Here is a 72,089-nt window from a genome sequence, read left to right as displayed (position 1 = left end):
ACACACAGTGAGGGGAAGGCCGTGTGGACCCAGACACAAACCACCTGCAGGAGGAAGCAGGGTGAATTTCAGGGGCACAGGCCCCCAAGAGGCTCTTAGGACTCTCCCCTAAGGAAACGTTGCTCATGACCAGATGAATCATATTTCTGTGGAGATCAGGCCTGACCTGCCCCTCATCTCTCAGATGGCCCCAGAGGCTCCTTGACCTGTGCGTTGTGGCTCTGATTCCCCCATCCCCACTCTGGGCAGGACAGAGTGTATCACAATCTCTGCCTCCTGATGGAAGTTTCCAATAATGGGATCATGACTTCGCTGGGACCTGAGGGGGACATTATTCTCTCGTACAAATTAAAATGCCCCTGTGGAGATTATCATGGTTTTCTGGTAGGAGTCTCTTGGTCAGAAAGAGAAATCCTCGTGTCCACTCAGTTCTGAGCTGGCTCCTTCTTTCTGCTCTCTCTCTTTCTCTCTCTCTCTCTCTCACACACACACACACACAACACACACACACACACACACACACACTCTGTGTCCACTGACCTCTGCTCTCTGACCTGCACTCAGCTCATACTTACTCATTTTAAACCTGGGAGTCCTGCTTGACTTTGTCCCCTAATCCACTCCACAGATGGACATTCAAGGTTTCCCTTTCCCTCTGCACCCCTCGGTCATTGTTGTGGATAAACAAGGTCCTGTGACATGTGCAGTTCTGATCCCTCCTCAGTGAGACAAGAGGAAAATCTTATGGCAACCCTCAACCCCAACTCAGAGAATCCTTGGGATCATCACAGCAACCCTGAATAAATCCTGACACGGGCTTCCAGTGCCCACAGAGACGCCCTGATCCATGGGACCAGCCACCTCTCCTCAGAGAGTTTGACTCTCTCAGGACTGGGCTCCTCACACTGTGTCTCAAACAGTCACACAAGGCCGTGAGCTCAGACCTCAGACATCTCAGTACTCTGTAGAATGTTCTCAGAGGAGACTTCATGGTCCCCTCAGGGTCACAGGGAATCACCGACAATGTGGGAATTTCATATCCCACCTAAGGTCTTTGTTCCCTTGTCCTTGTTCTGGGCCCTGTAGCACCTGTTCAGGTGATCACTTGATCACTTGATCACTTGACATCCTGTTACTCATTGATTTGCTTGAGAGGGCACCAGTACCTTCTCCATTTATCCCTGTTGTTTGCTAGTGTAGCACAATAGCGTCTTCTTGTTCTAGGAACACAAAAAGCTTCAAAACGATTGTTCAGAGTCTTTATGAAGATGTCTGACCTTCTCACAGGTGGGCGGCCACGTGGACTTCTGATGTCCCACAGAATCCAGTAAGTAACAGCTTTAGTCCAGCGGTCGTCTCCAAAACACATTACGTGTATAGCCCATCTGATTTTTGACGTCTTGGAAAATGACTCTCCTGCCCCCGGGCCTGGCTGTCCTCACCGGGGCCCCTTGGAGGGGAGCGGGTTGAGTTTTCCTCCCCGCTCCGACCAGGGCTCCCAGCAGCTGAAGACCTCCAGAACCAGCCACCACCATGCTGAGACCACTCTCTGCACACATGAAGGTACCGACAGAGGAACAAAGCCACACGGGTCCCGGGGCCGAGATCTCGAAGCCTACTCGGATCAGGGCTGAGCATCCTCCACCCAGATCCTCCAAATTCCAGTAGGCGGGGGTCACACCCACCAACTGGCCCCCTGGCGCTGTGTAATCCCATCAACGGCCAAGACTCAGAGACTATGAAAGCCAGCTCCCGGAAGCGCGTGGCCATATTTGCGGCCGCGCAACATCTTATCTTCTCATTCCTACTTTGGACAAACTGGCAGGCTACTGAATGTAACCTGCCCACACAGCAGAGTCTGGCAAACTCCCCTTGGCGTACCCAATATGCCAAATACCAGTAACAAAGAAGGGTCTCATTCTCCTAACTCTGAAAGAGCCTTGAATATGGCACTTTTTAAAAAAAGTCTCAGGGCTAGGACGAAGGAGATGTTATTGGGCCCTGCTCAAGGCAATCGACAAATAACAGGATGGTTGTGATTGTGATTGTGATTGGAAAATGACACAGCATCCCTGATTCTTGACCATTCACTGAGGTCAGAACTCTGGATTCTTTCTCTCATTTGAGTGAAACGTGATACTCCAAGCAGAGCTCTTTTGAATCCTCTTTGGGAGGTATGAGTAGCATTCTCCTCCTGTTTTCGTAGGGCCCATGTCTCTGCAGAGTATGTTAATGCAGGAAGAACAGTAGAGTCGAAGAGATATGCCGGGAGCTGGAGGTTCGTCACCCTTTTAGCAATTTCTTCGAAGATCTTCAAGGCGGTCCAAGCAACTCTCTTCCTCCTGCGTAACTCAGGTGCCAGGTCATTTGTCATGTTGACTTCTAGACCTAGGTACACATAACTGTTGCATTCGGAGATGGTCATTCCGTTGAGAGAGAATGGAACATCAGGAAAGAGACTGTTTCTCATAAACATTGTCTTCAATAGATTCAGCTGGAGTCCGACCTTTCCACACTCATGGTCGAAGTCTGCCAGCATTTGTGCCACTTGGCTAATGTTTGGTGTTATTAGAACGATGTCATCAGCAAAGCAGAGGTGGTGTAGTTGCTGACCGTATATCTTCACTCCCATTCCTTCCCATTCCAGTCTTTGCATTACTTTCTCGAGGGTAGCAATGAAGAGCTTTGGTGAAATGGTATCACCCTGCCGAACACCTCTCTTGACATCTATGATCACTTCTTTGTAGAATGGTGAGATCCTGGTAGTGAATCCATAATACAGCTCATGGAGGATCCTGATGTATAGAATATGAATGCCCTGATTGGCTAGGGCTTCGATGTCCGCTTCTGTCTCAACAGAATCAAAGGCCTTCCTTAAATCAGTGAATGTTAGACAGAGTGGCATCTTAAATTCCCAAGAAACCTCAATGAGCTTGGTTATCGGGTGGATATGGTCGATGGTGCTGAATCCTTTTTGTAACCCGGCTTGCTTGCATGGTTGTCATTCATCTAGTGTTCTGCCACTCCTATTCAGGATGACTCAAGTGAACAGCTTATAGAAGACAGACAACAGGCAGATCAGGTGATAGTTTCCAATGTCGTGGATGTCTTACTTCTAGTACAGCAGTACAGTTCTACTGGTTTTCCATTGGGTTGCATCCTTGCCCTCAGACAGGTAGCATGAGAAGAGAAGAGCTAATGTATTGATAAGTTTCAATGGCAGGTTCTTCAGGTGTTCAGGTCTGACCTTGTCTGGGCCAGGAGCTGTTTACTTCTTTACTGATGAAATGGCGTATTGTATTTTGGAAGGGAGAACATTGGGAACGACATATCCATCCTGCGGAATTTTGTATGTGGGCAGGTGGCCGTAGCTATTGAAGAGATCCGAGTAGAAGTCATGGATAATATTCTCCATTGGTCTTTGAGAAGATGTGATAGATCCATTAGGACATCAGAGGAAATTCTTCTTGGTCTTATAGTTAGTGAAGAATAAGAGGGCATTGCAAATACTTTACCCGGCTTCTGCCACATCTGCCAGCATTGCTGTACTTCTCTCTTTGAGGTCTTCCTTGATCTCTTCTCTGCACTTATTTGTGAGTGCAGACGTTCGCTTGCTTGCAGTTGCCTGATACTTGAGCCAAGGTACGTTGGAGAATGAGCTCAAGAGTTTTCGAAGACAGGCATCTTTTTGTGGCTCTCTCAGTGTTCCTCGCACAGTCTTGGAGGTGCTGAACCAGTCGATCGTATTCCTCGCCAATGTTGTCAATAACAGTATCCTCCCATGTTGCCGCAATAGTGCCAAAGAGCTCCCAGTTGCTGGTTGTTCTGGGAGTTTTCTTCTTAAACGTTGCAGCCCTTTCTCCCATCTCCGTGAAGTAGAATTTTGCACAAAGGAGACCATGGTCCAATCCCATTTGGAATTTTGTGACAACAGCGACATTGGTCAGGCCATGCCGTCGATTGAATATGATGTGGTCAATTTCATTGTGGAACCGTCCACCGGGAGACTCCCATCTGCAATGTTTAGATTCGGCCTACTGGAATCTTGAGTTACCATGGACTGTCTTGGTCGACATGATGAACTCAGACAGTCTCTCACCCTGTTCGTTCCATTCTAGGCCATGGGTTACTATGTGCAGTTCTTTAGCTGATCTTTTCTGTCCTATCTTGGCATTCAAATCACTGACAATGATCTTGTAGAAGGTGTGGTCTTCTATATAGAACTTCTACAGCTCCATGTAGAACTTCTCAATTTCTCCTTCATAATTGGATGTTGGTGCCTAGACAACGAAGATATAAACTGCTCGTAGTGGACCACATCTATTCAAGTGTAATCATCAGATTCCGTTTGTTAGGAATTCGAACGAATCAATGCTTATGGCCAAGTTCATGTTGACAAGGACACCAACACCACCGATGCCTCTTTTCTCGTATGTTCCAAGGAACAGTTCCTCTCCAGTGTTGAAAACGTCGTGATGTTACTGATGCCTTCTCATCTCAGTCAGACCAATTATGTCGTACTTGAACTTTTGTGCTTGTACCATCAGGTCCTCGATGGATGCATCTGATGCCAGCATATGGTCATTGAATGTACAGACAGTCATTTTTGTCATTTTCATTTTGGCACCCTAGGTTTGGACTGGCCAGGTTTAGGTTCTGTTGGCCAGACCAACCACACCAGGAAGGTCACCTAGGTAGAAACATCTTCCTTGTCCCAATACAAAACCTTTAAGAGTGAAAATTTTAAAAAAAATACACCCTAAGAACTACATTTAAATTAAGGAGTGATGCTGCTTCAGGGGAAGAAATGTTCATGGAAAGTGAGAGAGTAAAAAGAGTGAAAATTGATTAACCATGGATTGGACAGAGCCAAGGTAGAATTTCTTGTGACAGTTACACTGCCTGTTACGCCCCAGGTTTTCCATCTCAGTGGGAGAACAGGAGCCACTACAAAGAGACGTGGAGGGGCAGGGACCCGTCTACATGGAAAAGAACCTGTGGGGTTGGGCTGTGTTTGGTCATCAGGGACAGGGGGACTATCCTCTTTACCTGCCATTTCCGTCACCCCCCCCCAGCAATTCCTATTTCCTGAGAGCTCCTTAGCACGTTTCCTGTGCTGCAAGAAGAGGCCCGGCTCTGACAGGGCCCCAGGGACAGGCCTGAGATCTCTGAGCCACAGTCAGCACTTCTTCCCAGGGAGTCCACACACCAGACTCCCCCTGGTCCCCTCCTTTCTCTAAAGAGGCTCCCCTGTGCAAATCTACACTCAGGACCCAGGATTAAAACCATGTTCACACTCTCCCCAACTTGGACTCCCTCTCCTCCTGACACAGTGTCTGAGATCATGGACCTCGTGCACAGAAACTAGCATCAGTGCTGATTGCTCCTCTTTCTGGTGGAAGCTCCCAGATGCGAGTGTCCCTGTACAGAGGCTCCAAGATGGGCATGGGGCCTCTGTGTCCTTGATTCACTCTGTATCTTTTTTCCCAAGGTGTCCTCTCCCATGTACAGCTGCAGGAGTCAGGACCAAGCCTGGTGACACCCTCACAGAAGCTGTCCCTCACCTTATCAGTCTCTGGATTCTCTGTAACCAGTTATAGTGTGAGATGTGTCTACCAGGCCCCTGGAAAGTGGCTGGATTGGATTGGTTGTCTATGGTGTGATGGAAGTACTAACTATAACCAAAAGCTTAAGTTCTGACTCAGCATCACTAGGAACATGTCCAAGAACCACGTTTACCTAACACTGAGGAACTCAGTAACTGAGGACAGAGCTGTGTATTATTGTGCAGTAAACACTGAGGGCAAGTCCCTGTGAGCCCAGACACAAACCTGCTGAGGGAGACAGGGAGCTGCAATGGTAGGTGTGAACACCAGGGGGTGCTCTTCTCGGGGACTTCAGGGCTGTGACCAGGGGCAGGGGAAGAGTCACTGTAAGGGGTTCACTTTCTTTTCTCTTTTGTTCACTTAAAAAAAACACACTTTCCCCCCCCAGCTTTTTGTGGATCATTTTCTTTTGCCATTAAAATACATAAATTGAATTCAATAGACTAGGCCTATGTCTGAGCATTGAATGGGGGTGTGGGGATAAATTCAGCATTGGAATCGGTGCCTGTAATGATTCGCGTTCTTCAAAATTCCAAATCTGAGAATTCACCGACAATCTAGAATGTGTTTGCACCCAGCACAGAAGGTGACTTTGGTTTTGTGCGTGTGGTCAGTACCGGACAAGCATTGTGGATTTCCAACTACACACACTCCAAGTCAAGCAAGACACATGATTCACTGATTTTTCTCTCCCCGGGCTTGCATGCTGGTCCTCCTGACACACGTTTTCTACATGTAGACAGAAGCTTCGGCTCTGTAGGGAAAGTGCTACTACATACCTGCTTCTCACTCGAGGGCACTCTTCGGTTTCATTTCTCCTTGATGAACATCACCATTGATCTCTGACTCCCCTCCCTCCCGACCCCCCCAGGCTCCCTCAGCTCAGGACAGCGGTGGCTCCTCTCAGGGTTCTGATGTGGCTGATGCCAACACTCTTCCCAGGAGCACTGGCTCCCGAGCTCAGACTCTGCAGCTCTGGGGTCAGAGTGGAGAGGAACACGTTGAGCGTCACCTTGGGGACTTCTCTGCCTTCCATCTCACCTTACAATGCACAGGGGTGCCAACATTCTTCCCAGGAGCACTGGCTCCCAAGCTCAGGCTCTGCAGCTCTGGGGTCAGAGTGGAGAGGAACACGTTGAGCGTCACCTTGGGGACTTCTCTGCCTTCCATCTCACCTTACAATGCACAGGGGTATCACACCAACTCTGGGGACTACTGGGGACAGGATCAGGAGGAGGGTCGGCCCTGTCAAGCATATGCCCCCGAAGAGTTTTCCCTTCCCAACACCAGGCTCTCACACCGCCATCTGATTGAGCTGACAGGCTTTTGGAGAGACATCGGCAACTCACTTATCCCAGGAAGGCTCAACTGCCCCCGGGCCAAGATCTTTTGAACCTGGGCAGGAAAGGGGCAGATCGTTTCCCTACCCTGCCAAAGGCCTAGCGTTTAACTCACTATCCCAGCTCAAAGCCTGAGGACTGCCACCACCTATAAAGCTGTGCAACAGCCCAAAACTTCACAGGGCTGCCAACCCAGGAGCAACATGGAAATTAGATGGGAACATTGAGTGGAAGCCTGTGTAAACACACATAAAGGACAGGCAAGGGTATGGCAGCGGCCTATCTCTCCCGCCACCAGCGTTCGGTAATCTCAGGCCGTTTCCCCACTCCAGGGAGGTCGATGGCAATGGTCAGGCGAAAGAAGGAAACGAGGGCCAGGCGGGTTGGTCTTAGCAGCAGTTTATTACATGGAAGAAGTGTATGTCATAGAGGCCCCAGGTTCTCTCAAACACGTGATCACTGTTCTCTCAGCTTCTGTCCCCATTCTCTCAGCCTGTGTTCCGCATCCCCTCAGGCACATGTTCCCCAGATTCTCTCAGGCACGTGATCCCAGAGATCCCTAAAATCTCCCTTATATAGATCATGGCACCTCTAAAGGGCGTAATACAGTGATGTCATCAAAAGGAGTTACAGAAAGAACATTGAGTTGGCAAAACATACATTGTTTCTTCACATCTGCATGCCATTAATTTTGGCCTCCGGAAAGAAGATACAAAACCAAGACTGAAACATTTCATATGCTATAAGCTCTTGGATTTGCATCCCAAAGACCAGTCTGATAGAGCTTGGAATCTACATCCCAAAGACAAGTACCTGAGCTTTGCATCCCAAAGACTAGCCTGGCTAGAGCCAGGAATCTACATCCCAAAGATCCAGCCTGGCTAGCACCTGAGATCTGCATATCTAAGACCAGCTAGGTTTCTGTGAGAAAAGGGAAGCTGCCTCTTACAATATAATGAAATTATTTACTGAAGGCAGATGAAGGGAAGAAATGTTCAGTCTCATTCAAGCTAGTCAGGACACATGGGAAAGCTGCTTCTAGCACAGATTCTCATTTAGCAGATCAACTCAACAGATTTCCCTGTATGTGTTTCTCCTCTCCTTGTCTGACCAACATATAAGCATACATAATATAAATCATTTTGTATGGACACAGTAAGAAATACTTTAAGCATATAGAATTGCTCTCCTAGGGCCATCTCGATCTCAGACTGCAGTACTCAGACCAGATATCTTTCCTATTCCTATTCTTAGCAGGGTCCTAGTCTCGTCGTTACTTTTGGATCATGACAGCATTTGCTTATGATCAAACTCAACCTATAGTTAAGAATCGTGTCACCTTGGCCTGGCCCATCTCGATGTCAGGGTAGCACATAACTTACCGGCTTGCCCTGGTTCCATCCAGTCCCATGTCGAGACCCTGGTTTTGGGGGTGCTAGGAAGTGAGGGCAACTGAGGCTTAAGTTGAGAAGGCAGATGCCCGGGAGTGAATAATATTCAAAGCCAATCAACTCCTAAGTTACAAAGCATAATATTAATTGTCTTCCTGTATACGAAAAGGACATTTTATTAAAGTAGACTATTCAAAAGGCATAAGGAGAGGAGAAAGGCAATATTAACTTACAGTACAACTTCAGTGACTTAGAAGGATGAGACCTTACAAATTGGTTGGGGAAGAGAGCACAAAGAAGTGGTTACAGACAAAGCAATGGGAATGAGTCAGGAGCACTGTGATGGGTGTAACCCGACAAACCTAAGCTCCTTGTATTCCAACATCAGCCCACTGGGCTCATGAGTGAAACACTACCACAGAAGGCCCAAGCACACCTAATAGCTCAGGAAATCCTCAGGCTTGGATTGTAGCATCACAATGAGGAGAAAGATGCTTTAACAAACAGTGTAGGGTCAATTAATCAGTGGCTTACAGAGCAATAGAACCGACCATGGCACTGATGGAGGGTGACAAAGGTGGGAACAGCAGCACCCCTGAGCAGGGATACCCAAGCTCTGATAGATATAAAAGATGTGCAGATACGGACAGAAGCAGAGTGACTTCAGTGGAAACACTGAGATGCGGTAGTTGTAGATTTATTTTTGAAAGTTAGAAAAACTACAGGTTCCATGAAAAATTTAAAGGAAGCATATGGAATAGTTTAAATATAAACTATGACAAATGTCTGCCTCATGAGAATGCACGGTAGACCCCAACTCCAAAATGCAAAAATCAGAGCGCCAGAATGATAGTAAAATTCATAGCTGGCCTTGCTCTCGCCAATTGGGGTCATCCCCAGCGTCCCGTTTGGTTCCCCTGATCACTGACAGAAGTGACTTTTTTAAAATTTTATTTTTATAAGGATGTTTACAATATATGATTACATTTAATATCCGAACATCAATCTCACCACCATTACACATTCCCACTATCATATTTCCATTTTGAATCCCAAACCCTGCACCCAAAGCAGAACCAGAATAATTTATTTTGTATTGCATGTTATGAGTAATCCACTAAATATGTGACAAATAAATTTCTTAGAAGAAAGTGTTTGAAGATCATTGTATTTCACCCAGGAGTCATTAAACCCTTCTATAATACATTGGATGAGAAGGGAGACATCCATGACATTGGCAACTATCGCCCAATCTGCCTATTGTCTGTCATCTACAAGTTGTTCACTCAAGTCATCATAAATAGGATTGGCAGAACACTAGATGAAGGACAACCATGCGAGCAAGCCAGGTTCCGCAAAGGATTCAGCACCATCGACCATATCCACACGATAACCAAGCTCATTGAGGTTTCTCGGGAGTTCAAGATGCTGCTCTGTTTAACGTTCATTGATTTAAAGAAGGTCTTTGATTCTGTTGAGACGGAAACGGTCATTGAAGCCCTAGCCAATCAGGGCATTCAAGCCCAATACATCAGGATCCTCCGTGAGCTGTATTGCGGATTCACTACCAGGATCTCACCATTGTACAAAGAAGTGATCGTTGATGTCAAGAGAGGGGTGCGGCAGGGTGATACCATTTCACCAAAACTCTTCAGTGCCACCCTCGAGAACATCATGCGACGGCTGGAATGGGAAGGAATGGGAGTGAAGATAGATGGTCGGCAACTACACCACCTCCGCTTTGCTGATGACATTGTTTTAATAACACCAAACATCAGCCAAGCGGCACAAATGCTGGCTGACTTTGACCGTGAGTGTGGAAAGGTAGGACTACAGCTGAGTCTTACGAAGACAATGTTTATGAGAAACAGCCTTGTTCCTGACGCCCCATTTGCTCTTAATGGAATGACCAGCTCCTAATGCAATAGCTATGTGTACTTAGGTCGAGAGGTCAACATGACAAATGACCTGGCACCCGAGCTGCGCAGGAGGAACCTCCAGCTCCGGGCACATCTCTTTGATTCCACTGTTCTTCCTGCATTAACATATGCCTCAGAGACCTGGGCCCTATGCAAACAAGATGAGAACGCTATTCAGGTCTCCCAAAGAAGAATAGAAAGAGCTATGCTTGGAATATCACCTTTCACTCAAATGAGAGAAAGAATCCGGAGTTCTGACATCCATCGACGATCAAGAATCAGGGACGCTGTCTCATTTGCCAAGGTGTCGAAAATCAGATGGGCTGGTCACGTAATGAGATTTAAAGACGACCGCTGGACTAGAGCTGTTACCGACTGGATTCCACGGGATGTCAAAAGACCGCGTGGCCGCCCACCTTCCAGATGGTCAGACTTCTTTGTGAAGATCATGAACAATCGGTTTGAGGCCCTTCATGTTCCCGGAGCGAACAGATGCCATTGGCCTACACTAGCACGTGACAGGGACAAATGGAGACGTTACTGGCGCCCGCTCGAGCAAATCGACGAGTAACGGGAAGTTAAGTGATTAAGTGATTAAGTGATAATACATTAATAATGTGTTGTTGACTGTTGAGCCTTGTATACGTTATATAAACATTTGTATAAATATATTTCCCACTGAGATGGTTGCCTTTTACTTTAAACCTTATCAAATTTAGTGTGATACTCTTGATATATTGGTGGTGTAAATTGTGCAATATCCAGGAATAGATTCACTCCTGGGTGAGGACCATCCAAGAGTGTGGGATGTGGCTTTGAGCATGAATTGAATTCTAGAGATTTTCAGCTGCCGGAACTGGATCCACTGGGACCTCACCCGCCCCACTCGGGTTGCCCCGAATGAAACAGCCAATTACCGAAATAATGCTTGAGTGCAAAACTCGGAGTTACCACCAAGCATTACTGACTGTGGCCCTAAAACAAAAATACAAAAATAAAACTCAAACAGGAATTTTCAATAAACTATGTACTTTATAAACAATTATCAGATGCAACCATATCATAATTTCTTTTTTTTCAATGTAGGAGTATTGCTATTTATTCAGCCATTGATTAGGCTAATTGAATTGGGCATAAACACCTTGCTTTTTCCCCCCTTTATTATACATTTATTGAATCACCATGAAAGCAGTTACAAAGGTTTCGGGTTTAAGTCTCGGTCATATAATGATGAAGCACCCGTCCCTTCACAAGTGTCCATTTTCCACCACCAAAAACCCCAGTTTGCACCCCATCCCACTACTTGTGGGGCAGATAATTTCCACGTTACTCTATCTACTTTGTTCACATTCAATAATTCAACACCAGACCCACCATTATTATTTGGAATTTTACCCCAACACTCAGATCTGCTGAAAAAGGCAACATTAGACAATTTGTTTTCTATTGCTGATTATGAATAACATATGATGTCACACGGACACTGTAGTGGCCGAGCAATTTTGGAATTCCGAAATTTTAAAAAAATCTGGAGGGATTTCTGCCAATACCTGCTGGATTCTGAGATTTGTTCCTGAGTCTCTGGGATCATGGCCGTTAAGCAGCTCGATCAGAAGCCAGAGAGGCCACTCATGGGCAGCAACCTGGGGTCTCACTGGGGCAGGGAGAAAGGGCCGGTTTCAACTCTATACTGTGAAGCCCCGTGTCTTGTCAATGCTGGCCCAAACCTGACTGTATAACGGCCTCTCAAAGATGGCAGCCACCGAGCGGCCAAGGGGGAGCAGGCAGAGGGACAGCACCCTTTTCCACCTGGGGTGACCTGGCATTGGTAACCTACTTTGTGGACAGGACACATCTCTGCCAAAAACTGCTGGATTCTGAGATTTGTCTCTGAGTCTCTGGGATCATGGCCGTTAAGCGGTTCGATCAGTAACTAGAGAGGTCTTGCTCCCAATAATATATCTGAGGTGGTTTGTGACTGTGTCTCCCACATACCTAACTTTTAGCTGTTTACTTTCTTGGCAAAATTGGCCCCAGGTTGTTGGTCTGGCCAAAGGCACAGCAGCAATTTTGGGGTGTCTGGACATCTGAAGGTGCTATCAGGCTGCTGATGTACTCACCTCACAGGTACAGATTGACTGCTGGTGGCACCATACACCACTATGTGATAATTTCTTTATGGAAATGGGCACTGGTGGAGGAATGGGTATTTGATCATTGTATAATTGAAGCCCAAGCACAAAAATTTGTAAGTCTGCAACTGTACCTCGTGATGTCTCACTAATAAAAATTTTTTAAAAAAGAAAGAAATGAGTACTGGGAAGGGCAGTTTTTGTTTGGATATTATTTTATAGAGAAACAGATATGAAGCAAAGTTAACTACAATTATAATTATAAATATTCTAAATGGTAGTTATATTAAAAATATTTTTGAAACATAAACAATACAAACTATTTTCATTAGAAACTTGAAATTGAAATGATTGTGATTATTTTAACTTCTCTAAGACAGATTATTAAAATAAGTGAGGAGCCTCCTATGACCTGTTTTAATGCGTTTCATTGCCAAAAGCTCAATCCACCAAACAGAATGTGTGATATCAGTGCCCCAATGGGACAAGGAGTCCAAGGTAAGAAAGTTTCCCCTTATAACAGACTGGGTAACCTCATGCAAATACCTCCCAGGCTCTGGGGACAAATGCGCTCTGGGCTGTGGAGCTCACTGCTGTCTCCTCACTCAGGGCTGAGTCTCTGGGGAAGGCAGAGCTGTGGTCAAGAAGATGATTCTGTGGGGTCTTCTCCTATGCCTGGTGACAGCCCCCCTGGGTGAGTGCCCCAGATGTGACACGGTCTAGGGGAGGGAGTGACTGCAGTGACTGAAAGTGACTGATTCTCCTTGTCCCCAGGTGCTGTGTCTGCTCTGACCCTGCAGGAGTCGGGCCCAGGACTGGTGAAGCCCTCCCAAACCCTCTCCCTCACTTGCTCTGTCTCTGGGGGCTCTGTCACCAGCAGTTACTACTGGAATTGGATTCGTCAGCGCCCTGGGAAAGGGTTGGAATGGATGGGGTACTGGACAGGTAGTACCAACTACAACCCAGCGTTCCAGGGGCGCATCTCCATCACGGCTGACACCTCCAAGAACCAGTTCTCCTTGCAGCTGAGCTCAGTGACCCCCGAGGACACAGCCGTGTATTACTTTGCGAGAAGCACAGTGAGAGGAAGTCAGGGTAAGCCCAGACAGAAACCTCCCTGCTGGGAGAGTGTGGACTGCAGAGACCACAGCCAGCAGGGGGTGCCTAGAGAAAACATATCAGAGGAGCAGGAGCTGATGGGTGACTAGTTTCCTGCCTCTCATCTAAGGTCTCTCCCGGGAAAGTTTCTAGGTTCCTGACTCTGCGCCTTCCACTGATATCTCCAAAATTGATAAGGCACGTTTACTTGACTGGACTATGCCAAAGAAAGACTGTAACTTAGGAATCACAAGATAAGCATGCCTGTTAAGTATTATTTTTTATTCCTTTTGTTGTTGTTGTTGTTGTTGTTTTGTTTTCCTGGAGGGGTTTTCTCTATATCACATGTGCTTACACGTTTTTCCTTCAATGAGCCATACATTTGTCTCCTGGTATTCACAAGACAACAGATGGATTAAGACATGATGTCCCCAGGGTGCTGAGGGCACTTGTTCTTCATGCTGAGAAATGAGGTTTATAATGGTCAGAGCAACGGGTCATCTTCATTTACCTCCTTCTCTTCATCACTTCAGCACTATGTATCCACCATAGGTTTCTCTGTAGCCTCCTTTTGTCTGCAATATTTTCCACCAGAAATCACAAAGGAGGTCACTTCTGTTTTTAGAGTTCACTTCACAACAAATGATGAGCCCATGGTCCATCCCACAGATAGGCCAGGTGAGTGATTCCCAGTCATGGGATACACAAGGCAGTAGTGTCCCATGTATGCACAGGTTAAGAGAGAGAGACGTTCCATTACAGCATGGGCCCAGTTATCAATCTTCAATGATGATGGGTTTTCCCACTGACACACTATTCTGCACAAAAGCAACCCCCAGTGGCATCCTTGCACAGGGAGCAGTCTCTCCTCAAGTGACCTAGGAAGAGTATCAAACCCAGTTAGGTCACAACTGGTCACAGGTAACAATCCTTGTCCTGAATTTCAGATGAACATGGTTTATCCTTGATAAGGGACCCTGGAGCTCCTCAGCGCCCTCCTCAGTCCTGGGCTTGAGGCTTTACATCAGAAAAGGGTCCCCAGACTCCCCGGGGAGCAGGACCTGGACTCGCTGTTCTTGGGTGGGGACCAGGCATTGCCCTTCCAATGTTAATGGAACGTCTCAGCTTCCTACTGTGACGATAGCAGATCCCAGATACATGCTGGGAATAGCAGCATCTCAATTCCTACATATTTGTGTGTGAACATGTGTGCATGCAGGTAAGGCAAGGGTCACTATTAAAGTGCATACCTTCATTAACTTTGCTGGCCTGAAAAAGACCAGAATTAAAGAGAAAATAACAGTAGAAGAAAGACCAGCATTAAAGAGAAAATAACAGTACTAGGTAGCAAGCTAAAATATCCACAATTTGATGTGAATAAATAGCTCACGGGAATCCATGCCAGCCTGTTTTCACTCCGTGCACCCAGAGAGGGCCGATCGAGGGCCCTCCCCACCCCACGGGATCCAGCCCTGGCAGTCGACCTCCACTACCCAACCACCGCCACTCTTCAGGCTGCTTTCTGACCACTTTCATAATACACATCCTAACCATTTTCCATAATTACCATACCATGTTTGATGGGGTTTATACAGTAGGCAACTAATCATAAAGAAATATATTATATACCTCTCGGAGAGCCTAGCAAGCTACCGAAAGTATCCCGCCTGCCCGGGCAGAGCCTGGCAAGCTCCTCGTGGTGTATTCGATATGCCAAAACCATTAACTGTAACAGGTATCATTCCCCTGACCCTGAAAGAGCCTCCAATCGTTGAGAAGGATGAGTAAGGAGAGGCTGCTAAAATCTGAGGGCTGGATGAATAGAGAAGTTATAGAGATGTTACTGGCGCCCGCTCCAGTAAATCGACGAACAATGGGATGACAGTGAAACAGTGAATAGCTCACATGGTAATAGAGAGTCACTCCCACATTCAACACTGAACATTCCAGCAAGGTTCCCATGAACCACAATTTCTCACCTCATTTTCCTCCATTCCTTTGACTCATTCTGAGATCTACTAATCTCCTGGTGTTCCACAGTCTCAGTTCTAACGCACATACTCTCTGCCTTCATGGGTTACCTATTGACACACAGCAGCGGTCACCCCGTGTGTATCGCTCTCACCCCTTACCTATAATCAGCCAGTCCCTCAGTATGACTCAGCCTTTATCCCTCTCTCTCTCCTCCAACTCCTCCATGGTCTCTGTTCTGCATCTTCCAAACCCGTCTGTCAATAACATCACCAGCAAGTCTTTGGTGTTCTTCAGAATTGCCATCACTCAGGTCTCTCAATCCATTCAGTTCCATCTAAAATTTCTCTACTTCAAACAGATCAGTCCACAAACACCCATCCAAGATATTAAAATCACTTCTAGGTATATAATAAAAATTGGAAATTCTATAAATTGAGATCATTGTCGGTGATTTTAATGCCAAGATATGACCTAGAAGATCAGCTGAAGAACTCCACATGTGGACCCATGGCCTAGACTGGAGCAAACAGCATGACATGATTATTCATGACTTCTACACAGAGTTCATCATGTCGATCAAGACCATCCATTACCACATAAGTCGCAGTTCCAGAAGGCCAAATCTAAACACTGGACATGGGAGTCTCCCGGTGGACGGTTCCACAATGAAATGGACCATATCACATTCAATTGACGGTTTTGCCTGACTGATGACGCTGTTATCCCAAAATTCCAAACAGGACCGGACCACCATCTCCTTCATGCAAAATTCTACTTCACAGAGTGGGGAGAAAGGAATGCAAAGTTTAAGAAGAGAACTGCCAGAATGACCACCAACTGGGAGCTCTTTGGTCTGTTGTGGCAACATGGGAAGATGCTGTCATTGACAACATTGACGAGGAATATGATAGATTGGTTCAGCACCTCCATGATTGTGCGAGGAATGCCAAGAGAGAGATAACCACAAAAAAATAGCCTGTCTTCGAAAACTCTTGATCTTATTCACCAACGTGGCTTGGCGCATGCCTCAAGCAACCAAAAGCGAACGTCCAAACTCACAAAGCAGTGCAGAGAAGCAATCAAGGAAGACCTCAATGAGAGAAGAGCAGCAGCGCTGATAGATGCGGCCTAAATCAGGAAAAGCATGTGTAATGCTCACCTGTCCTTCACCAAGTACAAGATCAAGATGACTGCCCTCCGACGTCCTGATGGATCTATCACATCTTCCATAAGGGCAACGAAGAAGATTATTCATGACTTCCAACAGATCTCTTTAATAGCCACATCCACCTGCCCACATACCAAATTCCACAGAATGGATATGTTGTTCCCAACGTTCTTGCTTTCAAAATCCAACACGTTATCTTGTCGGTAAAGAAACAAAGAGCATCTGGCCCACACAAGGTCAAACCTGAACACCTGGAGAACAGGGACGAATGGAGACATTACTGCGCCAGCTCAAGCTAATCAATGAATAACGGGATATCAAGTGATCAAATGATAAACTGAGAGGTATTTTCAGTGTAGCAGTGGTGATTAATATTGGTAAACAGGGCAGTCATCTAAGTTATACAGGGGAAAGGATGAGTATTAATGAAATAATGAATTTCCTGATTGTGCTGGTGGGGGACACATGGGATATACAGGCCACATTTGTGGCTCTGTGACACCTCATACTCTACAGCACTGATGTACCAAGAGTAGCACACCACATTGGATGTAGTGCAAAGAGAAGGTAACCTTTCTCGTGGAGAAAAATACACACGCAAAAACACACACACATACACAAACGTATATGTACACAAGTTTCATCCTTAAATAACATGTTAGGAATCTCTTATATCTCATATAAGGGCATAATGAATCAGGGGAAAGTACAACAATCTTTACACATGTTCTCTATGAAACCTTTTTTGGATCACTTTTAGTGGATTATTCATAACAAGCAATAAAAAATAAATGATTTAAGTCCTGCTCTAGGGGCAGGTTTTGGGGGTCAGCATGGAAACATTCAAAATATGGTGGTGGGAGAGTGTAATGGTGGTGGAAATGGAGCTGGAATATTAAATTTAATAAATTATTATGAACAAAGTTATAAAAATTAAGTTACATTAAAAAATAAGGTAAAAGGTAAAGGTAAAGGCCCTCCCGTTTTTAAAAAATTTTCTGGTTGTGCGGTTGGAGTAAGGAGGCTCTGCCATTGTTTCTGAGTTAAAACACATGTGTTAACCAGGTTAATATTCTGGGCTACCCCCGTTCCAGTCAATTATAAGGACAGTTGAGACCTAGCAGGGAGTTGAACCCATAACAAAGAAATAGGTCCAACACTTCCGAAATTCATATGAAACAATACACCTTACGACTAATTACAGCAATTATTCGGGAAAAGATGTGAAGCATCACTTTCCCCAATTTCAAACTGTAGGACAAAATCGTAGGAATTAAAGGAGTATGATATTGAAAAAAGGCAAACCCCAGATCCATGATATAGAGATGAAAATCCGGACAGAGACCCTGACATGTATGATCATTTAACCTCTGAGTAAGGAGTAAGAAATATGAACTGGAGCAAGGAAAGCCGATTCAAGAGGTGGTGCTGGGTAAACTGGGCATCTACATGTAAAAAGAAATAAAAAAGAACTCAGACCTTTCTCTAACACCATGCACAAAAGTCAGATCAAAGTGGATTAAAAACCTCAACCTCAGACTTGAATTCATAAGTCACATTGAGGAAAACATAGGCAAAAGCCTCAATGACCATGAAGCTAAAGGCACCTTCAAACATAAAACACCACAGACCAAGCAAGTGGAAGCCGAGATAGACAAATGGGACTTAGTTAAACTAGAATTTTCTGCACATAAAAAGAAACTGTGCCCCGAGATGCAGAGACATACCACAGAATTAGAAAAATATTTAGGCATTGCCCATCTGAAAACTGGTTAATAGCAAAGATATATAATGCACTGGGCTGGAGCAATACCACAGCAAGTAGGTTGTTTGCCTTGCGCATGACCGACCCGGGTTCGATTCCTTCGTCCTTGGAGAGCCCAGCAAGCTACTGAGAGTATCCCACTCACAAAGTAGATCCTGGAAAGCTACCTGTGGCGTATTTCATATGCCCAAAACAGTAACAAGTCTCACAATGTAGACATTACTGGTGCCTGCTCGAGGAAATAGATGAACAACAGGAAGACAGTGCTACAGTGTATATAATGCACTGTAGAGCATTACAAAAAAGTCATCCAATCTGATCAAAAATGGCGAGGGGAAAAATAAGTAGAAAACTTTCTCAAAGAAAAAACTCAAATGGCCAAATGGCACATGAAAAAGCAGTCTACATCACCAATCACAAGGGAGATACAAATCAAGGAACAAGAGATACAATCTCACAACACAGAGAATTGCACACATCCAAAAGAACAAGAACAACCAGTTCTGGCATGGATGTGGGGATAGGGGAGAAAAGGGTTCTCATTCATCATGGGAATGCCGACTGGTTGAGCCTTTTTGGAAAACAATATGGACTTTCCTCGAAAAACTAGATTTGATCCACAGTATCACCCTGGGGGTCCAAAACATATAGCAGAAATGCCATCTGCATTTCTATGTTCATTGCAGCACTATTCACAATAGCCAGAATCTGGAAACAACCCAAATGCCCGAGAAGAGATGACTGGTTAAGGAAACCATGGTACATTTACACAATGGAATACTATGCAGCCACTAGGAAAACTGACGTGAGGAAATTTGCTTGCAAATGGATGGACATGGACCGTATCTTGCTGTGTGAATGAGTCAGAAGTCAAGGGACAGACATAGAATGACTGCATTCATTTGTGCGATATTAAAAAAAAATAGCATGAGATAATATCCAAGCCAGGAAAAACAGGAGCCAGAAGAACTTCCTCATGGTTTGAAGCCAACCAAATGTGTGTGGGGGGCAAAGGGCAGTTAGGATAGAGAAGAGACCAGTAGGACAATAGTAGATGGAATAGATCACTTTGGGCACGAACTGAGTATTTAAAGTGGGTAAAGGGATATACCTACTATAGAGATAGTAGATATAGATATAGAGAGTATTGGATATGCCAGACACAGTAACAACAAAGTCTCCAATGGAGACGTTACTGGGCCCGCTCGAGAAAATCGACGATCAACGGGAGGGCCTTTACTTTTAAAGGGATATACCTATAACCTTTCAGTATCTTTCTTGCAAACCGTAATTCCACAATGAGACATACCCAGACACAGAGAGATATACAGAGAGAGAGAAAGAGAGAGGAAGGGGAGTAGAATAGTGCCTGCCATTGAGACAGCTAGACTGAGGAAGGGCAAGAGAGAAACTGGGCACATTGGTGGTGGTAAATGTACCCTGGTTAAGGGATGGGTGTTGAAACATTATATGTTTGAAAAAACCAATCATGAGCAACTTTTTAATTGTGTATCTCACTGTGGTTCAATTCAAAATAAATAAGTTTAATTTTCTTAAAATGAAGGATATCTAATAATTAAGTAAAAATGATATCATCCAAATATGGAAAATCTATATTTTTCTTTGACTTGGGGAACACACCTGAAGTACTATATGTTTACTTCCTATCTGTGTCCTGGTTCCACCTGTAGTGCTCAGGTATCAATGAGTGGTCCTGGAAAATGATCTTGGAACACTTACATGGAGAGCATTTCAATGAACCTGTCCACATTGCTATTATGAACAAAATTAAAAGCTACCTCTTTCATCCATGATTGTCTAACAATGAAAAAACAAAAAAATGATGATCTGGGCTATCATTCATTTCTAATTAACTTCTTACCATCTTTCTAATCAATTCCAAATGATAAATAAGGATGTTTTTAGTATACATCTTTAAGAGTGAAACACCTACAAAATTTGTCAAGAAGCATTTAAAATAGAAGTGAACCTTACTTAATATGCTGAGAATAAATTTTTAAAAAATTTATAAAATCTACAGTCAAAGTTGGTGGTTGGAAACAAGTTTTTATAGATTCAAGACTGTTCCCTGTTGTCTAGTGTTGTATCTTTAGGAATTAGTCCCATCACTGAGCATCTCCTCATCCTCTCCAGACTATATCTGAGGTCTGGGGGTCCAGCTCCCCTGAAAACTGCTGCCAGTGGTGGCGAGACAGTGCAGGTGGGGTCAGATCTGTGAGGATTCACATTCCTGGGCTTGCAGGAGCTCTGGGACAGAGCCATGGCGAGCCATGGGCTTTATTTAGAGAACGTTTATTAATCCTGTTAGAGCCATCATGTACATGAAGTAGAATATTCATCTGCCTCAATATACATGTTGCCTGAGTTTGTTTGTCTATCTCCGTGGTTATTTTTGGTAGAATCTTGTTGAACTTGCTGGGTGTTTTAATAACTTTTGATGTTTAACGCTATTTTTTTCTTTTTGGGTCGCATCTGGTGATGCACTGGTGTTACTCCTGGCTCATGCACTCAGGAATTACTCCTACCGCTGCTTGGGAGACCATATGGGATGCTGGGAATCGAAACCAGGACAACTGAGTGCAAGGCAAATGCCCTACCCTCTGTGCTATCGCTCTAGCCCCAAATGCTGACTTTTTAAAACATCCAATTATAAAGCACAGTTTCTGGTTCCTTAGATTTAATTCAACCCTCTGGTCTCCATGGAATTAGGGGTACACTTATGTGACACAGACTATGGCTAGGTTTCATCCATTTGGGGGCAGAGTAGGACCTCATGTGTCAGTACTCAGGGCTTGCACACTGTACATTTGTAGCATGTGTGAGTCTCTACACAAAGACCAAAACTCTGGCCCAATAGATTGTGTTCTGAGGACCCTTTAGTGGGTCTTTCTAAGCATCAAACATGGGTTTGGATTCTTCAGTGATAAATCCCAAGAATAGGGTCCTGAGGTTCAAAATCATCTTTTGGACACTGAGATGTACACAGTACTGGCCAGGTTTAGGTGCTATTGTCCCGGCCAACCACACCAGGAAGGTCACCTAGGCAGAAGCATCTTCCTTGTCGCATTACAAAACCATTATCAGTGAAAAAAATATCCACCCTAATAACTACCTTGAAATTAGAAAGTGATGCTGCTTCAGGGGAAGGAATGTTCATGGAAGATGAGAGAGTAAATAGAGTGAAAATTGGTTAACCATGGTTTTGATGGAGCCAAGTTAGAATTTCCTATGACAGTTACACTGCCTGTTTGGTCCCAGGTTTTCCATCTGCAGTGGAAGAACATTAGCCACCACCGAGAAACATGGAGGGGCAGCGGCCTGTCTACAGGGTAGAGGCACTGGAGAGATGGGTTTGGTCATCAGGGACCTGAGACACGGGGACTCTCCTCCCCAGATGCCATTACCCCCTCAGCAATTCCTGTTTCCTGAGGCTTGGCAGCACGTTTCTTGTGCGGGAGGAAAAGGCCTGGCTCTCACAGGGCCCCAGGGACAGGCCTGAGTGCTCTGAGCCACAGTCAGCACCTCCTCCCAGGGAGCCAACATAACAGCCTGCTCTGGGTTCCCTCCTTCCTCTACAGAGGCTACCTCATGCAAATCTGTACTCGGGACCCAGGATTAAAACCACGTTCACACTGACCCCATATCGGGCTCCCTCTCCTCCTGACAGTGTCTGAGATCATGGACCTCGTGGCCAGGAACGTGCATCAGCGCTGGTTCCTCTTCTTTCTGGTGGCAGCTCCTGGATGTGAGTATCCCCTGGACAGAGGCTCCAAGCTGGGCATGGGGCCTTTGAGCCCGTAACTCATTGTGGATTTTTGTCCCCAGGTGTCCTGTCCCAGGTACAGCTGCAGGAGTCGGGACCAAGCCTGGTGACGCCCTCGCAGACGCTGTCCCTCACCTGCTCGGTCGCTGGGTTCTCGCTAACAGACTATAGTATAAACTGGGTCCGCCAAGCCCCTGGAAAGGGCCTGGATTGGATTGGTGGTATACGGTATGATGGAAACACATACTATAAGCCAAGTCTTCAGTCCCGACTCAGTATGACCAGGGACACGTCCCAGAACCAGGTTTACCTAAAACTGAGCAACTCAGTAACTGAGGACACAGCCATGTATTATTGTACAAGAGACACAATGAGGGCAAGTCCCTGTGAGCCCAGACACAAACCTGCTGAGGGAGACAGGGGAGCTGCAGGGGTGCATGCGACCACCAGGGGGCACTCTGCCCCTGGGCTGTGTCCATGAGCAGGTGGGACACTTCTTTCTTTTATAAATTTTTTTTTCATGATACAGTTACTACTGTATCACTCTCTTTCTCTGTCTTTGTCTCTGTCTCTGTATCTCTGTCTCTCTCTGTCTCTGTCTCTCTCTCTTGGCATTGTGGTTTGCAGTAAAGGTACTGACTCTTCATTCTTTTACAACTTTTTTCCCCTTTTTGGGAGATGATTTTCTTTTCTTTTTATTGAAATATGTCAATAAAGTGGTTACATTCTTTTATTTCTTCTTTCTTTTTTAAATTTTATCTTTATGATAGTTATTTTTGTATCACTGTGAGATGATCACTGTGAGATGTATCACTTCGCAAAGATGTTCATACTTAGGTTTTAGTCATACAGTGTTCTAACACCCTTCCCTCCACCATGGACATTTCCAGTTTCCTGCCCATCACTGCCCATACCTTAGCCCCTCCACCCTGCTGCCTACCTCTATGGCAGACTTTTAAAAAAAATGCTTTTTGCGCCACACCCAGCGATGCTCAGGGATTACTCCTGGCTCTGTACTCAGGAATTACTTCTGGCGGTGCTTAGGGGACCCTATGGGATGCCAGGAATCAAATCTGGGTCAGTCACGTGCAAGGAAAACGCCCTACCCGCTGTACTGTAGCTCCGGCCCCTATGGCAGGCACTTTTCTTCTCTCTCTCTCTGTCTCTGTCTCTCTCTCTGTCTCTGTCTCTGTCTCTGTCTCTCTCTCTGTCTCTTTGTCTCTGTCTGTCTTTGTCTCTGCCTCTATCTCTGTCTCTCTCTCTCAGCATTGTGGTTTGCAGTAAAGATTCTGAATCTTCATTCTTTTACAACTCTTTTTTCCCCTTTTTGGGAGGTAATTTTCCTTTCTTTTTATTGAAATATGCTAAACAATTTTAATAAACCAAGCATGTTAATTTTACTTATTACTTTCATTTCTAGTACAAAATTGTTTTTTATTCTATCTCGTGTTCAAATTACCTTAGAGACTGTTATATCCCATTACGTCAGGTGTGGTTAATTTTTCTTCAAAAAGGTCATTACTTTTCACAAAAAGGGATTTCTCTCATTACTTTCTTTTTTGTCACTGAGGGAACACAATGACAATAGTCTGAGTGTTGATGCTGGTGGGTCCCAAACTCCCTGCACTTCTCCCAGCACCAAATCCCCACAGACCCCCACACTCTGCTGTTGCCCCTGTGCTGATCTCCTCTTCCCAGTGATCTGAGCCACCACCTGACTCCTCTCAGGAACCCCAGAGTGTGGTTAGGATTCAGGGGCCATTATTATGGATCCTGTCCATCCTGACGCTCTGTTCTCTGTGTACCAGGGACGAATGAGGTCATCCGCATTTTTCCTTCTCCCAGACTTACTTCATTTAATGTGGTATTTTTGACTTCCATCCATGTTGCAACAAACTGTGATAATTCTTTTTTTCTGTAGCTGCATAGTACCCACTGTAAAAACACCACAACTTCTTATCCATGAAGCTGACATTAAGCACTAGTATTATTTCCATATCCTGGCCAGTATATCAAATGTTGCACTGAAATTATGTTTCTTTATATATTCTCAAATTGATGTTTTTACATTTTGGCAATGTTGCTAAAAGTGGAATCATTGGGTTACATGGTGTTAAGCTCAGGATTCTGGGTGCCCAAGCGGAAGGATGGACAGAGACATGAACACAATAATGCAAAAGCAGTCGGAGTTTTATTCCAGTATACTGGGCTCAACTATCTCACCCACAGGGTGGTTTCTTGATAACGACCACGGCTTTAGGCAGCAAGAAGTTTATAAAGGTTTAATGACATAAGCAGTATATGCCTTATTGTTTCAAAAAGAACCTTACTTAGTTACAAGACAAAGGTGTTTTTGGCAAGTGTCTAGGGTAACAGTAGTTAGGCAGCAATTAAACAATAATTTCCAGTATCAGTACCAATTTTATGATTACATAGACTTATCCCTTTAGGGTTAGCAAAAAGCAACTTCTGGAGCATTGTGAGAACTCATTAATTGAGACCACTTACTGAGCCCAGGAACTTTCCCAGGTGGGTTCAAGTTCACTAGTTTCGCATTGTTTTATTGCTGGGAAACTGAATCTGTTACAGTTCCAGGAACTGAACCTGAGGCCAACCTGATTTTTCTCATTTCTGCCACCTGTCATGGCGTCAGTTTCTCCCTTACAATGGAAAGTCTATTTTCACTTTTTATAGAAATTTCCTAGTATTTTGCATAGACAATAAATGAGACAACATTCCAACAAGTTAGAAACATATGCAGGTAGCCTAACTGTCATGAAGAATTAGGATATTTTCCATGTTCTGCCATTAAACACTACAACAAGCACATGTTCACATATATCTTCTCAAATTAAGCTATTCAGGTCTGGGTGTAGTTATCCAAGCAAAAACACTTAGTCATATAGAAACTATTTTTTATTAAAATCTTTATTTAATCGCCAATAATCACAAAGTCAGAAAACTATACATACTGTGTGAACTTTGTTTTAACTATTTTTTTTATAAATATCCTTACTATTTTTCATTGAAGTCGAACCAAACATTGACATTCTAAACCAACCTTGAAACCACATTCCTCTCTGGGGACATCCCAGCCCACACTGGTTGTTTCCAGTCTCGATATTGGCTATTCTGCTGGGATGAGAAGATCCACCACTGTCTTTCTGATTGACATTTCCCTGACAGTCAGTGCTAGTAAACACTGTATATGCCTACAGTACACAGGGACGTCACCTCCAGGGAAGTCTCTCTGTGTGTCCTCACACCATTTTATGATGGGGGATTTACAGTCAGAATTTCCTGGTGTGGAGCTTTGTGAGTGCTATCAGTATCTTAGATATTAGGGCCAGAATTATGACGTGTGATGTGTAAACATTTCCTCCCTTTTCATCTGTTATCATTTTATTTCAGTGTAGCTGGCCTTGCCATTTATTTTATTTTATTTTTTAAAAAATTTTATTAGTGAATCACCATGAGGTACAGTTGTAGATTTACAAATTTTTGTGCTTGGGTTTCGGTTATACAACGATCGAGTACCCACTCCTCCACCAAAGCCCATTCTCCACCACCACTGATCCCAGTATCCCTCCCATCCCCCATCCCCTCCATCCCTCCCTGCCTCTGTGGCAGGGCATTCCCTTTTGCTCTTTCTCTCCTTTTGGGTGCTGTGGTTTGCAAATAAGCACTGAATGTCATTCATGTTCAGTCTATAGTCTACTTTCAGCATGCATCTCAAATCCTGGGAAGATACTACCAACACCCTTTATTTGGTGCTCCCTTCTCTATCTGAACTGCCTTTCCCCTAGTGTGGGAAGCCAAGAGCCCTCTCATAGACCCTGGCCATGGTTCCCATGTCAGGAACTGCTTGGGACAGACATTGGTGACAGTCTCCCAGGACTTCCTGATCTCAGCAGATACCTTATCTATAGCCATATAACATCAGGCTGACAGTTATCTTATCTGGCCTTATCTATAATAACCTCCAGGATGCATCTACTGCCCTAAGACCCTTTGATATACAAATGTAAAACTCAGGATGCACCTACTTCCATAAGACCCTTTGATGTACAAATGTTTACCTTGAATGTTAGGTAAAGGGCTTGTTGCTGACCTTACCATGTATGGTTATATTGTTTCTGCTCCTGACTGGGCTTCCCCGACCCTATATAAACAGCCTGTAGCCCCCAATAAAGTTCTGTCCCTTTTTCTCTCTTTTTCTAAACTGTACTCTGTCTCTTGAGTCTTGTGTTCATTCGGTCGGTCCTTCCCTGCACCTACGGATCCTAGGGCCACCTTCGCGGGCTGGAGAGTGGTTTTGCGGGCCCTCCGCACCCTAGCATGTGTGGCTGGCCTCCAAGCCATGGAGTAAACATCCTGGTACTTATCTCGGCTATTCTTGGGTGTTATTCTCCTATTTTGTTGACTCTATTTTTCTCAAATGAATGCAATCTTCCTATATCTGTCCCTCTCTTTCTGACTCATTTCACTTAGCATGATATGTTCCATGTAGTACCACTTGTATGTAAATTTCATGATTTCATCTTTTCTAACAGTTACATAGTACTCCATTGTGTACATGTACCAAAGTTTCTTCAACCAGTCATCTGTTCTCGGACACTCAGGTTTTTTTCCAGATTCTGGCTATTGAAAACAGTGCTGCAATGAACAAACATGTGCAGATGTCACTTCAATTATACGTTTTTGCCTTTCTGGGATATATTCTCAGGAGTGGTATTGCTGGGTCAAATGGGAGCTGAATTTCTATTTCTTTGAGAATCATCCATACTGTTTTCCAAAAGGGCTAAACCAGTTGACATTTCCAGCAGCAGTGAAGGAGGGTCCCTTTCTCGCCACATATGCACCAACATCAGTTGATATTTTTCTTTTGGATGGGGGCCAGTCTCTTTGGTGTGAGATGTCATCTCATTGTTATTTTGATCTGCATCTCCCTGATGATTAATGATGTAGACCCTTTTAGCATTTTGGATTTCTTATTTGAGCATGTTTCTGTTCATTTTGTTGCCCCATTTTTTGATGGTGTTGGATGTTTTCTTCTTGTGGAGTTTAACCAGTACTTTGTATATCTTTGATATTAACCCCTTGTCGGATGGGTATTGGTCAAATACCCTTTCCCATTCTGTAGACTCTCTTTGTATTTTGGTCATTGTTTCTTTGGAGATACAGAAGCTTCTTAGTTTAAGATAATCCCATTTGTCTATCTCTGTTCTCACTTGGTTGGCCAGTGGCGTGTCATCTTTGAAGATACCGTTCACTTCAGTGTCATGGGGGGTTTTGCCAACTTTGTCTTCAATGTACGTTATGGATTCAGGTCTGATGTTGAGGTCTTTAATCCATTTTGATCTTACTTTTGTACATGGTGTTAGGCAGAGATATGAGCCCATTTTTTTGCATGTAGCTGTCCAGTTTTGCCAGTACAATTTATTAAAGAGGTTTTCCTTGCTCCACTTCACACTTCTTGCTCCTTTATCAAAGATTAGGTGATCATATGTTTGGGGGGAGATGTCAGTATATTCAACTCTGTTCCATTGGTCTGCTGTTCTACTTTTGTTCCAGTACCATGCTGTTTTAATTGTTACTGCTTTGTAGTAGAGTTTGCAGTTAGGGAGGTTGATTCCTCCCATTTTCTTTTTCCCAAGAATTGCTTTAGCTATTAGTTTGGGCTTATTGTTCCATGTGAATTTCAAGAGTATTTGCTCCATTTCTTTGAAGAATGTCATAGGTATCATTGTAGGAATCACATTGAATTTTTACAATGCTTTGGGAAGTATTGCCGTTTTGACAATGTTAATTCTCCTGATCCATGAGCAGGAGATACCTTTTCATTTTCTCGTGTCCTCTTTTACTTCCTGTATTGTTTTGTATTTTTTGTACAGGTCCTTTACTTCCTTAGTTAAGCTGATTTCTAGATACTTGATTTTCTGGGGCACAATTGTGAACGGGATTTTTTTATGTCATTTTCTTCTTCTCACTATTTGCATATAGAAAAGCCATGGACTTTGGGGTATTGATTTTATAGCCTGCAACTTTACTATACAGGTCTATTGTTTCTAGGAGTTTCTTGGTAGAGGTTTTAGGGTTCACTAAGTATAGTATCATATCATCAGCAAATAGTGAGAGCTTGATTTCTTCCTTTCCTACCTGGATGCCCTTATTAATATCTTTTTCTTGCCTAACCACTATTGCAAGTACTTCCAGTACTATATTGAACAGCAGTGGAGAGAGTGGGCATCCTTGTCTCATCCCTGATCTTAGAGGGAAGGCTCTCAGTTTTTCCCCATTGACGATGATGCTTGCTGTAGGCTTGTGGTAGATGTCTTTAACTATATTGAGGAAAGTTCCCTCTATACCCATTTTGGCGAGGGTTTTCATCATAAACAGCTGCTGGATCTTGTCAAATGCTTTCCCTGCATCTATTGATATGATCATATGGTTTTATCTTTTCTTTTGTTGATATGATGGATTATGTTGATTGATTTCTGAATGTTAAACCATCCTTGCATCCCCGGGATGAATCCCACTTGGTCATGATGTATGATCTTTTTGATGAGTTGTTAAATTCTATTTGCTAGTATTTTGTTGAGAATCTTCGCATCCGTGTTCATGGGGGATATCGGCCTGTAGTTTTCTTTTCTTGTGGTATCTTTGTTTCCTTTTGGTATTAGAGAGATATGGACTTCATAGAAACTGGGAGAGTTTCTCTTTCTTCAGTTTCCTGGAAAAGCTTGAGAAGAACTGGCAATAGGTCCACTTTCAATGTTTGGAAAAATTCGCTAGTGAATCCATCTGGAACTGGGCTTTTGTTTTGGGGAAGACTTTTGATTACGGTTTCAATTTACTTGATGTTAATAGGTCTATTCAGGTACTCTAGATTTCTTGATTCAGTGTAGAGTGATTATAGGAATGCAGGAATTTATCTATTTCTTCTAGGTTCTCTTGTTTCGTGGCATGAAGACTTTCAAAGTAGTCTCTGATGATATTTTGAATTCCTTTGGTTTCTGTTGTGATATCCCCCTTCTCATTTCTGATTCAGTTTATTATGGTTCTCTTTCTTCGTGAGTGTTGCTAGTGGTTTATCACTCTTATTTATTTTCTTGAAGAACCAGCTCTTGGTTTGATTGATCTTTCTGATTTTTTTTCCATGTCACCACCCTTGAGAACGTCATACGATGACTGAATTGTGAAGGAATTGTAGTGAAGATAGACGGTCGACAACTACACCACCTCCATTTCGCTGATGACATCGGTCTAATAACACCAAACATTAGCCAAGCAGCACAAATGCTAGCCAACTTCGACCGTGACTGTGGGAAGGTCGGATTACAGCAGAATCTCATGAAGACAATGTTTATGAGAAACAGTCTCGTTCCTGACATTCCATTCGCTATCAACAAAATGACCTTTCCGAATGGAGGCAACATTTATGTGTACCTAGGTTGAGAAGTCAAGATGACGAATGACCAGTCACCTGAGTTGCGCAGGAGGAAGAGAGCGGCTTGGAACGCCTTCAAGAGCGTTGAAGAAATAGCTAAGAGGACAAAGAACCTCTGGCTCCGGGCACATCTCTTCGATTCCACTGTTCTTCCTGCATTAACATATGCCTCAGAGACCTGGGCCCTACAAAAACAGGATGAGAATGTGATTTGGGTCTCTCAAAGAGGAATCAAAAGAGCTATTCTTGGAGTATCACCGTTCACTCAAATGAGAGAAAGAATCCGGAGTTCTGATCTCCATCGACAGTCAAGAATCAGGGATGCTGTCTCATTTGTGAAAACATCGAAAATCAGATAGGCTGGACATGTAATGAGATTTGGAGATGACCGCTGAAACAGAGCCGTTACCGACTGGTTATTCTGGGACATCAAAAGACCGCTTGGCCGCCCACCTATGAGATGGTCAGATTTCTTCATTAAGACCCTGAATGATCGCTTTTTGGCTCTTCTTGTTCCTAGAACAGGCAGATGCCATTGGGCTACACTAGCACGTGACAGGGACGAATGGAGACGTTACTTATGCCCGCTTGAGCAAAACGATGAGTAACAGGATGTCAATTGATCAAGTGATCTGCAAGAATGCCTTTTCTCTGAGATAAAATCCTGGTGTTCGTCAGAGTCCCTTCTGGAATTTTTGTGCAGCCCTGCCCCATTGTACATCTTTAGATCTCTTTATTCCTGAACTGGAATCCTGCCATTACAAAAGAGCCAGTGGAGGAGATGACCGCATATTTTCATGTGACCAAGGTCACATTTCTCCTATCACGTGGTGGTAAGGAAATGGTCAGGGTAAGGGTCTGTGAAGTCCTTATTTTGGGGGCTTCTCAGTACAGCTCAGGGGAAGTTCATCACCAAAGGAGAGACACAAGGTCTGGGGTGTGCCCAGGAGGGCTGGCAGTAGCATGGACCAGCAGACAGGATGTAGAGCGAGGTCTCAGGGACTGCTCCCTCCACCCCAGGGTCGTGCATCCCAGCTGAGTATACCTGGGGTCTGACGTCACCAATTGACCAATATTCCTGAGAAATAGATGGTATTGAGTGAACATTAATTCCGCGCATGGCTTGCAATCTGGGAAAAATGATTACAATTTATCACTTTCTCTCAATGGATATCAAGGAAATATATACATGGATGTATATCCATGCACATATGTAAAGACTAGGTGAGTGGAAAACAGAAATATATGTATATATGTGCATATGTGTGTTTATATATATACACATATATATGTCTCCTATTAGTGTCCACTGGGAAGTCTCAGACAGCATGACTACATGATGGGCTATCCGTCATGCAGACCAGAGTATTACTGGAAATATTCGTGCTTCTGTAGTTGGACTATGGGGTTTGCTTCTTAGGTTGAAACCAAGATTCATACCCGCACTTTGAAAAATGTTCCCAAATTTATCAAAATGGCCAATTTACAAATAGTGAGCAAAACCCTTCCTTCCCAACGACAGAGAGAATGCTCATATCTGATGTGAGAGTATTTTCATTCTCTCCCCTAGGAGAACATTGAACATACATGAATCAGGACAACCCTTCAATTCCTGAAGGCACGATGAGAACAATATGGGCGAAAGTTCCGACCGAGGTCAGTGCAGAGTACAGAAGCAGGGGCCCGACCAGAAGGCCAGCCTGCATTGTCAATGTGATAGAGCAGAAAGTCACAGACAGATTCCTGGGAGAGGGCAGTCCAGAAATCAGACCTAGAGAATTGTTCTCAACGCACCCTTCCTGCCTCTGCAGGAAGGCACCTGGATGGGTCTCCTTGGTGACTGAACTGCTATCTACAGTTGTGGAGTGTCAGACTATTCTCAATCTCCCCACTGTCCTCTGTGTGTAGAGACAAGTCCAAGTGACACTGGGAATGCCACCTTCTCAAATGACCAACCACTCTCTAGTGTACACACTTCTAACTGAATAAAGGAAGTCTGGGGGTATTGCCCTGAAGATATTTTACTCATAAAGTTCACATCCATGAGGAACACCTGGAAAGAGTCCTGATCCTGTCTACCCTCTACAGGCCTAACTATGCTTACTGAGTTGAAAATCCAACTTTCTGCAATATGGAAAAAAATTAGAGGCTATCATGCTGAGTGAATCAATCAACAAGAAAGGGAGAGATACAAAATGATCTGTTTCATAATAGCAATGTAGCACTGTCATCCCGTTGTTCATCAATTTGCTAGAGCAGGCACCAGTAACATCTCCATTATGAACTTGTTGTTACTGTTTTTGGGATATCAAATACACCATGGGTAGCTTGCCAGGCTCTGCCATGCAGGCAGGATACTCTCAACAGCTTGTTGGGCTCTCCGAGAGGGACGGAGGAATTGAACCCGGGTTGATCGCGTGCAAGGCAAATGCCCTACCAGTTGGAGCGATACCGCAGTTCTTAGGGTGGCTGCCTTGCATGTGGTCGACCCAGGTTCTATTCCTAGCATCCCATTGGTCCCCCGAGCACCACCAGAAGTAATTCCTGAGTGCAGAGCCAGAAGTAACCCCTAAGCATCGTCAGGTGTGATCCAAAAGGCCTGGGCTGCTTTGTGGGCCTAGAGCAAACGCTGTGTGAGCCCTGGGTTAGGGGGCTGGGCCAGGTCATTGAACAACCTCGACTTGCTGGCCAAGAAGGGCAGGCAGCGGGTGCCTCGACAATTGTTGGGAGCCCCCGCAGCTCCCCCCAAACCTGGCTGCTTTTATTCAGCATAATTGCATCCAAATCCCTCCCTGGGGTTGAATCTGTTGGCTTTCATGAGCAGAGGAAGCTGTCATGAAATATGGGGCTTAAAGTTTCCACAGCAAGGTAGCAACAAGGGCTAAGAGCAGCCAATAGGAGAACTGATCCACACAGTTGAGTGTTTTTTTTTTTTTTTGACAAGAGGCTTTAACCCTGACTTCAATCTCTGAATCCTCACAGCATCCTATTCCCTGAACTCCAAGACTTCAACCTGTTTCAATCTCCCTGGCCCCGCACCAAGTGCAGGGGCCTCAAAATGGTTGTCCCAGCTGCACACAGACAGGTCACTGGTACAGGAAGTGCTCCCTGGTGAGCAGAGGTGTGGGGGAGTCTCCTAGCCTGACCCAGCTCTAATCATCCACCTGTGTCTTGGGACAGAAAAGAACCTCAGTTCCCCTCACTCAGTCCCTGGAGGAGACTATCAGTTTCCTGTTCTGGGGAGACCCAAGGCACACAGGTTCCTGTGTTCAACATCTCCTCCTGGGACCCTCAGCTCACATTCTAAATGAGAGGTAGAAAGGAAATGTTTTAGCTGACACTGGGCACATGTTTTCTGCCCTCTGTATAGTCTCAGGAAAATCCTCTCCTCTCAAAGGTGTTCAGTTAAAAAATCCCAGATAATTTGTCCATGCCCTATCTTCCCTGATAAGGTCTTAGCATGAAGTGAGAAGCATCTCCGTGGAATGGGGAAACGTCCCCCTTGCAAAGGCCATTGATCAAATACTTGGACCCCGTCTCCCTGAATGCAGTTACCTCCTTGCCACAGGGATTCTGGGAACAAGATGTTCTATCTGTCTTGGGCAGTATATGCTTAAAGATTTATGAGTGCAGCATGGCCGAGACATAGCCGCCCACATGGGCCCTAGACCCTTATTCATATGACAGTTTATTAGTAGAGCAATGGTCCACAGGGGCTGAGGGAGAATGCCTGTGTGCACTAAAGAGCAGGGGGCAGAGAGAAGCAGGGGATTGTTATGACGAGAGAAGCTGGAGCGCTGGCCTTGACGCTCTAAGGCAGAGGCAAGGTTGAAGTATTGCTGACACCAGAGCTCCTCTTTCCCAAGTCTCGAGCCATTGGGCACCAACAAATCAAGACCAAATTATCTACATTATACTTAGAAATGTCAGAGAAGTTGGGGCCAGGGGAACTCTCTACAGGTAGAGTCCTCTACTGGCCAAGGGGCTGTGCCAGGGAGAACTTCTAACCTCCAGGCAACTGGTGGGACATTTTCCCATTAATAGCAATCCTAATGTTGCCATAGTCCCCTGAGTATTCTGGGACTATCTAAAGGGATTCTAAAGCAGGCAAGATTAGAAAACTCTCAGGGCTGTGCTCCAGGAAAGAATAGAGTAGGAAATTACCATCATAGTGTCATGCTTTAAATATGATCGCTGGATGTGTAATCACCCTAAAGTCACAGCTGTGTGAACATCCCAGTCCTGCTCTTAAGCTATCAATCTCTTCCATTTGTTAAAGGAAACAATGGTCCAAATGTTGGGAGCCAAGATGCAGGGGGTAGTGTAGCAGATTTTGTGTTCAATAAATGGCCTAACTGGGGACAGAGAGATGGTACAGTGGGCAGGGCCTTGCCTTGCATTTGGCCTGATCAATATGGATATCATTTGCCACCCCTCACTCTCCCCCCCAGACACACAAACCCTCAGGCCCACAACAGTGATTCTCTGAGCACAGAGTCAGGAAGAAACCCTGATTACCACCAAGTGTGGTCCACCTCCTCCCCCTACATGTTTTTGAAAAAATCAATTAAAAAACTTTCCAGGCTATTTCCTTGGTCAAGTATGTTGAGGATAACTTGCAAACAGGACATGCTACAGAGACTGTCTAACCTTTTAAGACTAACCATGAGGGACATAGAACAAAGTCACCAAAGTCTTTGGCTTTATAATAGTAAATTAAAACAGCATCTAAGTTGTCCCATTTCTACTTTGAATTTGGCAACATTACTTCAGTTCTCTGATAAGTGAGAGATACCTGTTCCTTAGCTGCTCCCTAATTTTCTTCTGTTATGTTTTTTTCCATAATGCTATCAACACGTCTTCACCTCCCTAAATCTACAGAGTGAGGCTGAGTGTCTTTATAACAGCCAGGCACTGAGCAAATTTCAGGTGCACATTCATATGTGGAGAAACAAGCTCAATATGTTGATACAGTGGATCACTCGTCAGCAATGAATCAGTGTCTATCTGATCCATCTAACCTGTATACATGGTCTGGCAGCATGTGGGAGCCTGGGTAGGGTGGGAAAGAGGAATTACTGGGAAAACAAATCATTGGAGTGAGTGATGAGTACATTGTTCTGTGGCAAGGGTTGCATAGATCCAGTACTGTAAACAAGATCAATGTGCATACTTTATGGCATTTTTAACAAATTTTTAAGCAGTTTTTAAGAAAGTGTCCTGTTGTTCTTAGTGCAGGGGCTTTAGGAAATAGTCCCAACATTCCCCAGGTACCCCAGCGTCATTGCTGAGGCCTGGGGGTTCAGATCCCCTGGAAACTGCTGCCTGTGGAGATGCAGAGATAGCGCAGATGGGTCATGTCTGTGAGGATTCGCTGTCTTGCCCTTGCAGGAGCTCTGGGACAGGACACCTGGGAACAGACACCGTGAGTCACGTGCTTATATACGAGTGTGGATATGAATTCTATAGCCACTGGTACGTGATGTTTGAAGTCATCCATCTCAATCCTCACTTTGCCTGAGTTGGTGTTTGTGTGTCTTTGTGTCTATCTTAGGCAGAATTTTGTAGACCCTAATGAGTGTGTAGATCGCTTCTGATCCTTAATGCTGACTTTTTTATACGTTAAATTTTAGAGCATATTTTCTGGCCCCTTAGAATGAACTCAACCTTCTGGTCCCTCATGGAATTAGGGGGCCCACATATGTGACACAGCCTATGTCTAGGTTCTGTGCATTTGGGAGGGGGTGGAGGGTCATGCCTGGCGCTGCTCAGGGCCAGCACACTTGTGCCCTTATAGAATGTGTGAGTCTCAGCACTAAGACCAGGTTCCAGGCCCAATAGATTGTGTGCTGAGGGTCCTCCACATGATCTTTCTATGCTCCTGACAGGGGCAGGATTTCTCAGTGATGACCCAGTACAGGCTCCTGAGGTTCATGCTTGTCTCTGAGTTATAGACAGACAGAGCAGGATCAGGTGCTATTACCAGGCCAACCACACCAGGCAAGTCACCCATCATCAGGGAGCATATGCGTCCTAATAATGATACTGAATAAATAATTTTGGGTAAATCTGCTCCAGGAAAAGGAATTTTCATCCAAGGTAAGTGTGAGAAGAAATGACTGTAATATTTGACTGACATTGGATTGAACCAATTTTTATCAGAATTCACTGTAAGAATAAACCTGGCTACAACCATATTTCTACCACAAATATTTCACAGACAGAGAGAGTGTAGGAGCCACCACTGAGGGACACGGAGGGGAAGGGGCCTATTTACAGAACAGCTGGGTTTGGTCATCAGGGACCTGAGATCCGGGGACTCTGCTCCCCACCTGATGTTTCCCCTCAGCAATTCCTGTTTCTTGAGAGCTCCTCAGCATGTTTCCTGTACTGCAGGGAGAGGCCCGGCTCTGACAGGGCCCAAAGACAGGTTTCAGTGCTCTGAGCCACAGTCAGCACCTCCTCCCAGGGAGCCCACACACCAGCCTCCCCTGGTCCCCTCCTTTCTCTACAGAGGCCCCCCCATGCAAATCAGCACTCGGGACCCAGGGTTAAAACCACGTTCACACTCACCCCAACTCTGGCTCCCTTTCTCCCTGACATGGTAATTGAGATCATGGACCTTGTGGGCAAGAACGTGCATCCACCCTGGTTTCTCCTCTTTCTGGTGGCAGCTCCTGGATGTGAATATCCCTGGACAGAGGCTCAAAGGTGGGCATGGGGCTTCTGAGCCCGTGAGTCACTATGGGTCTCTGTCCCCAACTATCTTGTCCCAGGTACAGCTGCAGGAGTCAGGACCAAACCTGGTAATGCCCTCGCAGACGCTGTCCTCACTTGCTCCATCTCTGGATTCTCTGTAACTAGCTATGGTGTAACCTAGGTCCGCCAGGCCCCTGGAAAGGGGCTAGATTGGGTTGGTGTTATACGGCGTAATGAAAGCACAGATTATAACCCAAGTCTTAAGTCCCGAGTCAGCATCTCCTGGGACACCTCCAAGAAACAAGTTTACCTAAAATTGAGCAACTCAGTAACTGAGGACACAGCCGTGTATTATTGTGTAAAAGACACACAGTGAGGACAAGTCCATGTGAACCCAGGCACAAACCTACTGAGGGAGACAGGGGAGCTGCAGGGATGCGTGTGACCACCAGGGGGTGGTCTTCTCCTGATCTACAAAGGCTGGGCTCTGGGGGTAGGTTGTAAAGGACTCCATTTTTATTTTAAAGTTTAAACATATAAAGGATATTTAATCAACTTAAGTAGGCATACATAAATATGTCTTTTATCCTCTAGTATAAATTTTTAATGCCATTTTTTGGAAGATTACTAAATACTCTCTGTTGTACGCTGTGTTCCTGAACAGAAATTCTTTTCAGAGGAATAGCACTGTTCTCCCGTTGTTCATCGATTTGTTCGAGTGAGCACCAGAAACGTGTCAACAAATTGTGAGACCTGTTGTTACTGTTTTTGGCATAACGTACATGTCATGGCGAGCTTTCCAGGCTTTGCTGGGTGGGCGAGATACTCTCAGTAGCTAGCTGGGCTCTCCAATAGGGGCAGAAGAATCAAACCCATGTCGCTCGCATGCAAGGCAAACACATTACCCGCTGTGCTATCGCTCCAGCCCTTCAGAGGAATAAGTCTTGTTTTTCCATTCTCAGTCTTTTGTAATTGGTGTACATATAGATGCATTTGTCTTACTGACCATCTGTGGTTTAGAGAGTTACTGTGCTTTCTACCAGCAACTCATTTCCAAGGACTATTCACACCTGCTGTGTCATTTGTAGTCGGCTTCTTCTTCCTCCTGGTAAACACAAAGTATAGTTTTTGTAAAACTAAAGATTTTTAATTCGACCTGTACCTTATATTGTGGATAGGAGTTTCCTTTTGGTTATTGAATGTGGGGTAAGAGAAATACAGAAACTTAGAGTTCTTGCAAGCAGCATGGTATTTGAGACTAGACTGAATGCAGTTCATAAAAATTAATGGAGGTTTCATAAATTGTAAGGGAAACCTCATCCACACATTCATGCCATTACACGATAGGAGGGAGTTCATTGGAAAGAACTGAAAGGCTGAGGAACACATTCATGGCAAATTCTGTTGGAATTTTACAACTGATACATGAACAGTGAAACCATCTATAGCAAAAGGCAAGTCCCCATGCATGGAGCTCGAATTCTGAGCACAGTCGTGATTGTGGAGAGCTCCTGCGGGTGGACTGGGATCCCTGCCTTCTGATCAGTCCTGCTGAGTGAGGTGACTCTGATCCTGCGACTAAGAGAAACATTAGATCCGGGCTTAGCCCAGCGTGCCCAGGGCTGGCCAGGGCTAACTCGAGAGAGAGAAGCTGAGCAGGGGCCCAGGAGAGGCCGGGACTCGGGCCAGAAGGGGAGAGGGAGTGACTGCCCTGCTGCAGGGTGAGCTCACACCCATGTCTGCAGAGTGCTTACAGAGCGCCCTGGAGAGTAGGAGTCCTGCTGTGGTGACAGTCACAGCCCCGTGTCCTCGGACGCTCTGTTGCGGCCTCTCTTGCTCTAGAAGAGAGACCCGTGGGGAGGAAACCCAGATCCCACATCCACCAGGACCCACCCAGTGCCTCCTCGCAGCAGAGCCCAGAGGGGAGGGACCAACCTTGGACTCTTGCCCCTCTGTGAACACAGTGGGTCCACTGGGCTCCTGGGAAATGTAGCCCCTCTGCTCTCAGGGCAGGGCCCCCTTGGGGACAGTCTCTGAGAGTCAAAGCTCAGCCCCACAGACGCTGAATTTCTCTGCAGCTTCTCTTGATGACAGCTACAGCTGTGAGCATCTTTGGGAAGTTTTCACATGGGGGATTGTCTGACGGGGTGTCCACTGTCCCCCCTGAGCGCGAGAATCTTCAGAATCAGACCCCGGCTGTGGAAGAGATGGATCAGGAGGAGAGAATCCCAAGCAGACCCTCACCCTCAATGTCCTGTCTCTGGGTTCTCAGCAAACCCTCTGCTTGTGGCATGACCTGATCACCAACCTCCAGGGAACAGCTGGAGTGGACGGTACCTTTGGTCCTGCTCAATGTCAGACTACACACAATCCCCACAGTGACCCATCCCAGGGACACAGCCAAGGGCATCATCCTCTGTGCCTTGAGCCCAGCAGTCACAAGGACACAGGGCTGTGTGTGTGGGACCCAGGGTTGGGAGTGGGTGGGATCTCAGACAGACGCCTTCCTCAGGGGGACAGAGGGCTGGTTTGCAGGGTCCTGGGCCTGAATCCCACCCTGCATTCTGGGTCAGCAGAGCAACAGGTGCAGAAGGAGGTTAAAGAGCTCCTTATCTAGAGTTCCTTGAGGACTATTTAGATCCAAGATTCTCTGACCATTCTCCCTGGCCCCCTGGAATATGGGAGTGCTTCCTATTTGGGTTTCAAAGGCAGAATCTTTAGGGGCTCTTGACCTGGTCAGAAGTTGTGTAATCAAAAAAAAAAATCCCGTGGCTCTCTCTCACCTGCATTTGGTGGTCTCGCCTGTTTACTCCTCCTAGGATGGCCAGTGGCAATGGGCGGAAAAAGGAGGAAAGAGGGCCAAGCCTGTTGGTGATCAGTTCCCATTTATTCCCTTTTCCCCACGCACCTGTTCCAGTCTTACCAAGCTCCACATTCCAGTCTCATGCTGCCCCTCATTCCTGTCTTGTAGCCCAGATCTAGCATCAACCTCTGAGCATTGGGGGTAGCAACCACACCTAGGTCCAGGTAGCGCAATCAACATATGAAAACACTTCCTTATCTCCTGCATCCAGGAGATCTGCTCAAGGGTGGAATACCACCTACGGGTGTGCTTCTCCTTTCCTTAGTCCAATAACCATTGAAACATTTATCTTAATTCTACTTCTTCATATTAGTCATTTTGTATGGACACAGTAAGAGAAACATTAAGTTATAGATCTCAGACTCCAGTGCTCAGGCCAGATTAGTCTTTTTAAACGCTAAGCAGGGTGCTTATCCAGTTGTTACTCTTTGGATCATGATAGAATTTGTCCATGACCATGCTCTTAATTAGCATTTAAGTATGGCACTTGGTCTGGCTCATTTCAATACCAGGGTTGCTCACAGCTTTCCCTGGGCCCATCCAGTTCCTTTTTGGGCCCTACTTTTGGGGTGCTAGGAAGTAGGGGTAACTGAGGCTTAAGTCGAGAGAAGAGATTCCCAGGAGTGAATATCATTCGAAGTCAATTAACTCCCAAGTTACAAAAGCATAACATTAACTAACTTCTTGTGCCTGTAAAAAAATGACATTGCTCTGAAGCAAACTATGCAAAAGGACATAAGAGAAGGAGAACCGAATATTTCACTTGCAAATCAGAAATCAGAGATTTCTGAGGAATTTAACTTCACGAGTCACAGGTACTGCTTAGAGGAAAATGGTGATTAACTGGTTGGAGAAGAAAGCACAAAAAAGAGGGTAAAGGATTGAGAGTGCCTTGGAAGCATTGTGAATGGTATAACCCAACAATCCTAAGCTCCCTGTGGCCAGGGAGAAATGACAAACCAACATTATCCTACAAAAAGTCAAAGGTTAGGCTTCCTGAGAGTGACTGACCTCTCTCACACTCTGGGGAAAGCTCAGGGCTGTGGGAACTGCCCATTCCCACTAGGGTCACCACAGGAGGAGGAAGGCACGCTGAGTCTCACTCCCTGATTTCTAGTTCACGTTTCCTGTGTCCTGCCTGAGGATCAGCCATTCAGAGGAATGCAGTACTGTCCTGAGGAAAATGGACACACTCAAAAGAGGGTTTGCTCTGACTCTGGGAGATGGTAGGGTCAGGGGCTATCTACAGGCCATAGAATTCCTGCTTGATAGTTCTTCAAAACCCCTCAGATGCCACAAAGACTTTGACACTTTGTCAGAGGCAGTTGATGGAAGAACAGCAATACGGAGGGTGGCATTATGGAGGGTGACAAGGGTGAGCACAGCAGGACACTCAGGCATGGATAATTCAGGGTAACACAACAGACAAAACGAACAGAAACATACCGATTTCCAGTCAAAGTTGTGACTTCTGACATTTTTTGTGTGATTAAGACGATTAAAGAAAACTAGAGACTGAAGAACGATTTTAAGATATGTGTTGGAATTTGTTGAAATATAATCTATAACAGTTGTCTGCTCCAGGAAAAAGCCCGACAGGCCCCAACTCTAAACCATCAATCCTAGAGTCAGGGTTTGAACCCTCCATACACTCTGTCTCATGGCTCCTCAGAAGTTTCATAGTTCTGTCCTAGAAAGCAGTGGGGGCTGAGAGGAACATATCTGTCCTTTGGGTTTGTCTTGGCATCTCAGACAGGAAGAGAGGTTTAATCAAATCTTAGATATAAATATTAGGCAGCCGCACCCATTCCCACAGCTGCCTCATACCCACTCACTCACCCACCTAAATCTCCCAGGAGGGGCAGCCCTGCAGCTGGAATTCCCAGACACACCGACCCCGGCTGAGCACTGGAGGGCGCTCTACACGGGCACGGGCCCTGTCCCCATCCTGCTGAGGGCCCATTAGCCGCACCTACCCCCAACACTGACCCAACACACCTACTGCCCAAGGTCTAACTCCAGGGCTTCACTGAGAGTCTTCTCAGACTCATCCCAGTCCTACACATCCTAGGCTTTCTGGACTCAATGACACCTCCTGATTCTTCAGAACTTAAGTTCCAGTTGCAGCCACTAAACTAGATGAGAAAGTAACATAGAAGCCAACTAAACTCAACAATAAAACAGTAATATAAAAGGCTCAACCAGTGACAAACAGCTTAGTGAATTCTCAGACAAAGGCTCCACAACCCTGAGGTGAGATAGACCAATTGCACAAATGTTCTTTTACTGAAGTAATTTGATAATTCCCTTAGTCTTTTGATTGTAATAAGTAAACCTAGAATAAATCATTATGTGCCTACTGAAAGGGCAGGCTTGTGGTGCTGGTTGGGGAAACGGGGACACTGAGGAAAGAAGGTCACTAAGAGGTGGGAATGTTATGGGAATGTTAAAAACTTATTACATCTGCATTAGGAACAACTTGAAAACCTCGGTGTTTAATTAAGGGAAACAAAGTATAATTTTAGAGTTGATGAGAGGTAGAAAAGAGAAAATGTGAACTAATTAGGGAATTTTGATCCTTTCATCTTCTCTGATTATGAAGATGAGTAATTCATGATCCCCCTATGACCTGTTTTAATGTGCCCCATTGAGCAGTGCTATATCCACCAGACAGGGTTTGTGAGATCAGCACCCAATGGGACAAGGGGACCCAAGGTAAGAAAGTTTCCCCTTATAACAGACTTGGTCACCTCATGCAAATCCTTCTCTGGCTCTGGGGTCAAATGCTCTCTGGACTGTGGAGCTCACAGCTGTCTCCTCACTCAGGGCTGAGTCTCTGGGGAAAGCAGAGCTGTGGTCGAGAAGATGATTCTGTGGGGTCTTCTCCTCTGCCTGGTGACAGCCCCTCAGGGTGAGTGTCTCAGATGTGACAGGGTTTATGGGAGGGAGTGACTGCAGGGACTGACAGTGACTGATTCTCCTTGTCCCCAGGTGCTGTGTCTGCTCTGACCCTGCAGGAGTCGGGCCCAGCACTGGTGGCCCCCTCCCAGACCCTCTCGCTCACCTGCACTGTCGCGGTATTCTCCATCACAAGCAGTGGTTACTGCTGGGAATGGATCCGCCAGCCCCCAGGGAAGGGCTTGCTCTGGTTGGGGGATATATGTGCTAGTGGAAACATCTACTACAACCTGTCCTTCGAAAGCCGTGTCTCCATCGCCATAGACATGAACAAGAACCGGTTCTCCCTGCAAGTGTGCTCAGTGACCCCCGAGTACACAGCCATGTATTACTGTGCTAGAGACACCGTGAGGGGAAGTCAGGGGGAGCCCAGACACTGCTGAGACAGGCTGGCCTGCAGGGCTCTCCAGGAATACAAGAGGGCGCTCAGGGCTGAAAGGGGCACAAGGACCAGGAGGGGTCAGGCCCACAAAGGGAATCCTAACAGCAGGGAATCCTAACAGTAACTAACCCACACTGGACTCAGAATGACTACGGGGTCACACAGGATGCCTGCCCTGCCATCACTCACTCTCAGGACAGGCCCATTCTAAAATCTTCCACAAGGATCTCTGTACCAACTTCCTCCAGGATCTCACACTTCCTGTACCCCCTGTTTCCGCCCAGCCATATGGGGATGAAGGTCTCTGACACTCCCCGCAGTGATCCCGCACACTCCTCTCCTGTCTGCTACCTGTCACATGCTAATGTAGCCCAATGGCGTCTGTTCGCTCGAGGAACATGAAGAGCCTCAAACCGATCGTTCATGATCTTGATGAAGAAGTCTGACCATCTGGTAGGTGGGCGGCCACGCAGTCTTTTAACATCCCGTGGAATCCAGTCGGTAACAGCTCTAGTCCAGCGGTCGTCTTTAAATCTCATTACATGACCAGCCCATCTGATTTTTGACACCTTGGCAAACGAGACAGCGTCCCTGATTCTTGATCATCGACGGATGTCGGAACTCCGGATTCTTTCTCTGATTTGAGTGAAAGGTGGTATTCCAAGCATAACTCCTTCATTTTCTTTGGGAGACCTGAATAGCGTTCTCAACCTGTTTTGGTAGGGACCAGGTCTCTGAGGCATATCTTAATGCAGGAAGAACAGTGGAATCAAAGAGATGTGCCCGGAGCCGGAGATTCTTCGTCCTCTTAGCTATTTCTTCGACGCTCTTGAAGGCGTTCTAAGCTACTCTCTTCCTCCTGCACAGCTCGGGTGCCAGGTCATTTGTCATGTTGACCTCTCGACCTAGGTACACATAGCTGTTGCATTCGAAGATGGTCATTCCATTGAGAACGAATGGGGCGTCAGGAATGAGGCTGTTTGTCATAAATATTGTCTTCATAAGATTCAGCTGTAGACTTACCTTTCCACATTCACGGTCAAAGTCGGCCAGCATTTGTGCCACTTGGCTTGACCGACAATATCTCCACTACCCAGCCGCTGCCACACTCCAGGATGCTTTGCGGACTCACGCGGCCACTTTGGGGCTGCGCGACACATCATAATACACTAAATACCCATCTTCCATTATTGCCGTACCATATTTGATGGGGTTCAAATATGGTAACACCTACGAGGGCAATTAGAGGTCGTCCCAAAAGCCTCTATCCCTCTCGGAAAGACTGCCAAGCTACCGAGAGTATTCCGCCGACACGGCAGAGCCTGGCAAGCTATCCATTGTGTATTTGATATGCTAAAACTAGTAATCACAATGGGTCTCTTTCACCTGAACCTGAAGGCTTCACTGACATGGCAGCATTGAAAAGGATGAGAAAGGAGAGACTGATAAAATCTCAAGGCCGAACTAGGCTGCCACGACGAAGGAAGACAAAAATGATCGTCTGTACTTTCAATGCATGTACGCTAGCATCAGATGCATCCATCAAGGACATGATGGTACAAGGGCGAATGATCAAGTACGACATCATTGGTCTGACCGAGACAAGAAGGCACAAATCTCCCCATGCCGTTTTCGACACTGGAGGAGAATTGTTCCTTGGAATATGCGATAAAAGAGGTGTCGGGGGAGTCTGTGTCCTTGTCAACACAAACTTGGCGATGAGCATTGATTCATTTGAATGCCTAACAACCCTAATCGGACATTTACATTTGAATAGATGTGGTTCACTGCCTGCAGTTTCTATCTTCGTTGTCTATGCACCAACATCTCATTATTATGAAAGAGAAATCGAGAAGTTCTACATGGAGCTGGAGAAGTTCTATAAAGAAGACCACACCTTCTACAAGATCATTGAGGGTGATTTTAATGCCAAGATAGGACCAAGAAGATCAGCTGAAGAACTTCACACCGGGACCCATGGCCTAGATTGGAACGAACAGGGTGAGAGACTGTCTGAGTTCATCATGTCGACCAAGACCATTCATGGTAACTCACAGTTCCAGAAGGCTGAATCTAAACGATGGACATGGGAGTCTCCCGGTGGACGATTCCACAACGAAATAGACCACACCATATTCAATCGACGGTTTTGCCTGACCGATGTCGCTGTTGTCCCAAAATTTCGAACGGGATCGTACCACCGTCTCCTTCGTGCAAAATTCTACTTCACAGAGCGGGGAGAAAGGCCTGCAAAGTTTAAGATGAGAACTCCCAGAACAACCACCAACTGGGAGCTCTTTGGCACTATTGCAGCAACATGGGAAGATGCCATTGTTGATAACATTGATGAGGAATACGATCGACTGGTTCAGCACCTCCATGATTGTGCGAGGAATGCCAAGAGAGAGATAGCCACAAAAAACCTCCTGTCTTCAAAAACTCTTGAGGTTATTCGCCAACCTCGTATGGCGCATGCCTCAGGCAACTGCAAGCTAAAGTCCGACCTTGCAAAGCAGTGCAGAGATGAGATCAAGGAAGACCTCAAAGAGAGAAAAGAAGTTCTGGTAGATGCGGTAGAAGCCGGGAAAAATATTCATAACGCCCGCCTGTCCTTTGCCAACTACAAGACCAAGATGACTGCCCTCCGACATCCTGATGGATCTATCACAGAACGGCAATTATTAGAAGAAGATTATCCATGACTTCTACTCAACTCTCTTCGATAGCCATGTCCACTTGCCGACATACCAAATTCCACAGGACAGATATGTTGTTTCCAACGTTCTCCCTTCCAAAATTTGACACGGCATTTCGTCAGTAAAGAAACGAACAGCACCCGGCCCAGACAAAGTCAGAGCTGAACACCTGAAGAACCTCCCGTCAGTACTCATCAATACACTGGCTCGACTCTTCACACGCTACCTGTCTGAATGCAAGGTTCTATCCCAGTGAAAAACCAGCAGGACCGTACTACTGTTCAAGAAGGGAGACATCCATGACATTGGCAACTATTGCCCTATCTGCCTATTGTCTGTCATCTACAAGTTGTTCGCTCGAGTAATCCTAAATAGGATTGGCAGAACACTAGATGAAAGACAACCATGTGAGCAAGCTGGGTTCCACAAAGGATTCAGCACCATTGACCATATCCACACAATAACCAAGCTCATTGAGGTTTCTCAGGAGTTCAAGATGCCACTCTGTCTAACGTTCATTGATTTAAAGAAGGCCTTTGATTCTGTTGAGACAGAAGCTGTCATTGAAGCCCTAGCCAATCAGGGCATTCAAGCCCAATACATCAAGATCCTCCGTGAGCTGTACTGCGGATTCACTACCAGGATCTCACCATTCTATAAAGAAGTAATCATTAATGTCAAGAGAGGGGTTCGGCAGGGTGATACCATTTCACCGAATCTCTTCAGTGCCACCCTCGAGAACATCATGTGATGACTGGCATGACAAGGAATGGGAGTGAAGATAGATGGTTGGCAACTACACCACCTCCACTTTGCTGATGACATTGTTTTAATTACACCAAACATCAGCCAAATAAATACATAAAATTAAAAAAAATAAATAAAAAGACATTACATATTGGGGGAAAAAAACACTGATCCTGTAGCTAGAATGCTCATTGATTGATAACAAAAATATCATCTGAAAAAAATGCATCAATGATGATTAATGATTCTCGTGCTGTGCCCTGCTCGTGCCAGGAACCAGGAAATCAGGGGATCAATTTCTTCTCATTCTGCTCCCTGAGACCCAGGACTCCAATGGTATGTGCCCTAGATATGGGGCAGATGAGCTGAGGTGCACAGAAGGAGGTGGAATAACAGTTTATTCCTCATGCATCTTATTTTAGTCCATTTGGAACCTGATTGATCTGGATATGACACACTTTAAAGAAAAAAATCTATTTCTTTGAGAAAAAAAAGTGTTCAGATATTCAAAGTCAATGAATTCAAAGAATCTGCAAGAAGCTATATTTCTGTTACAGACATTTATCATTCAAATTTTCACAAGATATCAAATACCCAGCCTATATTCAAGAATATTGATCCTTCCTGGCCCTTGCAAATTCTACTGGCCTATGAATCAAACACCCAGATAATCTACTGAAAGTGATATTGACTTCCACGATTCATTTTTTCTTTCTCACCATTTCTGTCTTTGTACTGTGACCATTTACTCTCCCTTTGCAGGACTTCCCCTCACTGTCTCTTTCTCTGTAACCCAGATTTAGTTTAAAAACTCTGTGAGCTGTGATGTGTCTCTAGCATGAGTGACCTTGACGTGGGGCCGGGAAGGATTCCCTTCTCCATGGGGCTGTTTCTGAACACACATTCCTGGGGAAACAGGTGTGAATCAGGCTGGACTCATTTCTCAGTGCTCACACTTCCTGTCCCGGATGATGCTGAGGACACACTTCCTCTATTCACTTTGGGAATTGTGGGACTCTGAAGGCCACCAACCAAACACAGGAGGGGCTGCAGTGGCTCTGACGACCACCAGAGGGCACTAGGGAGCCACTTCAGAAAACACCTCATACCCACCAGGGGGCAAAGAGGGTCACCATGTGCTAGAAGCCCACACTGGCCAATATTCTATTACAACGCAGAGACACTCAGTCCCCAATACCCCCACCTACTCCCATTCATCATTCCCAGTTCCAGCGTCTTTCCTAGGACCTTCCCCGTCGCTCCCAGAGCAGCTCCACTCTCAGTGACACCCTCACACTCCCAAACCCCTCCCTGTGATCTGTCCTCCCTGTCCCCCACACTCACCCCACCAGGCCCCCAGGACTCCAACGCCTGTCAGGGTGAGTATTAATCGGTACTTTCCTGTTTGTTATTATTTTTATAGCTTTCTCTTTGATACTTATATTAGATGTAGAACAGCTTTTCCTCATTTTTCCTCCCTCCTTCTAGAAAACTCCTGTGACCTGTTTTAAAGGTCCAGGACTGAGAGTAATTCAAGACGCCTTTAATCATGAGTAAAAACCCATAATATAACCCTAGAGTGGAAGGTTATTGAGAGTGAATCTCCATCATCACATCCTACACACACTTAAACAAACAGGATTCACTGGAGAGAGCATGAGGGAGGGGTGAGACATGGAGGGAGGAATACCACGGGCCAAGGGAAACACTGGGGTGAGGGGTTCATTCACTCTTTTGAGTGTGATTATCACTGCACAGGTTTGCCTTTATACTTCAGTGCTATGAAACATAAATGTCCTATAAGTCAGTACTCTGTGTAGGGCACAGACTCAAATGCTTACAGGGAAAGGAGAGATGGGGCCAAAATTGACATGAAGAGTCACAGTCCATGGACCTCCGTGTGCCCCAGTTCCAACATACTCCAGGTGAACACAAATTTAGAATAAAGATAATTTGTTCTCAATATACAGACAAAGTTCTTGACAGTTGTCTAGTCTATATTTTGTTTATATTTTTGATTTTGTTATTCTCCTTATTTGGTTTTGGTTTTAGGGCTAGACCCAGTGATTCTCAGGGTTCTTCCTGGATCTGTCCCCAGGAAATACTCTGGAAGGTGCTTGGGGGGCCACATGGAACAAAGGGGATCAAACCTGGGCCAGCTGTGTGCAAGACCCTACCACCATACTATGTCTAAGTCCCTGTTGGTTTAATTTTTTTGCCTGTGCCACTTTGGGTATACTCCTGGCTCTCTACTCAGGGAACGCACCTGGTAGGTGCATGTGAAGCCACATGACGTGCAGGGAATAAACCTGATTAACCACATGGAAGGGAGGAACCTTCCCCCTCTACTGCCTCTGCATCTCTAATTACTGGAGACCGATCCTGGCAAACGGGGATCAATCCTGAAATGCTATGAGTATCAATAGACAGACAGACTGAAGAGGAAAAGGGTGTTGCTCAGGGGACTATGTCCTTAGTGGACTGAGAGCTACAAATGTCCAACACATTGAGAATCCTTGCTTAGAGCCAGGAATCATCAGGAGATGACATTCTTAGGTCAATTTTCAAGCTTTGCCTATCTGGGCTTAGCTCTTACACATCTGAGTGTCTAAAGTTGCACTACAGTGTAGCACTGTCCTCCCATTGATCATCAATTTGCTCGAGTGGGCCCAGTAATGTCTCCATCATGAGACTTGTTGTTACTGTGTTTGGCATATTGCGGGGGTCCCGCCAGACCACTCTCCAGTCCGAGGAGGTGGCCCTAGGATCCGTAGGTGCAAGGAGGGACCAACCGAGTGAAGACACAAGACACAAGAGACAGAGTACAGTTTAGAAACAGAGATAAAGGGACAGGACAGGAGAGCAGACAGGACAGGACTTTATTCAGGGCAGCAGGGGTATTATATACTTTGCGATGCCGGAAACTATGCTTACATAACAGAAGGCAATTACATCACTAGGTCATATCATATATTGTTAGGAGAGTTACAAAAACTACATGTTTCATGTGCTTGATTAGTCAGTGTCAGTTACTTCTTATTTTTGGGCTAGCTGTGACAAATGTTTTCTTTTAGATAACCATACATAGCTCATAGGCTGCGGTCAGAGCAGACACAGTACCAGATTTGCGCTAGTCAGGACCCGCTTGTTCAGGGTCACGTAGGCCAAGATAACCATACATAGCACAGGCACATAGGCCCTTGGTCAATTAAAGGCCAGCTTCCCACAGCATATTGAATACGTCACAGGTAGCTTGCCAGGCTTTGCCGTGCGGGTGAGACACTCTCTGTAGCTTGCTGGGCTCTCCGAGAGGGGCGGAGGAATCGAACCCGGCTTGGCCGGGCCGGCTGCGTGCAAGGCAAACACCATACCACTGTGCTATCACTCCGAGCCCCTAAAGTAATTGGGACAAATACCTTTAATCCCAGAAGTGTTTCCTCTGAGATAAAGTACAAAAATAGCCAATAGCCAACAGATGGGCTTGCTTCAGTGGAATTCAAGACATGAGGGCCCTGTTATCCGCCCATTCTGCCTTACTCCTGATTCTGTCTTAACACTTGGTTCCCAAAACATTGACAACTGTGAGTGACTCAGTGGATTCCTTTTGTCTAGATAGTGGGACCCACTCTTAAAATGTATTTTGAGTAGTAGTAGCACTGTCCTCCCGTTGTTCATCGATTTTGCTTAAGCTGGCACCAGTATCTTCTCCATTGTGAGACTTGTAATTGTTTTTGGCAAATTGAATACGCCACGAGTAGCTTGCCAGGGTCTGCCATGCGAGCAGGATACTTTCGATAGCTTACTAAGCTCTCTGAGAGGGACGGAGGAATCAAACCCGGGTGGGTTGCATGCAAGGCAAATGCCCTACCTGCTGTGATATTGCTCCAGACCCAGTAAAATGTCATGCACCAGCGAGTCGAGTATTTTGACATCGTAAATATCATTTAAACTTTTACGTGTCCTATTATATCAATAAATAGAAGTAATATTGTACACATCATAGGATTTATATTAAAATAAACATTAAAGTATATCAATTAAATCGGTTGTTATGTACCAATTGCATACTGGAGTAGCAGAGTTTCTGAATCACTTCCTGGTCACAGGCACCCCCAGAACCCCTCACCTGCTCTGGAGTCCTCCCTTTTCTCCACCAGTTCAAAGAGATCTTTTTATAGAGAAGGAGGATATGCAAATAAGACTCTCCACAGTGATGAAAACAGCCCAGCCCAGCCTCGGCTCCGGGAGAGGAGTCAGTTCAGGGGTTCCCAGGGGCTCCATCCTGACTTACACACAACCAACATGGCATGCGGGCTGAGCTGGCTTCTCCTGGTGGCTGTGTGAGGAGGTAACTCGTGAGCGACAGAGACATGAAGCATGGGAGAGATGGGAGAGACAGATCCTCTGTGTGAGGAGAGTTTCCTGACCAGGATGTCTTTGTGTTTGCAGGGGTCCAGTGTGAGGTCCAGTGTCAGGGGTCTGGTGGAGTCTGGGGGAGACTTTGTGCAGCCCGGAGGGACCCTGAGACTCTCCTGTGCAGCCTCTGGATTCAATTTTGGCAGCTATGTGATGCACTGGCTTCGCCAGTCTCCAGGAAAGGGCCTAGAGTGGATTTCATACATTAGTGGTAATGGTGGTACTATAAGGTATGCCAACTCTGTCAAGGGCCGATTCACCATCTCCAGAGACAACAGCAAGAACACGCTCTCTCTGCAAATGAACCAACTGAGGGAAGACGATATGGCCCTTTACTACTGTGCGAGAGACACAGTGAGGGGAAGACCCTGTGGGCCCAGATATAAACCACCTGCAGGAGGAAGCAGGGTGAGCTTCAGGGGCACAAGCCCCCAGGAGGCTCTGAGGACTCAGCCCTGAGGAAATGTTGCTCATAACCAGATGAATCATCTTTCTGTGGAGATCAGGCTTGACCTGACTTTCCGCTCTCAGATGACCCAATGGGCACCTTATCCTATGGATTGTGGCTCTGAGTCCTCCATCCCCACTGTGGGCGGGAAACAGTTTGTCTCACTTTCTGTCTCATGATGGTAGTTTCACTAATGGGACCATGACTTCCCTGGGGTCTGAGGGGCACATTATTCTCTTGTAGTAATAAAAATCACCTTGTAGGGATTATGATGGTCCCCTGGTAGGAGTCACTTCATCAGAAAGAGAAATCCTGGTTGGTGTCCACTCAGCTATGTCCTGGCTCCTTCCTTCTGTGCCCACTGACCTCTACCCTCAGACCTGCAGCCAGGTAGCCTCCCCCTGCCCACCCTACACCTGGGAGTCCTGCTCTCTGGGATGGGCTGACCTCTAGTCCCTCATCCATTCACTAAATGGACATTCAGGTTTTCCCATTCCCTCTGCACCCCTCTACCTTATAGAGTACAAACAAGGTCTTGTGACATTGGCAGTACAAGAGGCAGGACCCTGAGCACTGATGCCCTCCCTGAGACCCCACTCTCCTGGTACCCCCAGGTACACCACACCCCAGAGCTCCTTACACTGACGCCCTATACGAATACCATTGCAGATGTAACTCAGTGAATTTCTCATTGTGCATCAACCTCAATGTCCGGTCTGCCCTTTGGAGACAAAGAAACCTGTGAGTTAGAATCTACATTCCTCCCTCCCCTCACATGATGACCCCACTGAAGCAGCTCTCCTGTTCTGGAGACCTTCCACAGTCTCCTCTTTAAAACCACAAGTGCACCATTATTTCTTCACTTAGGGAACTCAAATAGTTTTACAGGTTCAATATCAATCACATTGTAGCACTGTCCTCCCATTGTTCATCGATTTTCTCGAGCAGGCACCAATAATATCTCCATTGTGAGACTTGTTGTTACTGTTTTTGGCATATCAAATATGCCACAGGGAGCTTGCCAGGCTCTGCCGTGGGGGCGAAATACTCTCGGTAGCTTGCAGAGCTGTCCAAGAGGGATGGAGGAATCGACCCCGAGTCGGCCATGTGGAAGGCAAACGCCCTACCTGCTGTACTATTGCTCCAGCCCAAAGCAAGATAGAAGAGGGAATAAAAAATGAATGATAATAATGACAATGATAATAATAGTAACATAAATGGCTTCACTGGTGAACTACAACAAGCAATCAAAAAAAGTCAGGTCTTAAAAAAAAGAAGAAAAGGCCAATAATATATAAACTTTTCCAGAAAATAAAGGACAAAACATTTCCAAACAAAATGCATGAAATCTGATTAATCCAGAAAAAAAAATACCTCAGTCTAGTGGTTAGGATTCAGTGCTCTCAATATCAATAATAAAGAGTAATGATGAAGGTATATTTCTTATTAGAAATTACACTATCAGTCATGACTGCAAATGGTTTATTTAGAATAAAACTCATAGTTATATAATCATTATGAAGAACTGTACTATTCAAATATAGAAAATCTGTGTTTCCTTTAGGTTTGGGGCCACACCTGGGAGTACTCTGCATTTAATTTCTGTCTGTGTCTTGGCTCCTCTGTAGTGCTCAAGGATCAGGCTAGAGATGCAGGAAAATGAACTTGTGCAAAGATGCTCCAATTCCATTGATCCTGCCCAAGTTGTTGTGAAAAAGAAAACCTTTTTAGTTTCTTTCATGCCAGGATTGTCTAACAACGATAAAATATGAAATGAATGTTCTAGGTTTTTTTTTTCCTTTCTAAACTGGTTCTTTCACTGTTTCTAATACATGGCTAAATATAAACCAGAATATTTTAGTTATTCTACATCTGAAGAAGTGAGACAGCCACAAGTTGAGTCAAGATTGTTAGGAAAAAGAAACGTATCTCATTTAATAAGATTAAAGTAAAACACAAATTCTTGATCTACAGTTAATATTATTGTGTGAAAACAAGCTTTCATAAGTTTAAGAAAATGTCTATTGGTTTTGGTGCAGCAGCTTTAGAAAATATTCCCAACATTCCCCAGGCATTACAGCATCCTTCCCGAGTCTGGGGGCCCAGCTCCCCTGGAAACTGCTGACTGTGGAGATACAGAGACAGCACAGATGGTTCATATCTTTGAGGATTCACTGTCCTGGCCCAGCAGGAGCTCTGGGACAGGACACCTGGGGACAGACACAGTGAGTCACGTGCTTATATACGAGAATGGTTATGAATCCTATAGCCATCTGGTTCCTGAGGTGTGACATCCTCCATCTTATTCCTCACATTGCCTGAGTGGCTGTTTTTGTGTCTCTGTGTCTAACCTAGCAGAATCTTGTAGCCCCTGCTGAGTGTGTAAGATTACTTTGTATCCGTAATGTTGACTTTTTAAACATCAAATTTTAGAGCATATGTTCTGGCTCCTTAGATTGAACTCAACCCTTGGGTGCTTCAAGGAATTAGGGGGTACACGTATGTGTCACAGCCTTGTCTAAGGTTCATGCATTTGGCAGTAGGTTGGAGGGTCATGCCTGGTGCTGTTCATGGCCAGCACACACATACCCTTGTGAAATGTGTGAGTCTCAGCACTAAGACCAGATTCTAGGCCCAATATGTGTTGATTGAGGACTCTGCATAGCTCTTTTCAGGCACCTAATAAGACTGGGATTCCTCAGTGATAACCCCAATAACAGGGTCCTGAGGTCCATGGTCATCTTCTGGGCGCTGAATTACATACAGGACAGAGCGGGTTCAGGTGATCCTGACCTGGCCAACCACACCAGGAAGGTCACAAGGAGAGGCATCTTCCTTGTCCCTAAATAGACTCAGCACCAGCAAGAAAGAACAAATCCACCCTAGTAACTACATTGAATATAAAGGAGCAAAGCTGCTCAATGAAAAGGAATTTTCATCCAAGGTAAGTGAGTGAATAAATAGTATAAGTAAGACCAGAATAAGTAAGAATTCACTGAGACAATGGCATTTTCTGTTACACCCAAGGATTTTCATTAACAGTGGGAAAACAGGAGCCAACACACCAGAACACGGAGGGGCAGGGGCCTGTCTACAGGGTAGAGGCCCTGGGTGGACTGGGTTTGGTCATCAGGGACCTGAGAAATGAAGACTCTTCTCCCCAGCTGCCGTTTCCCCCCTGAGAAATTCCTGTTTCCTGAGAGCTCCTCAGCATGTTTCCTGTGCTGGAGGAAGAAGCCCGGCTCTGACAGGGCCCCAGGGACAGGCCTGAGTGCTCTGAGCCACACTCAGTGCCTCCTCCCAGGAAGCCCATACACCGGCCTCCCCTGGGTCCCCTCCTTTCTCTACAGAAGCTCCCCCATGCAAATATGCACTCGGGACTCAGGATTAAAACCACGTTCACACTCACCCCAACTAGGGCTCCCCTCCACCTGACACGGTATCTGAGATCATGGACCTCGTGGGCAGGAATGTGCATCAGCGCTGGTTCCTCCTCTTTCTGGTGGCAGCTCCCAGAGGTTAGCACACCTGGACAGAGACTCTAAGGTGGGCAAGGGGCCTCTGAGCCCGTGACTCACTAGGGTCTCTGTCCCCAGGTGTCCTTTTGCACGTACAGCTGCGGGAGTCTGGACCAAGCCTGCTAATGCCCTGGCAGACGCTCTCCCTGACCTGCTCAATCTCTGGATTCTCTCTAACTGACTATGATGTGCACTGTGTCTGCCAGACCCCTGGAAAGGGGCTTCATTGGATTGGTGTTATGTATACTGGTGGGAGAACAAACTATATCCCAAGTCTTCAGTCCCAAGTCAGCATCTCCAGGGACATCTCCAAGAACTAAGTTTACCTGAAACTGAGCAACTCAGTAACTGAGGACATAGCCGTGTATTATTCTGAAAGACACAGTGAGGGCAAGTCCCTATAAACCCAGACACAAATCTGCTGAAGGAGACCAGAGAGTTGCAAGGGTGTGTGTGATCAACAGGGAGTGCTCTTCTCCCAGGACTCCAGGGCTGTGCTCCAGGAGCAGGGCGGTGAGAGGCTATCAGGAGGTCACTTTCTTTTCTTGTTTAATGAAATATGAAAGACCACCCCAAATGTATGAACATCTATTTTTTCAAAGGAGCAAGATATGTGAAGTGGAGCAATGAAAACCTCTTCAACAAATGGTGCTGGTAAAACTGGACAACTACATGCAGAAAAAATGGGCTTAGACCTCAACCTATACCTGAAGAATTGAAACTCAGAGATTCACTTTCTCTCTCTGTGTGAAGACCTGGAAAAGATATATGGAGAGAGAAGTAATATAGTATTATCTAAAGAAATTTACTTAGACAAATGCAAGGAGAGAGAGAGATAGGGAGAGAGAAAGGGAAAGAGAGCAAAGTGAGGGAGAGAAAGAGAGAGAGAGAAGGGAGAGAGAGGGAGAGACAGATGACCCAGGATTCACAAAGACAGCCTACACAAAGAATATTGTCATCATCATGTGAGCCATCCTTCTTCCTTTTTGATTTCTAGAATCCTATGCAGGTTCTCTCTCTCTGCTCCATCTTTCTCTCTTCTCTCTCTCCCTCGCTCTCTGGGGTATATGGGTTTATGGGGTATATGGATATGCATGATAACCTTTCAGAGACTGAAAGGTTATCATGCATATCCCCTTTCTAATTTCAACACTCAGTTCTTGTCCAGAGTGACCATATCTTACTACCCCTGTCGTACTGTTCCTTCTCTGTCCTTTTTTCCCCACTCGCTGGTAGCAAGCTTTCAACAATTGACCAGTCCTTCTGGACCCTGTTTTTCCTAGCACAGAATATTAATCTCATGCAAAAGTTTAAATCCTACAGAATAATACATTTAATTATTCTATACCAGGCTGAGTGAAATGACTCAGAAGGAGAGGCACAGATATAGAATAATCAAATGCGCTCAGGAATTACCCCTGGCAGTGCTCATGGGACCATATGGGATGCTGGGAATTGAACACGGGTTGGCCGCGTGCAAGGCAAACGCCCTACCCGCTGTGCTATTGCTCCAGCCCCAATTTTTAATTTTTTGAGAATTGTCCATACTGTTTTCCAAGAGGGTTGAAGCAGTCTGCATTCCAACCAGCAGTGAAGGAGAGTCCTTTTCTCGCCATATCCGTGCCAACACTGGCTGCCCCTGTTCTTTTGGATGTGGGCCCGTCTCTGTGGTCACTTGATCACTTGACTTCCCGTTACTCATCAATTTGCTTGAGCTGGTGCCGGTAAAGTCTCCAACTGTCCCTGTCATGTGCTAGTGTTGCCCAATGGTGTCTGTTCATTCTAGGAACACGAAGAGCTTCAAACCGATCGTTCAGGGTCTTGATGAAGAAGACTGACCATCTTGTAGGTGGGTGGCCACACGATCTTTTGAATTCCCATGGAATCCAGTCGGTAACAGCTATAGTCCAGCGGTCATCTCCAAATCACATTACGTGTCCAGCACATCTGATTTTTGACACTTTGACAAACAAGACAGCATCCCTGATTCTTGACCATCGACAGGGGTCAGAACTCCCGATTCTTTCTCTCATATGAGTGAAATGATACTCCAAGCATAGCTCTTTCTTATTCCTCTTTGGGCAACCCAAATAGCGTTCTCATCCAGTTTGCGTAGGGCCCAGGTCTCTTAGGCTTATATCAATGCAGAAAGTACAGTGGAATCGAAGAGATGTGCCTGGAGCCAGAGATTCTTTGTCCTCTTAGCTATTTCTTTGACCAGTCTCTGTGGTGTGAGGTGATATCTCATTGTTGTTTTGATCTGCATCTCCCTGATGATTAGGGATGTAGAGCATTTTCTCATGTGCCTTTTAGCCATTCGGATTTCTTCTTTGAGAAAGTTTCTGTTCATTTCAGTACCCCATTTTTGATGGGGTTGGATGTTTTCTTCTTGTGGAGTTCAGCCAGTGCTTGTATATCCTTGATATCAACCACTTATCAGATGGGTATTCGGTGAATATCCTTTTCCATTCTGTAGATTGTCTTTGTATTCTGGTCATTATATATTTTGAGGTGCAGAAGCTTCTTAATTTAAGACAGTCCCAGTTGTTTATCTCTGTTTCCACTTGGATAATCAGTGGATTGACATCTTTGAAGTTACCGTTGGCCTCAATATCGTGGAGGATTTTGCCGACCTTGTCTTCGATGTATCTTATGGATTTTGGCCTGATGTTGAGATCTTTAATCCATTTTGATCTGACTTTTGTGCATGGTGTCAGGTTTTCAAGTGTGCTGAGTGAGAAGACGTTTTTCAGATCTAACATGTCTACCAGAAATCAGAACTCAAGGATTTTTTCTATTTGGAAAACCCATGTGCTCTCATGAACATGGCTCTCTCTTTCTCTCCCCTTGCAGTTTTCTATGTAAATTTATTTGAATAATACTATAATGTCACTTGATCACTTGACTTCTCATTAATCATCAATTTGCTCAAGCGGGTGCCAGTAACGTCTCCCTTAGTTCCTCTCGCATGCTACTGTAGCCCAATGGCGTCTGTTCATTCTAGGAAGACGAAGAGCCTCAAACCGATCGTTCAGAGTCTTGACGAAGAAGTCTGACCATCTCGTAGGTGGGGGGCCACGTGGCCTTTTGATATCCCGTGGAATCCAGTTGGTAACTGCTCTAGTCCAGCAGTCGTCTCCAAATCTCATGACGTGTCCAGACCATCTGATTTTCGATGCCTTGACAAACGAGATACGTCCCTGATTCTTGACCATTGACAAAGGTCAGAACTCCAGATTCTTTCTCTCATTTGAGTGAAATGTGATACTCCAAGCACAGCTCTTTCGATTCCTTAGCGTTCTCATTCTGTTTTCATAGGGCCCAGGTTTCTGAGGCGTATGTTAGTGCAGGAAGAAAAGTGGAATCGAAGAGATGTGCCCAGAGCCAGAGGTTCTAGGTCCTCTTAGCTATTTCTTTGACGTTCTTGAAGGTGTTCCAAGCCGCTATCTTCCTCCTGCGCAAGTCAGGTGCCAGGTCCTTCTTCATGTTGAATTCTCGACCTAGGTACACGTAACTGTTGCATTCGGAGATGGGCGTTCCATTGAGATCGAATGCAAAGTCAGGAATGAGACTGTTTCTCATAAACTTGTCTTTGTGAGATTCAGCTGGAGTCCGACCTTTCCAAATTCATGGTCGAAGTCGGGCAGCATTTGTGCCACTTGGCTAATGTTTGGTGATATTAGAATAATGTCATCAGCAAAGAGAAGGTGGTGTAGTTGCCAACCGTAAATCTTCACTCCCATTCCTTCCATTCAAGTTGTCGCATGACTTTTTCAAGGGTGGCACAGAAGAGTTTCAGTGAAATGGTATCACCCTGCCAAACCCTTTCTTGACATCGATGATCACTTCTTTGTAGAATGGTGAGACCCTGGTATTGAATCCATAGTACAGCTCACGGAGGATCCAGATGTATTGAGTTTGAATGCCTTGGTTGTCTAGGGCTTCAATGACTGCTCCTGTCTCAACAGAATCAAAGGCCTTTTTTAAATCAATGAACATTAGACAGAGCAGCATCTTGAACTCCCGAGAAACTTCACTGAGCTTGTTTATTGTGTGCATATGGCCAATTGTGCTGAATCCTTTTCGGAAACCGGCTTGCTCTCATGGTTGTCCTTCATCTATTGTTCTGCCAATTCTATTCAGGATGACTCGAGTGAACAGCTTGTAGATGACAGACAACAGGCAGATCGGGCCATAGTTTCCAATGTCGTGGATGTCTCCCTTCTTGTACAGTAGTACAGTCCTGCTGGTTTTCCATTGGGACGGAAACTGGCATTCATTCAGGTAGTATGTGAAGAGCCGAGCCAGTGACTTGATGGGTACTGACAGCAGGTTCTGCAGTAGTTCAGGTCTGACCTTGTCTGGGCCAGGTGCTGTTCCTTTCTTTACTAACAAAATGGCATGTCGGATTTCAGAAGGGAGAACGTTGGGGATGACATATTTATCCTGCAGAATTTGGTATGTGGGCAGGTGAACGTGGCAGAAGAACCACCCACTGGTACCAGATAAATACCTCACTGGCAGACCTCCACGACCTCCATTACCTCCACTACCCAGCCGCTGCCACACTTCAGGGCGCTTTTTGGATGCTCGGGTCGAGACTCACACATGAGTGAAGCCCCGCAGAACAAGATAAGCGGAACTCTGAGACCTTGGACTCCAGGCCCAATGGACCTGGGGTCAGAGATCCTCTGCCTGTCCCACCTACCACAGGTGACGAAGAAATTAAAATCAGGATCCCCACCCTAGCCTTCCCTGTTTGCTTCCACCAACTGCTGGTGACCCAAGGATTGAATTACGCATAGAAGACCCACTCTACTGGTACCAGATAAATACTTCACCAGCAGACCTTCACTACCTCCACTACCTAGCCATCGCCACGCTCCAGGGAGCTTTCCAGACCACACGGTAGCAAAGCGTAACACAAGACACTTAATACCCATCTTCCAGGATTGCCTTACCATATTTCATAGGGTTCAAATATGGTTTGAACCATGGGAACACCTATAAGGGTGATTAGAGGCCGCCCCAAAAGCCTTTATCTCTCTCTGAGAGCCTCGCAAGCTACCTAGAGTATTCCTCCTACACGGCAGAGCCTGGCAAGCTCTCCATGGCATATTCGACATGCCAAAACCAGTAAATACAATGGATTTTATTCTCCTCACCCTGAAAGAGCCACCAATACAGCAGCGTTGAGAAGGATGTGGAAAGAGGGGCTGATAAAATCTCAAGACTGGACTAGGCTGCTAAAACGAAGAAAGACAAAAATGACTGTCTGTACTTTAGATGCACGTATGCTGACATCAGATGCATCCATTGAGGACCTGATGGTACAAGCGCAAAAGATCAAGTACGACATCATTGGTCTGACCAAGACGAGAAGGCATCAATCACATCACGCCATTTTCGACACTGGAGAAGAACTATTTCTCAGAACATGTGAAAAAAGAGACGTCGGTGGTGTCGGTGCCCTTGTCAATAAGAACTTGGCCATGAATATTGATTCATTTGAATGCCTAAAAACCTGAATCGGATGATTACACTTGAGTAGATGTGGCTCAGTGCTGGCAGTTTCTATCTTCGTTGTCTACGCACCAACATCCAATTATGTTTAAGGAGAAATTGAGAAGTTCTACATGGAGTTGGAGAAGTTCTATAAACTTCTACAATATTATTGTCGGTGATTTTAACATATATATATATATATATATATAACTACTTTGTTTTCCAATAATTTCCTAGGATGTACCTACCTGAGTGATTCCTGAATACAGAGCTAGGAATAAGCCTTCAGAATTGCTGGGTGTGGCTCAAAACCAAATCAAAACGCCCTAAAACAATATGACTTCCCACCAGCACGTCAATCTGTACCTGTGAGCTGAGTGCATCAGCAGCCTGTTGGCCTCTTTAGACTTATAGATACCCCAAAATTGCTGCTCTGCCTTTGGCCAGACCCCAACAACTTGGGGCCAAGTTTGCCAAGAAATTAAATGGCCAAAAGTTAGGTATGTGGGAGACACACCCACAAACCACCTGATCAATCTGCTTAACGGCCATGATGCCGGAGACCCAGACACAAATCTCAGAATCCAGCGGCTTTTGGCAGAAATGTGTCTGGTCCCCGCAGTAGGTTACTGGACCCAGGCAACCCCAGGGGGGAAAGAATGCTGTTCCCTCTGCCTACTCCCTCCTGGTGGCTCGGTGGCTGGCATCCTCCAGAGGCCATTGAACAGTCAGGTTTGGGCTCCCAGTGACGAGACACATGGGCCCTCATGGGATGTGAGTGGAACTAGCCCTTTCCTCCTAGCCCCAATGAGACCCCGTGTTGCCGCCCATGAATGGCCTCTCTCACTCCTAATCAAGCTGCTTAATTGCCATGATCCAAGAGACTCAGAAACAAATCTTGGCACCCAGCAGCTTTTGGCAGAAATGTGTCCGGACCCAGCAGCAGGTTACTGGCGCTGGACCACTCCAGGTGGGAATAGGTTTTGTGCCTTGGCCTGTTTCCCTGGGTGGCTTGGAGGCTGCCATTCTCCAGAGGCTATTGGACAGCCAGGTTTGGGCCCGCAGTGATGAGACACGCGGGGCCTCACAGGATATGAGTAGAGAGCCAGCCCTTTCCTCCATGTCCCAAATAGACACCGGGTAACTGCCCACAAATGGCCTCCCTGGCTCCTGATCAAGCTGCTTAACGGTCATGATAGCAGAGACTCAGGAACAAATCTCAGAACCAAGCAGGCTTTGACAGAAATCCCTCGAGATCTAATTGTAAACATTTCGGAATCCCAAAATCACACAGCTTCTATTGTGGCCATGCAACATCATATGTTATCCATATAACCAGCAATAGAAAACAAATTGTCTACAGTTGACTTTTCGGCAGATCTGAGTGTTGGGGTAAAATCCCAAATAATAATGGTCGGTCTGGTGTTGAAATATTGAATGTAATCAAAATAGAGAGAGAAACTTTATTCTCTGAATGAAATCCTTTTCTCTGAGATGAATTTCTTGTGTTGATCATACCCCCTTCTGGAGATTCTGTGCAGCTCTGCCCCTTTATAATCTTCATATCTCTATATTTCTGATCTGGAATCCTGCCATGGAGAAGGGACAGTGGAGGAGTTGACCCTATATGAAAGGGACCATACTGCATCACTTGATCTCCTAATAACAATCCCTATGGTCAAAACAGGACCACTTAATAAAGCAAATTTTCTTTGGACAGTGGGATCAGGGATGCTTCAGAAATACAGGCAAGAAGGACATAATCCTTCCTCCATGAGACAACCTTCCCATGACAACAGTTCTATAGGGGAAAGTCACATGCTGATTATCACCCAAGGGGAAACTATGACATTTTCCCTGTGCTTGGGTTTTTGTGTTTATTAACTTGTAAATAATGGGTTATGGTGATGGAAGCAGGAGGAAAGCGACTAAATAAACAGGTACAAAAATGTCAAAAAAAAAAAAAGAAGAAATTCAGATTCCGAAGCACAGGAAAATTACTTAATCTCACTAATCATCATGGAGATGCAAATCAAGACAACCATGAGGTATCATCTCACACCACAGAGACTGGCACAGGTCCCAAAGGAAGAACCATTGCTAGCATGGATGCTGGAGAAAGGGAATTTTCTTCATTTTTTGTGGAAATGCCGACTGGTCAGCCTTTTGGGAAACAATGTGGAAATTTCTCTAAAGATTAGGAAATTTCTCTAAAGATTAGAACTCCCAATTGACCCAGAATTACCACTTCTGGGAGTATACTCTGGGAGCCCAACAACACACAGTAGAATTACCCTCTACACTCCTATATTCACTGCAGCACTATTCACAATGACCTAATTTGAAACAACCTGCGTTCTTGAGAACACACAACTCTATAAAGAAAACATGGTATATCTACACAAAGGAATACTTTGCAACTGTTAGGAAAATGAAGTCATAAAATTTGCTTGTAAATGGATGCCATGAAGAATATCATACTGAAAGAAATGTGTCAGATGTGTCAGCTATGGTGGGGCAGACATAGAATGACTGCATTCCTTTGTGGGAGGGGCCAGAAGGATTAATCAATGGTTGGAAAATAGGCAAAGTTGTGTAGGGGCAAAGGGAAGATAGGGTAGAGAAGGATCCAGTATGAAAATAATAGTTAGAAATGATAATTCTGGCAAATCTGAGTGTTGAAAGTTGGTAAAGGTATATACATAATAACGTTTCAGTACCTGTATTGGAACCCAGAGGGAAAGAGAGAGAGGGATATATATATATATATATATATATATATAGAGAGAGAGAGAGAGAGAGAGAGAGAGAGAGAGCCTGTCATAGAATCAGGCAGGGAGTGGAGGTAGGAGGGAAACTGGGGACTTGGTGGTGGAAAATGTACACTGGTGAAGGTACGGTTGTTGGATTATATGACTAAAATTCAATCATGAACAATGTTAAAACTGTATTTCTCACTTGGAATGAATTAAAAGAAAGGAAGTCATGTATAATGCCATATCAGTTTCAGTATTTAACAAAAATACCTAGAAAAGTGGGCTGGAATGATAGCACAGTGGAAAGGCGTTTGCCTTGCATGCAGCCAACATGGCCGACTCGAGTTCGATTCCTCCGCCCCTCTTGGAGAGCCCGGCAAGCTACCGACAGTATCTTGCCTGCATGGCAGTGCCTGTCAAGCTACCCCTGAAGTACTCGATATGCCAAACACAGTAACAACAAATCTCATGATGGAGACGTTACTGGGCCTGCTCGAGCAAATCGATGAACAACGGGAGGACTGTGACCGTGACCTAGAAAAGAAAATAATCTCCTGAAATAGAGGAGGGGTTCAGGGTGTCTGAAGACAATGTCTGAAGACATTGGTGGAAGTGGACACTATTTAAGATATTGTTCTTGGAATATATATGCAAGAAATTTAATCATAATCAGTGTTGCAACTCACAGTAATCTAATTAAAAAAACTAAAAATAAGTCCCCAAACATCAAATTTTAGAGTGACGTTCTGGTACCCAATAATTATCTCAACTTTCTGGTGTTCCATGGAATTAGGGGTACTCTTATTGGACCCTGTCTGTTCCGAGATTTTATTCATTTGTTAGGATGGGTAGGGTGTCACCCCTGCTCTTCTCAAGACACGTGCAATGTTGTCAAGTGTGTGAGTCTGAGAACCGGAAACAGATTCCTGCTCCAAAGTTTTTCTGTGCTGAGAACCCGTCACACCATGAGTTTCTCAAAGCATTTGACAGGGTTAAGATTCCCCAGTGATGAGCCCCCAAAACATGGTCCTGACATTCATGGTGACCTTCTGAATGCAGAGTTACATGTAGGTCAGCAGAATTAGGTGCTCCTGAACAGGCCAAGCACACAAGGAAGGTCACCTTGGAGAAAGCTCTACCTTGGTCGAACACAAATCCATCACCAGTGAGAATGAACAAATCCACCCCAATGTTTCCTGTGTATTTCAGAGTGAAGCAGCTATAGGCGAAAGAATTTTCATCCAAGCTGAGTGTACAAATAAACTACTGTGAAACTTTATTGACTATGGATTGGACCTAGCTGTCTGAATTTCCTGACCATATCACAATGACACTTTGCCCGATGTTGTGAGCATACAGAGGGAAAAAAGAAGAGAACACGCAGGTACACGGAGGGTCAGGGGCCTATCTACAGGGTAAAGGCCCGAGAGAGCTCGTTTGGTCATCAGGGACCTGAGACACGGGGACTCTCCTCACCACCTGTCATTTCCCCCTCAGCAATTCATGTTTCCTGAAAGCTCTTCAGCATGTTTCCTGTGCTAGAGGAAGAGGCCCGGGTCTGACAGGGCCCCAGGGACAGACCAGAGTGCTCTGAGCCACAGTCAGTGCCTCCTCCCAGGGAGACCACACACCAGAATCCCACCGGGTTCCCTCCTTTCTCTACAGAGGCTCCCCCATGCAAATCTGCACTCAGGACCCAGGGTTAAAACCACATTCACACTCAACCCAACTTGGCCTCCCTCTCCCCGACACAGTGTCTGAGATCATAGACCTCCTGGGCAGGAACGTGCATGAGCACTGGTTCCTCCTCTATCTCGTGGCAGTTCCCATATGTGAGTATCCCCTGGACAGAGGCTCCAAGGTGAGCATGGGGCCTCTGAGCCCGTAACTCACTCTGAATCTCTGTCCTCAGGTGTCCTTTCTCAAGTACAGCTACAGGAGTCAGGACCAAGCCTGTTGACACCCTCGCAGACACTGTTCCTCACCAACTCGGTCTCTGGATTCTCTATAACCAGCTATAATGTACACTGGGTCTGCCAGGCCCTTGGAAAGGGGCTGGACTGGATTGGTGCTATATGGGGTAATGGGGGCACAGACAAGAATTCAAGTTTTCAGTCCAGAGTCAGTATCACCAGGGACACCTCCAAGAACAATGTTTACCTAAAATTGAGCAACTCGGTAATGGAGGACACAGTCATGTATTATTGTGCAAGAGGGCAAGACTCTGTGAACCCAGACACAAACCTGCTGAGGGAGACAGGGGAGCTGCAGGGGTGCATGTGACCACCAGAGGTCGCTCTCCTCCAGGGATCCCAGGGCTGTGCCCAGGGTCAGGGAGAGAGGTCTATAAGAGGTCACATTCTTTTCTTTCTTTTTCATTTGTTTTTACATATTTTTTCACTTTTGTGGGGATCATTTTCTTCTTTATTATAATATTTAAACCAAATTTAGTAAACCAAGTATATACATTTTAGTTATTCCTTTCTCTTCTAGTACAAATTCGTGTTTTTTTTCTTCCTCTCTCAGAGTCCACTAGAGACCGTTACGACCTGCTAGGTGAGGAGAGGTCGATTTTTCTACAATAAAGATCATTCCTTTTTGCATAAAGGAGAGATTTCCCTGTTACCTTTTTTATTGTCACTGAGGGAACACAATGACAACAGTCTGAGTGTTGATGCTGGTAGGTGACAAATTCCCCGCACTCCTCCGAGCACCAAATACCCACAGGCCCCCACACTCTGCTGGGGCCCCAGAAGAATGAAGAGATGTGCTCGATTTCTTCTTCCCAGTGATCTGGGCTCCCTCCTGATTCCTCTTGGCAACCACAGAGTGTGGTTAGGATGCAGGGGCTGTTAACGTTGGATCCTGTCCATCCTGAAACTTTGTTTTCTATGTATCACAGGTGAATGAGATTATCCGCATTACCCTTATCCCTAGACTTCATTAATTGAATCTAATATTTTTCAGTTTCATCCATGTTTCAGAAAACTAATAATTTTTCACCTTTTCTTACAGCAGCGTAGTGTCCCATTGTGTGTTTTCAACACAACATTTTGTCCATAAAATTGTTATTAAAAATTAGGATAGTTTCCATGTCCTTGCCACTACATAAACACTACAAAAAGGATATGTTCACGTATATCTTCTCAAATTAATTTTTTCCCATTTGGCTGTAGTTATCTGAGTGAAATTATTTGGTCATATAGGAACTATTTTTGATAGTTTTATTAAAATAGTTTTATAAAACCTTTTATTTAAACATCATTAATCACAAAATTACAAATCTATTCATGATTGTTGAAATATTTCCACTTCTTTTGAGAAATCTCCTTAGTATTTTTTATAGAAATAGAACCAAGCATTGACATTCAAAACCTACTTTGAAACCGCGTTCCTCTTTGAGAACATCCCAGCCACACTGGTTGTTTCCAGTCTTGATATCGGCCATTCTCACTGGGCTGAGAGGATCCACCACTGTCCTTCTTATTGACATTTCCCTGACAGTCAGTGCTGAAAAACACTTTCTATACCTACAGCCCACAGGGATGTCACCTCCAGGGAAGTCTCTGTGCATGTCCCCACACCATTTAAGATGGGTGATTTACAGTCAGGGATTTCCTGGTGTGAGCTTTGTAAGCACTATCAGTATCTTTGATAGTAGGGCCACAATTATGATGAGTGTGGGTAAACATTTCCTCCTTTTTCAAATGTTATCTTTTTATCTTAATGTAGTTTTCCTTGCCCTGTAAAATCTTTTTAACTGATTGTATTTTGGTTTGTTTCTTTGATTTTACTTTTCATGTAAAAGTACATTTTCAATGTGATTTTCAATCAGAGTCAAATTATTGATTATACCTCTAAGAACAGTATTGAGAGCTCTGCATACATTTTCCTCAAAATAAAAAAGAAAAACTTCACTTCAATATAAAGGCACTTAAGAATGGGGAATGGAAGAAGAAAAAATTGGATCGAGGGCTGGAGTTCGAGCACTGTGTGTGCATCTTGTTGCTCTGCCTCGTGCTGTAGTGAGCACAACTACGCAGACATCTCTCAGATTAGTGCTTTTCTTACAAGTACCCAAGGCTCACGTGAGTGTGGAAGGTACGTCTGAAGATCTCAGACCACGTGAATTACCTGAGAAATTAGTGGGGGTTATGAGTCCAGTGTCAGTTCTGGTTTGCTTTTGTGCTGTGGAAGTTGGAATCGCACCCCCGCCTATGTTGTTTGCACATGGAGACTGAGGGAAGAGCAACATGCACTGTGAAGACACGGAAGGCGAGTGTCCCAACTACAAACAAACCATGATTCGCGTTCTTCACAATTCCATATCTGAGAGTTCACTGACAATCTGGAATGTGTTTGCACCCAGCATGGAAGGTGACTGGTTTTGTGCGTGTGGTCAGCATGGGACAAGCATTGTGGATTTCCAACAACACGCATTCCAAGTACAGCAAGCACCTGATTCTCTGATCTCTCTCTCCCCAGGCCTCCATGCTCATCCTCCTGACACGAGTTTCCTACACGTAGACAGAAGCTTCGGCTCTGTAGGGAAAGTGCTACTACTACTTACCTGCTTTCCCCTTGAGGGCGCCCGTCGATACCATTTCTCCTTGAAGAACATCACCACTGATCTCTGACTACCCTCCCTCCCAATTCTCCAGACCCTCTCAGAACAGAGATGGCTCCTCTTGGGGTTCTGAAGGGCTGGTGCCAACACTACTCCCTGAAACTTGCTCCTGAGCTCAGGCTCTGCAGTTCTGGGGTCAGAGTGGAGCGGAACAAGGTCAGTGTCACCCTGGGGGTCTTCTCTGACTTCCATCCACCTTACCGCAGGCGGGGCAGTGCCAGCCTCTCCGGGGACAAGAAGAGCAGCTCTCCCCCCGTGGCCGCCACCAGGAGCCAGTTCAGCCTGAGGTGCAGACAGGTCCTGTGGACCAAGAGCAGTCCGGTGCTGAAGAAGACCCCGCACCGGGGCCTGGCGACACTCAGCAGGCAGCGATTGAGCGAGCCTCAGGCCCGGGCAGCGCTCTCCAGCAGGCAAGTGTCCAGTGCCCACACTCTGCGGACCCCTCCCAGTAGCAAGGTGATCAAGACCCGCTACCGCATCGTGAAGAAGAATTCCGCGTCACCCTCCTCTGTGCCCCTCGTGGCTCAGTCTGGGCCCTCCTGGCACTCACGGCGCCTTGCCCTGTCCAGGTCCCTGGTGCTCAACCATCTGCGCCCGGCCACGGGGACTGGGAAGGCTCAGCCCAGCTCCCCGGCGTGGTGAAACCCAGGCTACCGCTGCATCGGAGGAACCCTCTACCGGGTGTCTGCCAACAAGCTCTCCAAGACTGCTAGTCGCCAGGGCGATGCCGGGAGCAGGACACCCCTGCGTGTGGGCCGACTGGACTCTGCCGGCAGCTGTGGTCGCTCCCTGGCTAGCCGGGCCGTGCAGCGTAGTCTGGCCATCGTGCGGCAGGCAGGGCAGAGGCGGCGGTAAAAGGAGGAGTACTGCACATACTACAACCGCTTCGGCCGCTGCAGCCGCGGGGAGCACTGCCCCTACATCCACGATCCTGAGAAGGTGGCTGTGTGCACCAGGTTCGTTCGGGGCACTTGCAAGAAGACCGATGGGACCTGTCCCTTTTCGCACCAGGTGTCCAAGGAGAAGATGCCCGTGTGCTCCTACTTCCACCTTACAATACCCCAGGGATATCACGCCAACTCTGGGGACCACTGGGGATGGGGGAACAGGAGGAGGGTCAGCCCTGTCAAGCACATGCCACAAGCCAGTTTTCCCTTCCCAACACCAGAGTCTCACACCCTCTTCTGCTTGAGGTGACAGTTTTGGAGAGACATTGGCACGTGACGTATCCTAGGAAGGCCCACTGCCCGCGGGCCAAGATCTCTTGACCCTGGGTGGGTTGGAATCAGACTGAGTCCCTGCTCTGCCCAAGGCCCAGCGCTCAACACACGCACTTCTGGCTCTCTCCACAGCCATTGAATGGCTCGTCTACAGGATTGATCTCAGAGAGGTCAGAGAATCACCTGTACTTGAGCGTCCCATCTCAAAGCCTGAAGCCTGATGCCACCTCTGCAACTGTGCAACGGGGCTGCCAGCCAGAAGAAATACAGAAATTAGATGGGAACATTGATTGGAAACCCACTGGGCTCACGAGTGAAACACTACCACAGAAGGCCCAAGTGCACGTAACAGTTCAGGAAATCTTCAGGCCGGGACTTTAGCAGCACCATTAGGAGACAGATGCTGTAACAAACAGCGTAAAGTCAATTAATTAATAACTACTCAGGGAGCCTGCTTGGAGGGTGGGGAACTGGGGACATTGGTGGAGGGAAGATCACATTGATGGTGGGACTAGTTTTGGCATGCTGAATACCTGAAACAACTGTATTGTGAAGAACTGTCTACATCAAAGTGTTTAAAGTAAGAAAGGAGACAGACAGACAAAGAGGACAGTGTTTCCATAAATGACTGAGTATGAACAGTCAGGTCAGACTGAGCTCATGCCAGGTCGGCAGTGATAAGGGAATTTGGGGCAAGGGTCTGTCAGACGCCCTTCAGTCATCTCCAGAAATCTACTCTTTCCGGTACACTTGTTCTCCTTAAGTGTCATTGAGTGTTACCCACTGGCGGAGGCAAAAGAACCGACTTTGGCCCTGGTGGAGGGTGAAAAGGGTGGGACAGCAGGACCCCTGAGCAGGGACACCCAAGCTCTGATAGAGATGAAAGATGCGCAGATATGAACAGAAGCAGAGTGACCTCAGTGGAAACATTGAGATGGGGCAGTTGTGGATGAATTTTTGAAAGTTTTTTTCTAACCTCCTACGGAGTCCATGAAAAATTTAAAAGAAGCACATGGAATAGTCTAAATGTAGCCTATAACAAATGTCTGCCCCGTGAGAATGCACAGTAGACCCCAAACTCCAAAATGCAAAAATCAGAGAGCCAGAATGATAGTACAATTCAATTTTTTCTTTTCTTGCCCTTGCCAATGGGAGATATCCCCAGTATCCCATATGATCCTCCCGAGCACTAGCAGGAGTAATTCGTTTTTAAAATTTTAATTTTATAAAATTGTTCACATTATTTGATTACATTTAATATTTGAACACCAATCCCGCCACCATTACACCTTCCCACTAGCATATATCCATCCCGAATTCCAAACCCTGCCCTCAAAGTTGAACCAAAATAATTTATTTTGTATTGCTTGCATCCTCCACCCAGAGCCTCCAAATTCCAGTAGGCAGGGGTCACACCCACCAACTGGCCCCCTGGCTCCATGTAATCCCATCAATGGCCAAGACCCGGAGACTATAAAACCGAGATCCCAGAAGCACGCGGCTGAATTCGCGGCCACGCAACACCTTATTATCTCATTCTTACTTTGAACAAAATGGCAGGCTACCGAATGTAACCTGCCCACATGGTAGAGTCTGGCAAACTCCCCATGGTGTACCCAATATGCCAAATACTATTAACAATGATGGGTCTCATTCTCCTAAACCTGGAAGAGCTTTTAATCTGGCACTTTTTTAAAAAATCTCAGGGCTAGGATGAAGGAGACGTTACTGGGGCCTGCTCGAGGCAATCAACGAACAACAGGATGGTCGTGATTCGTGATTCGTGATTGCTTGTTCTTAATAATCTACTAAAAATGAGAAAAAAATATTCCTTAGAAGAAAGTGTGTGAAGAGTGCTGTATTTCGCCAAGGAGTCATTAAGACCTTTTATAAGAGATTTGTAACATGTTGTTAAAGTTTGAGCTTTGTCTGCATATATGTGTGTGTGTGTATAAATATATTTAGCACTAATATCCGTTGCCTTCTACTTTAAACACATTAAATGATGTGTGCTATTCTTGGTAAATTGGTGGGGTAACATGTGACATGTCCAGGGATAGATTGGCTCTTGAGTGATGCCTGTCCAAGCATATGGAGAGTCCCCTTGAGCATGGAGGTAGTTGAGTTCTGGAGGTTTTCGGATGCGGGGGCTGCCTCAGTTGGGGCTGAAGGGGCCTCACCCGGCCCCCCTCCGGGTTGCCCAGAATGAAACAGCCATTGCCAGGAGTAATTCTTGAGTGCAAATCTAGGGGTTACCACCAAGCATCACTGAGTGTGACCCCCCTCTAAAAAAAAAACTCAAACAGAAATTTTCGATAAACTATGTACTTTGTAAACAGTTATCACATACAACTGTGTCATAATTTCTTTATGGAAAGAAATGAATACTGGGAAGGGCAGTTTTTGTTTGGATATTATTTTAGAGAGAGATGGATGTGAAACTAATTTAAGTATGATTATAATTATGATAATCTAAATGGTGAATATCTTAAAATGATTTTTAAACATAAACAATACAAATTATTTTCATTAGCAACTTGAAATTTATTATGATAATTTTAACTTGACTAAGATTTTTAAAACAAGTGAGGAGCCTTCTATGACCTGTTTTAATGTACTTCATTGGCAAGTGCTCAATTCACCAGACAGGGTGTGTGAGTTCAGAGCCCTAATGGGACAAGGAGCTCCGAGGTCTGAAAGTTGCCCCTTATAACAGACTGGGTCACCTCATGCAAATCCCTCTCAGGCTCCAGGGTCAAATGCCCTCTGGACTGTGGAGCTCACAGCTGTCACCTCATTCAGGGCTGAGTTTCTGGGAAAGGAAGAGCTGTGGTCGAGAAGAAGATGACTCTGTGGGGTGTTATCCTATGGCTGGGGACAGGCCCCTGGGTGAGTGTCCCAGATGTGACAGGGTCTAGGGGAGGGAGTGACTGCAGGGACTGACAGTGACTGATTCCCCTTGTCCCCAGGTGCTGTGTCTGCTCTGACCCTGCAGGAGTCGGGCCCAGGCCTGGTGGCCCCCTCCCAGACACTCTCCCTCACCTGCTCTGTCTCCGGATTCTCCATCACAACCAGTGGTTACTGCTGGGACTGGATCCGTCAGTCCCCAGGGAAGGGCCTGCTGTGGTTGGGGAGTATATGTTGGGACGGAACAACCCACTACAGCCCGTCCCTCAAGAGCCGCATCTCCATCACCAAAGACGCGAACAAGAACCAGTTCTCCCTGCAGTTGAGCTCAGCGACCCCCGAGGACACAGCTGTGTATTACTGTGCAAGAGACAGTGAGGGGAAGTCAGGGGGAGCCCAGACACAACCCTGCTGAGGCCAGCGGGGTTTCAGGGCTCTCCAGGGCCACCAGAGGGCCCGCAGGACTGAAAAGGGCACAAGTACCGGGAGGGGGTCAGGCTCACAAAGGGAATCCTAACAGCACAATAACAAACACACACTGTTATCAGAGTGACCGCGGAGTCACACAGGGGTCCCTGTACTGCCATCACTCACTCTCAGGACTGGTCTATTCTCAAATCTCCCGCAGCGATCTCTGTACCGACTTGCTCCAGGATCTCACACTTCCTTCACCCCCCCCCACCATATGGGGGTGAAGGTCTCTATCCTCCCCATAGTGAC

At 45.6% G+C, this 72,089-nt stretch overlaps 1 gene segment (V, D, J or C); it reads left to right on the top strand.

The window, feature by feature from the left end:
* Positions 1-22,143: 22,143 nt before the first annotated feature.
* Positions 22,144-67,085, top strand: LOC130030713 (immunoglobulin heavy variable 4-59-like; the record flags this gene model as incomplete). The annotated part of the segment is given in 5 exon segments: positions 22,144-22,159; positions 22,240-22,563; positions 64,528-64,695; positions 65,142-65,171; positions 66,985-67,085. Coding segments are annotated over 5 exon segments (639 nt in total), but the record flags the coding sequence as incomplete, so codon positions are not given.
* Between the last annotated feature and the right edge of the window lie 5,004 nt (positions 67,086-72,089).

Source organism: Sorex fumeus, unplaced genomic scaffold, assembly GCF_029834395.1.
Source record: "Sorex fumeus unplaced genomic scaffold, SorFum_2.1 ptg000044l, whole genome shotgun sequence".
Taxonomy (NCBI): Eukaryota; Metazoa; Chordata; class Mammalia; order Eulipotyphla; family Soricidae; genus Sorex; species Sorex fumeus.
The sequence above is the reverse complement of the archived record's forward strand: the minus strand, read 5'-3'. Positions and strand labels throughout refer to the sequence as shown.